The sequence below is a fragment of the Sycon ciliatum genome, chromosome 4 (assembly GCF_964019385.1).
Source record: "Sycon ciliatum chromosome 4, ocSycCili1.1, whole genome shotgun sequence".
NCBI lineage: Eukaryota > Metazoa > Porifera > Calcarea > Leucosolenida > Sycettidae > Sycon > Sycon ciliatum.
This window is the reverse complement of record NC_088646.1, coordinates 32,848,352-32,913,581: the sequence shown is the minus strand read 5'-3', so window position 1 is coordinate 32,913,581 and position 65,230 is coordinate 32,848,352. Positions and strand designations below refer to the sequence as shown.

The 65,230-nt window shown below is 51.3% G+C and overlaps 4 protein-coding genes across 7 annotated transcripts in view; 2 read left to right on the top strand and 2 right to left on the bottom strand.

Moving 5' to 3' along the window:
- Positions 1-9,727: 9,727 nt before the first annotated feature.
- On the bottom strand, positions 9,728-30,353 carry LOC135815729 (uncharacterized). 4 transcript variants are annotated; one of them, XM_065329066.1, is made up of 12 exons: positions 29,836-30,351; positions 25,825-27,829; positions 25,666-25,680; positions 24,698-25,617; positions 23,907-24,164; positions 21,679-21,924; positions 19,762-20,142; positions 18,851-19,081; positions 14,208-18,265; positions 12,817-13,053; positions 10,990-12,436; positions 9,728-10,265 (listed from the first exon to the last, which is right to left on the bottom strand). In XM_065329066.1, the coding sequence occupies exons 1-12, from the start codon at positions 30,068-30,070 to the stop codon at positions 10,201-10,203; spliced, it is 10,098 nt and encodes a 3,365-aa protein (XP_065185138.1). In that variant the 5' UTR covers positions 30,071-30,351; the 3' UTR covers positions 9,728-10,200. The 4 variants fall into 4 exon arrangements, with proteins under 4 accessions (XP_065185138.1, XP_065185135.1, XP_065185136.1 ...); XM_065329063.1 differs by having other exon boundaries at positions 25,666-27,829; positions 29,836-30,353; XM_065329064.1 differs by having other exon boundaries at positions 24,698-25,680; positions 29,836-30,352.
- A 912-nt stretch (positions 30,354-31,265) lies between these two features.
- Positions 31,266-37,393, top strand: LOC135815728 (E3 ubiquitin-protein ligase DTX3L-like). Its single transcript, XM_065329061.1, has 4 exons — positions 31,266-31,822; positions 34,427-34,533; positions 35,019-36,223; positions 37,023-37,393. The coding sequence occupies exons 1-4, from the start codon at positions 31,582-31,584 to the stop codon at positions 37,090-37,092; spliced, it is 1,623 nt and encodes a 540-aa protein (XP_065185133.1). The 5' UTR covers positions 31,266-31,581; the 3' UTR covers positions 37,093-37,393.
- A 2,423-nt stretch (positions 37,394-39,816) lies between these two features.
- On the top strand, positions 39,817-44,094 carry LOC135813515 (uncharacterized). The gene has a single exon (XM_065326607.1). The coding sequence runs from the start codon at positions 39,817-39,819 to the stop codon at positions 44,092-44,094; it is 4,278 nt and encodes a 1,425-aa protein (XP_065182679.1).
- Positions 44,095-44,845: 751 nt separating this feature from the next.
- Positions 44,846-65,230, bottom strand: part of LOC135815726 (protein mono-ADP-ribosyltransferase PARP14-like) — a 44,091-nt gene continuing 23,706 nt past the window's right edge. The window contains 2 exon segments of the mRNA XM_065329059.1: positions 44,846-46,485; positions 62,451-62,852. Coding sequence (XP_065185131.1) covers positions 46,196-46,485; positions 62,451-62,852 — 692 coding nt within the window. The 3' untranslated portion in view covers positions 44,846-46,195.

The window sequence follows — 65,230 nt, the reverse complement described above, 5'->3', positions numbered from 1 at the left end:
AGGACGAGAAACATCCTTTTTTGCAAATTTGTGATGTGTGCTCCCCAGCCAAACCAACCTGATCATGACGTTCAAAGTTGAATTCTAGTTCTCTTTCTTTTACCCAGGACTTCAGACATCTTTAGTTTAGAATTTATAACGACGACAAATGTTGAAGTAGTTGTGGAGATTCCTACTTTGGTATGCTAATTTTCTCGTGGAGTTGCCTCAGAATATAGAAAAATTGCAGAATTTCTGATATTTCACAGCGGAACCCCGGGACAGATGTACCGTTATCACGTTAACGATAATTCCCGGGCTCTTGATAGTGGTCTATTCACATCCTGCCAATATTTCAGGACCGACTAGGCTGCGACCCAATCTATCCTCACAGGATATGAAGGCGACTCCGTGGATGCTCAATTGTTTTAGGGAATTTTTGGCTTTCATCCGCGTTTTCAGAAACATAAATTCCCACGAGTACATAAGCGGCAAAGTTGTATATGTGCATGAGAATGTACAAGTATTCCGCACCAATGACAACTGATAATCCTTGCACAATGGCCATGTGATGACAGTTTTGACCGCAGTAATTAAAAAAAAAAAAAAATTCGAGGAATTCGCCGGAGACAAATTCTGCGGGGATAGCCCAATATACAATGTAGGTTTCCTGTTTCATTGCGTCTCTGTCTGCTGACCAATGCACTGCCTTGTACTGCCTTGTACTGTACTGCTTGTAGTCCTACCAAGAGTACATAAACCAGAGTGTGCAACTCGCTGATGGTTCCTGTGGGAGCGTAATTCGTGCAGTACGTCATTTCCGACGGCATGGTAAGCCACAGATATCTAGATACGGTGAAAAGTTGCGTAACCAGTCACGGTGGTGCAGGTCACTGAGTTTGTCCTGATGTCGGTTTTTTGATACGGATAGCATGGTGAATCTACTTGCCAGCGCATATACACAGCGTACGCAGTCACACAAAAACACTGAAATCCTAAAACAGGACGTCTAAATCATGCAAACTTGGCTGATTTCCGGACTTTGAAACACGAATATTTGAGCTGTACGCAAGTCGCAACTTGGTTGCCCTCATCAGGGTGACGTAGTGCACGAACTGCGCTGTTTCAGATCTGATATGCACAGTTGCACACTCTGGTTTATGTGGTCGTACCAGTAGAGGACCGAAAAGGCATGATTTCGCCCTGTTTTGTTCAAATTTCTACCGCATCTACGTACAATGCGCATCCTGGTGATTTACAATGTACCCTGCGTTGGACTTGCGTACTTGATGGTGATTGGCGCTGGAAGTGCTGTGCACGTCCCAGCAAGTGAAAGTGCCGTGCACGTCCCAGCAAGTGAAAGTGCCGTGCACGTCCCAGCAAGTGAAAGTGCCGTGCACGTCCCAGCAAGTGAAAGTGCCGTGCACGTCCCAGCAAGCGAAAGTGCCGTGCACGTCCCAGCAAGCGAAAGTGCCGTGCACGTCCCAGCAAGTGAAAGTGCCGTGCACGTCCCAGCAAGTGAAAGTGCCGTGCACGTCCCAGCAAGTGAAAGTGCCGTGCACGTCCCAGCAAGTGAAAGTGCCGTGCACGTCCCAGCAAGTGAAAGTGCCGTGCACGTCCCAGCAAGTGAAAGTGCCGTGCACGTCCCAGCAAGTGAAAGTGCCGTGCACGTCCCAGCAAGTGAAAGTGCCGTGCACGTCCCAGCAAGTGAAAGTGCCGTGCACGTCCCAGCAAGTGAAAGTGCCGTGCACGTCCCAGCAAGTGAAAGTGCCGTGCACGTCCCAGCAAGTGAAAGTGCCGTGCACGTCCCAGCAAGTGAAAGTGCCGTGCACGTCCCAGCAAGTGAAAGTGCCGTGCACGTCCCAGCAAGTGAAAGTGCCGTGCACGTCCCAGCAAGTGAAAGTGCCGTGCACGTCCCAGCAAGTGAAAGTGCCGTGCACGTCCCAGCAAGTGAAAGTGCCGTGCACGTCCCAGCAAGTGAAAGTGCCGTGCACGTCCCAGCAAGTGAAAGTGCCGTGCACGTCCCAGCAAGTGAAAGTGCCGTGCACGTCCCAGCAAGTGAAAGTGCCGTGCACGTCCCAGCAAGTGAAAGTGCCGTGCACGTCCCAGCAAGTGAAAGTGCCGTGCACGTCCCAGCAAGTGAAAGTGCCGTGCACGTCCCAGCAAGTGAAAGTGCCGTGCACGTCCCAGCAAGTGAAAGTGCCGTGCACGTCCCAGCAAGTGAAAGTGCCGTGCACGTCCCAGCAAGTGAAAGTGCCGTGCACGTCCCAGCAAGTGAAAGTGCCGTGCACGTCCCAGCAAGTGAAAGTGCCGTGCACGTCCCAGCAAGTGAAAGTGCCGTGCACGTCCCAGCAAGTGAAAGTGCCGTGCACGTCCCAGCAAGTGAAAGTGCCGTGCACGTCCCAGCAAGTGAAAGTGCCGTGCACGTCCCAGCAAGTGAAAGTGCCGTGCACGTCCCAGCAAGTGAAAGTGCCGTGCACGTCCCAGCAAGTGAAAGTGCCGTGCACGTCCCAGCAAGTGAAAGTGCCGTGCACGTCCCAGCAAGTGAAAGTGCCGTGCACGTCCCAGCAAGTGAAAGTGCCGTGCACGTCCCAGCAAGTGAAAGTGCCGTGCACGTCCCAGCAAGTGAAAGTGCCGTGCACGTCCCAGCAAGTGAAAGTGCCGTGCACGTCCCAGCAAGTGAAAGTGCCGTGCACGTCCCAGCAAGTGAAAGTGCCGTGCACGTCCCAGCAAGTGAAAGTGCCGTGCACGTCCCAGCAAGTGAAAGTGCCGTGCACGTCCCAGCAAGTGAAAGTGCCGTGCACGTCCCAGCAAGTGAAAGTGCCGTGCACGTCCCAGCAAGTGAAAGTGCCGTGCACGTCCCAGCAAGTGAAAGTGCCGTGCACGTCCCAGCAAGTGAAAGTGCCGTGCACGTCCCAGCAAGTGAAAGTGCCGTGCACGTCCCAGCAAGTGAAAGTGCCGTGCACGTCCCAGCAAGTGAAAGTGCCGTGCACGTCCCAGCAAGTGAAAGTGCCGTGCACGTCCCAGCAAGTGAAAGTGCCGTGCACGTCCCAGCAAGTGAAAGTGCCGTGCACGTCCCAGCAAGTGAAAGTGCCGTGCACGTCCCAGCAAGTGAAAGTGCCGTGCACGTCCCAGCAAGTGAAAGTGCCGTGCACGTCCCAGCAAGTGAAAGTGCCGTGCACGTCCCAGCAAGTGAAAGTGCCGTGCACGTCCCAGCAAGTGAAAGTGCCGTGCACGTCCCAGCAAGTGAAAGTGCCGTGCACGTCCCAGCAAGTGAAAGTGCCGTGCACGTCCCAGCAAGTGAAAGTGCCGTGCACGTCCCAGCAAGTGAAAGTGCCGTGCACGTCCCAGCAAGTGAAAGTGCCGTGCACGTCCCAGCAAGTGAAAGTGCCGTGCACGTCCCAGCAAGTGAAAGTGCCGTGCACGTCCCAGCAAGTGAAAGTGCCGTGCACGTCCCAGCAAGTGAAAGTGCCGTGCACGTCCCAGCAAGTGAAAGTGCCGTGCACGTCCCAGCAAGTGAAAGTGCCGTGCACGTCCCAGCAAGTGAAAGTGCCGTGCACGTCCCAGCAAGTGAAAGTGCCGTGCACGTCCCAGCAAGTGAAAGTGCCGTGCACGTCCCAGCAAGTGAAAGTGCCGTGCACGTCCCAGCAAGTGAAAGTGCCGTGCACGTCCCAGCAAGTGAAAGTGCCGTGCACGTCCCAGCAAGTGAAAGTGCCGTGCACGTCCCAGCAAGTGAAAGTGCCGTGCACGTCCCAGCAAGTGAAAGTGCCGTGCACGTCCCAGCAAGTGAAAGTGCCGTGCACGTCCCAGCAAGTGAAAGTGCCGTGCACGTCCCAGCAAGTGAAAGTGCCGTGCACGTCCCAGCAAGTGAAAGTGCCGTGCACGTCCCAGCAAGTGAAAGTGCCGTGCACGTCCCAGCAAGTGAAAGTGCCGTGCACGTCCCAGCAAGTGAAAGTGCCGTGCACGTCCCAGCAAGTGAAAGTGCCGTGCACGTCCCAGCAAGTGAAAGTGCCGTGCACGTCCCAGCAAGTGAAAGTGCCGTGCACGTCCCAGCAAGTGAAAGTGCCGTGCACGTCCCAGCAAGTGAAAGTGCCGTGCACGTCCCAGCAAGTGAAAGTGCCGTGCACGTCCCAGCAAGTGAAAGTGCCGTGCACGTCCCAGCAAGTGAAAGTGCCGTGCACGTCCCAGCAAGTGAAAGTGCCGTGCACGTCCCAGCAAGTGAAAGTGCCGTGCACGTCCCAGCAAGTGAAAGTGCCGTGCACGTCCCAGCAAGTGAAAGTGCCGTGCACGTCCCAGCAAGTGAAAGTGCCGTGCACGTCCCAGCAAGTGAAAGTGCCGTGCACGTCCCAGCAAGTGAAAGTGCCGTGCACGTCCCAGCAAGTGAAAGTGCCGTGCACGTCCCAGCAAGTGAAAGTGCCGTGCACGTCCCAGCAAGTGAAAGTGCCGTGCACGTCCCAGCAAGTGAAAGTGCCGTGCACGTCCCAGCAAGTGAAAGTGCCGTGCACGTCCCAGCAAGTGAAAGTGCCGTGCACGTCCCAGCAAGTGAAAGTGCCGTGCACGTCCCAGCAAGTGAAAGTGCCGTGCACGTCCCAGCAAGTGAAAGTGCCGTGCACGTCCCAGCAAGTGAAAGTGCCGTGCACGTCCCAGCAAGTGAAAGTGCCGTGCACGTCCCAGCAAGTGAAAGTGCCGTGCACGTCCCAGCAAGTGAAAGTGCCGTGCACGTCCCAGCAAGTGAAAGTGCCGTGCACGTCCCAGCAAGTGAAAGTGCCGTGCACGTCCCAGCAAGTGAAAGTGCCGTGCACGTCCCAGCAAGTGAAAGTGCCGTGCACGTCCCAGCAAGTGAAAGTGCCGTGCACGTCCCAGCAAGTGAAAGTGCCGTGCACGTCCCAGCAAGTGAAAGTGCCGTGCACGTCCCAGCAAGTGAAAGTGCCGTGCACGTCCCAGCAAGTGAAAGTGCCGTGCACGTCCCAGCAAGTGAAAGTGCCGTGCACGTCCCAGCAAGTGAAAGTGCCGTGCACGTCCCAGCAAGTGAAAGTGCCGTGCACGTCCCAGCAAGTGAAAGTGCCGTGCACGTCCCAGCAAGTGAAAGTGCCGTGCACGTCCCAGCAAGTGAAAGTGCCGTGCACGTCCCAGCAAGTGAAAGTGCCGTGCACGTCCCAGCAAGTGAAAGTGCCGTGCACGTCCCAGCAAGTGAAAGTGCCGTGCACGTCCCAGCAAGTGAAAGTGCCGTGCACGTCCCAGCAAGTGAAAGTGCCGTGCACGTCCCAGCAAGTGAAAGTGCCGTGCACGTCCCAGCAAGTGAAAGTGCCGTGCACGTCCCAGCAAGTGAAAGTGCCGTGCACGTCCCAGCAAGTGAAAGTGCCGTGCACGTCCCAGCAAGTGAAAGTGCCGTGCACGTCCCAGCAAGTGAAAGTGCCGTGCACGTCCCAGCAAGTGAAAGTGCCGTGCACGTCCCAGCAAGTGAAAGTGCCGTGCACGTCCCAGCAAGTGAAAGTGCCGTGCACGTCCCAGCAAGTGAAAGTGCCGTGCACGTCCCAGCAAGTGAAAGTGCCGTGCACGTCCCAGCAAGTGAAAGTGCCGTGCACGTCCCAGCAAGTGAAAGTGCCGTGCACGTCCCAGCAAGTGAAAGTGCCGTGCACGTCCCAGCAAGTGAAAGTGCCGTGCACGTCCCAGCAAGTGAAAGTGCCGTGCACGTCCCAGCAAGTGAAAGTGCCGTGCACGTCCCAGCAAGTGAAAGTGCCGTGCACGTCCCAGCAAGTGAAAGTGCCGTGCACGTCCCAGCAAGTGAAAGTGCCGTGCACGTCCCAGCAAGTGAAAGTGCCGTGCACGTCCCAGCAAGTGAAAGTGCCGTGCACGTCCCAGCAAGTGAAAGTGCCGTGCACGTCCCAGCAAGTGAAAGTGCCGTGCACGTCCCAGCAAGTGAAAGTGCCGTGCACGTCCCAGCAAGTGAAAGTGCCGTGCACGTCCCAGCAAGTGAAAGTGCCGTGCACGTCCCAGCAAGTGAAAGTGCCGTGCACGTCCCAGCAAGTGAAAGTGCCGTGCACGTCCCAGCAAGTGAAAGTGCCGTGCACGTCCCAGCAAGTGAAAGTGCCGTGCACGTCCCAGCAAGTGAAAGTGCCGTGCACGTCCCAGCAAGTGAAAGTGCCGTGCACGTCCCAGCAAGTGAAAGTGCCGTGCACGTCCCAGCAAGTGAAAGTGCCGTGCACGTCCCAGCAAGTGAAAGTGCCGTGCACGTCCCAGCAAGTGAAAGTGCCGTGCACGTCCCAGCAAGTGAAAGTGCCGTGCACGTCCCAGCAAGTGAAAGTGCCGTGCACGTCCCAGCAAGTGAAAGTGCCGTGCACGTCCCAGCAAGTGAAAGTGCCGTGCACGTCCCAGCAAGTGAAAGTGCCGTGCACGTCCCAGCAAGTGAAAGTGCCGTGCACGTCCCAGCAAGTGAAAGTGCCGTGCACGTCCCAGCAAGTGAAAGTGCCGTGCACGTCCCAGCAAGTGAAAGTGCCGTGCACGTCCCAGCAAGTGAAAGTGCCGTGCACGTCCCAGCAAGTGAAAGTGCCGTGCACGTCCCAGCAAGTGAAAGTGCCGTGCACGTCCCAGCAAGTGAAAGTGCCGTGCACGTCCCAGCAAGTGAAAGTGCCGTGCACGTCCCAGCAAGTGAAAGTGCCGTGCACGTCCCAGCAAGTGAAAGTGCCGTGCACGTCCCAGCAAGTGAAAGTGCCGTGCACGTCCCAGCAAGTGAAAGTGCCGTGCACGTCCCAGCAAGTGAAAGTGCCGTGCACGTCCCAGCAAGTGAAAGTGCCGTGCACGTCCCAGCAAGTGAAAGTGCCGTGCACGTCCCAGCAAGTGAAAGTGCCGTGCACGTCCCAGCAAGTGAAAGTGCCGTGCACGTCCCAGCAAGTGAAAGTGCCGTGCACGTCCCAGCAAGTGAAAGTGCCGTGCACGTCCCAGCAAGTGAAAGTGCCGTGCACGTCCCAGCAAGTGAAAGTGCCGTGCACGTCCCAGCAAGTGAAAGTGCCGTGCACGTCCCAGCAAGTGAAAGTGCCGTGCACGTCCCAGCAAGTGAAAGTGCCGTGCACGTCCCAGCAAGTGAAAGTGCCGTGCACGTCCCAGCAAGTGAAAGTGCCGTGCACGTCCCAGCAAGTGAAAGTGCCGTGCACGTCCCAGCAAGTGAAAGTGCCGTGCACGTCCCAGCAAGTGAAAGTGCCGTGCACGTCCCAGCAAGTGAAAGTGCCGTGCACGTCCCAGCAAGTGAAAGTGCCGTGCACGTCCCAGCAAGTGAAAGTGCCGTGCACGTCCCAGCAAGTGAAAGTGCCGTGCACGTCCCAGCAAGTGAAAGTGCCGTGCACGTCCCAGCAAGTGAAAGTGCCGTGCACGTCCCAGCAAGTGAAAGTGCCGTGCACGTCCCAGCAAGTGAAAGTGCCGTGCACGTCCCAGCAAGTGAAAGTGCCGTGCACGTCCCAGCAAGTGAAAGTGCCGTGCACGTCCCAGCAAGTGAAAGTGCCGTGCACGTCCCAGCAAGTGAAAGTGCCGTGCACGTCCCAGCAAGTGAAAGTGCCGTGCACGTCCCAGCAAGTGAAAGTGCCGTGCACGTCCCAGCAAGTGAAAGTGCCGTGCACGTCCCAGCAAGTGAAAGTGCCGTGCACGTCCCAGCAAGTGAAAGTGCCGTGCACGTCCCAGCAAGTGAAAGTGCCGTGCACGTCCCAGCAAGTGAAAGTGCCGTGCACGTCCCAGCAAGTGAAAGTGCCGTGCACGTCCCAGCAAGTGAAAGTGCCGTGCACGTCCCAGCAAGTGAAAGTGCCGTGCACGTCCCAGCAAGTGAAAGTGCCGTGCACGTCCCAGCAAGTGAAAGTGCCGTGCACGTCCCAGCAAGTGAAAGTGCCGTGCACGTCCCAGCAAGTGAAAGTGCCGTGCACGTCCCAGCAAGTGAAAGTGCCGTGCACGTCCCAGCAAGTGAAAGTGCCGTGCACGTCCCAGCAAGTGAAAGTGCCGTGCACGTCCCAGCAAGTGAAAGTGCCGTGCACGTCCCAGCAAGTGAAAGTGCCGTGCACGTCCCAGCAAGTGAAAGTGCCGTGCACGTCCCAGCAAGTGAAAGTGCCGTGCACGTCCCAGCAAGTGAAAGTGCCGTGCACGTCCCAGCAAGTGAAAGTGCCGTGCACGTCCCAGCAAGTGAAAGTGCCGTGCACGTCCCAGCAAGTGAAAGTGCCGTGCACGTCCCAGCAAGTGAAAGTGCCGTGCACGTCCCAGCAAGTGAAAGTGCCGTGCACGTCCCAGCAAGTGAAAGTGCCGTGCACGTCCCAGCAAGTGAAAGTGCCGTGCACGTCCCAGCAAGTGAAAGTGCCGTGCACGTCCCAGCAAGTGAAAGTGCCGTGCACGTCCCAGCAAGTGAAAGTGCCGTGCACGTCCCAGCAAGTGAAAGTGCCGTGCACGTCCCAGCAAGTGAAAGTGCCGTGCACGTCCCAGCAAGTGAAAGTGCCGTGCACGTCCCAGCAAGTGAAAGTGCCGTGCACGTCCCAGCAAGTGAAAGTGCCGTGCACGTCCCAGCAAGTGAAAGTGCCGTGCACGTCCCAGCAAGTGAAAGTGCCGTGCACGTCCCAGCAAGTGAAAGTGCCGTGCACGTCCCAGCAAGTGAAAGTGCCGTGCACGTCCCAGCAAGTGAAAGTGCCGTGCACGTCCCAGCAAGTGAAAGTGCCGTGCACGTCCCAGCAAGTGAAAGTGCCGTGCACGTCCCAGCAAGTGAAAGTGCCGTGCACGTCCCAGCAAGTGAAAGTGCCGTGCACGTCCCAGCAAGTGAAAGTGCCGTGCACGTCCCAGCAAGTGAAAGTGCCGTGCACGTCCCAGCAAGTGAAAGTGCCGTGCACGTCCCAGCAAGTGAAAGTGCCGTGCACGTCCCAGCAAGTGAAAGTGCCGTGCACGTCCCAGCAAGTGAAAGTGCCGTGCACGTCCCAGCAAGTGAAAGTGCCGTGCACGTCCCAGCAAGTGAAAGTGCCGTGCACGTCCCAGCAAGTGAAAGTGCCGTGCACGTCCCAGCAAGTGAAAGTGCCGTGCACGTCCCAGCAAGTGAAAGTGCCGTGCACGTCCCAGCAAGTGAAAGTGCCGTGCACGTCCCAGCAAGTGAAAGTGCCGTGCACGTCCCAGCAAGTGAAAGTGCCGTGCACGTCCCAGCAAGTGAAAGTGCCGTGCACGTCCCAGCAAGTGAAAGTGCCGTGCACGTCCCAGCAAGTGAAAGTGCCGTGCACGTCCCAGCAAGTGAAAGTGCCGTGCACGTCCCAGCAAGTGAAAGTGCCGTGCACGTCCCAGCAAGTGAAAGTGCCGTGCACGTCCCAGCAAGTGAAAGTGCCGTGCACGTCCCAGCAAGTGAAAGTGCCGTGCACGTCCCAGCAAGTGAAAGTGCCGTGCACGTCCCAGCAAGTGAAAGTGCCGTGCACGTCCCAGCAAGTGAAAGTGCCGTGCACGTCCCAGCAAGTGAAAGTGCCGTGCACTACTGTAAACCCAGAGACATTCACGGTTTTCGAGGTGGGTGTGAAATCGTGAAAGTAAGTAGGCGCGAAACGCGACGAAACTATAGACTCGAGTCGCTCATCAAATTGACTCTAATCGCAAACGTTTGCAGGTGCAAAATGGTCTGTCATCACAACTCGCGAACTAAAACGGGCACAAACGATTCCGGGTTTACATGTATGGATGGCCATACCATGGGAGTCGTTGCTGGTGCATGCACCTATTCCACTCAACACACTCCAACAGAAGAGACCGATTCGAAAACTTCAGCACGTTCAGTAACTGTTAGGAAAGAGAAACATCATGGAAACCCTTCACATTCATGGCATACAACTACAACGGTATGCTATTGACAGGCAATGTATTGTTACCACAAAGTCATTTTTGGGGCATTTAGCCAGGTTAGCCCAATCAGAGGCCATCCCGCCGTATGAAAGAGAATTTAAAAATGGGGAGGAAAAAAGGAAGCTGCAGCGCTCATCTGAGCCAAACAATACATCACCAACATGTAGCCAACCCTTTCCAACTGGAACCCTCGGCCACTACTGGAGTTAACATTATTTACCACTGTGTTAAAATTACAAATACTATGCAGCTACAAACCAGGAAGACATTATCTTTTAAGGTGCCACGGTTTTGAAAAAAAAGCTGCAACGAATGATCCACTGACTGAGACTGCGACCAGTTTGTTTGCGGCTTTCCTGGCTGGGCAAGTTGGACGATAGATAGCTACACTTCGGTAGAGTCAAGATCACCAACATCTTCCCAGGCCACGTCACGTGAGTATTGCTTTTCTGCAGCACAATGGCAAAGCAGTTGACAACAGGACTAGATCGATCTAACGTACGTGTAGGTCACGGATGTGTTCCAGCCAATGACTACCGTAAAAGCCCGTGTATAGGCCCCGGGCGTATAGAATAGCAGCCTCGATTTCCTGGGCGTATACAAGGGCACGGGCATTATTTCGGAACCGGGCTTATACTTGGAATACAAACATTGAAATTCTCCCCTTGCTCAATAGCTGTATCCATTTCATCTTTTTGGCTGAGCATGGACACTATAAATAATACAGTATACTCGCTTCAATGAACCAGAAACAGTGTTCTGGTTGGGAAAAGCGATCCTGAAACACATCCATCAACATAGCAGTAGGTACTTGTATTGGGTGTCGGCACCTGTACATGTACTGGTATTTCCGGCACACCTGGACGTATACATGGGCATGGGCGCTAGTTTGAAACAAAAGCGTTGACTTCCCCTGACTGGGTGTGTACACGGAGGGTGGGTGTTATTTCGAGTGGGGGTATACACGGGCTTTTACGGTATCTCTCTAAACTAGCCTCATCATGTGGTCGAAAGAAAGCATTGCACCAATGACATATGCAACGTTGAATATTGCCCATTTTTGGTCAAATACCCCATCTGGCTACACCACCTAAAAGCCCAATGCTATGGCCTTGGAAAGTATAGAAGTTTGAAGACAATGCACTGTCTACGAGTACACGGATGGCAGCTTACTCTGTGTTGTTGCACGTTGCACGCCCTCGTTGTTCTGTGCAAATGCTTGCGTCCAGGCTGTCACACACAACTGCAGGATCTGACTTTCCACAGCAGCCACCTCTGCTTTACGGCCATAGAGATGAATGCTAGCAGTGCCGCTGAATACGGCCACTACATCGTGCATGCCAGCCTGCTTGCGGATACGTCCGTGGTCATCTTGAGACAGAAGGTGCAGATCTTCATCATCCACGCGGCGACACGTTAGCGTGTGGCCAACGATTCTGTTCACGTCGGCTTTCGCATCCCGCACAGCATTGCTGCTGGATCCCAGCAGCCTGAATCTGATCTCCTCTTGGGCACGAACGACTTTGGATGCTCCCGGGTCTCGGCTGACATGCTCCATCTTGGCTGGCGCTGCTGATACTGGGCTGGGTGTTTCATGGCAAGAGTGTTTTCTCTTGGGGTTCTCTGACACAGCCATCGAGGAGCTGACGTTGGCAGCTGAACCAGCAGTCAGTGCTGGGTAGTGCTTGATAGCATCCATGAACACTTGGACGCAAGCATCCTGGAAGATCACCAGAGAGATGGACTTGAGTTCCTTAGATGTGTCTCGCTTCGCAGCATGTTCAGCAATAGCTGCCAGTATGGAATCAGCACAATCGCTCGTCGAGAATCCTAGCCCGCCTGCACCAAGGGCCGGGAAAGCAATGCTGTTGCAGTTGAGACGGTCTGCCTCGACCAGACACTCGGAAACAAGCGATTTCAGAAAGTCGCGAGGATACATAGTTCTGGCTGCGTACTCCATCACAGCATGAATGATGAACTTGCAAGGCAGCTTACCACCAGGTGTGCTGCAGACTTGCCCACACCTGATGATCCTGCTTGACTTGACCTTATCCAGCGCAGCCTGGACAGTGTTACCAGCTTTTTGAGCCACAATCTTGGAGAGCATGGCGCTCTGCATTCTCAAATCTGGCATTGCTGTGATCACAATGATGTCCACATTCTCCTGTGTAATGTCACCGCTTTTGACGCTGACCTGCACCGGGCAGCTTGGCTTGTCCGTACTCCTAGCAAGCGCTGTGCTAGTCCGCTGGGCCGTGTCCTTGTGTGTTGGCTGAAAGAGCACCACATCACGTCCAGGTTGCACAGCACGTCCGGGTTGCAGTGTAAGCACTCTAGATACACCGTCACTGGGCGTGTCGCCTGCGTGCGTTGTTAGCAGCTTGCCAGCGACTGTTCTGAACTGGCTGAGGACGACCTCGTCATGTATGCACAGGACAATCCTCTGAACTGATGTGTTCGGATTCTCTCTGGCAAACTGCCGAGCAGCACCGATGAGAAGCTCAGCAGAGCGACGAGGAGGAAAGGCATTCCGACCAGCACCAAGTGATGGAAATGCTATGGACGATATGCTGTACTTGCTAGCATGTCTTAAGATATCTCCCACTATCTTGCCCAGATCCTGGATGCAGAAGACAGTCAAGAAGCATAAAGAGACAACAGAGAAGAATGATCTGCCTTAGCGTAATATAAAGTGTTTCTTGCCCAAAAGTCTCTAGATAGTTTATGCATGTTTCTAGGCAAAAGGACCATGCTTGCCTTTGTAAAGGTGTGGCCTCGGATTGGGATGGTCTACGATCAAACCAAGACTTCACACAGTACATGTATGATGTAAGCGCATAATACGACTTTCTAAGAGCAACATAGGCAGTAAGACGAAGCCAGGCAAATTGGCCAGGCACTTGCTAATGACAGCCCACATAAATCTAGTTTGATTCCTATCGTGTCAGCAGCTCAGCGCTCAGCCTGTTTAGCTAACACGCTGGCACTTGGCCTGTGTACCTTATCTGCTCCAGCGTCGGTACAGTGCGGCACAACGCAATGGTACACTATGCTGGTAGCTAGGTTGTAGCCAGCCGTCACATGAAAACTTCCCACCGGCACTGGCCCATGCTTTGCGACGCGCACGGTGCAGTCGCGCTGCAAGCCGCTACCAGCCGCCTTGCTTATTGCCTGCGAGGCTGCACCGGAGACAGACATGTTCAGCTGAGAGCCACATGAGTTCACTATGGCGTTGCTCTGCAGTCGTAGGAAAGACAAAACGAAACAAAGAAATCAGTACAGAGCAGAATGGCTGCAAAAGGAGCTTGGAATGAAAGGCTTGGGTTGGCATACAGAATCCTAGTCTTGGTGGCCTGATTGTTTTGTGGCGATTCTTTGCTGGTACGTGAAAAGATAACTAGTGTGTTTTTTTAGTTTCCCAGCAATACTGGTCACAGGTAGCTTACTAGGGCTAAGCGCCGGATTGTGAGAGGTTGGGGTAGATGATAAACCGGGCGCTGGGCAGTAATTCATCTCAAGGACAAGTTCACAATGATACTGACTTGGGATGAACGTTTCAATCAGCACAATCAGGCCCCCCCCCCCCCCCCCTACAGTCCATTCAGAAAAAGATGATATCCTAGCTTTTGGCCATAAATGGGTCAAATTTTGAGTTTTTGTCACAATTTTTTTGGCAATCCCCCATGGAATGCTCTTCCAATTGTGTTTTTGAAGTCTATTTCTCCAAAGAGCAAGCCATAACAAGAATAATATTTCGGCCAGGTTTTGCCCCCAAAGCACTGAATTGCGTCAAAACCATGAAAATCAAACCCCTGCACTCCACTTGCAGAACAGTACATTTGCGGTTCAAACCCCAGTCGAGGTACCTTTTTTGGACCCCTTTTCAAGTTACGAATCTCGAAACGCTGGCAAAATCACTAAACACGGGAGCTCTCCAGAGCCAGCACTCATCTTTTTTCCTGAATGGACGCGCCCCCCCCCCCCTCCTCCACGCGTCAGTTGGGCCTGACTCGGAGGGCGAACATGAGTCAACGTGTCATTCTATACTCGTTTCACGAGTTGCTAAACCCTGCTCTATTCCCATCAGTCACCACTGGTCCAAAGTACAGTGACCCAGACCACTGGCCCACTGGCCCGGCCTAGTCATGGCCTAGTCATGGCCTAGTCATGGCCTAGTCATGGCATTGCGTTGCAGCAAGTGGTGGTGATGGCTGTGGTGGTCACCGGATGAACTTGGTCTACCTAATGTACCTTGTGACAGATACCCCCCCCCCCCCCCCGTCTCCTGCCCGGTATGGAGTATTACTTTGTGGATCCAATTTAGGCTATTTAGTGGAGAGATATGTGCAGCTCTTATCTACACCCCTATGGCTCCGTGCATTGAGACTTACACTGCATTCGGCTATGCATCCTTGCTTCACGACAATCGATGTCTTTCCGACATGAAACAGATGTTGCTGATCATCATCAGATGTATAGAACTGAGCCGCCGCTGCAGCAGCAGCTCTAGCAGTGGGTTTCAATGCCGAGTGGACAGTAGTGGCCGATGGCAAGTGGTTTTTGAGCTTCTTCAAGAGGCCCCTTGATTTCGATTTCTTGCCCTGCTCGCCTTTCGTTGTCCCAATGTTCTGATGAGAGTCGGTGGTATGTTCAAACCTTCTAGTAGAACTACGCACAGCTTCTTCCGCAAAAACACTCTGGTGCCGGGATGATGCCGTTTCAAGCTGCTCCTTGAGAGCAAAAAGAATGGATTCGTTGATGTCGATGAAGATCACATTGCGTAGTCGACTGTCTGCGTGTGTCCGACACCACTCGACAGCTGCGTTGGCAAGCTGAGTTGCACAGACCTGCGCCGGGAAGCCGAAAATTCCAGAGCTGATTGCAGGAATTGCAACACTTTCCAATTGGCTGGCTTCATCCAGAATGTTGGAAATGCACTTGTACAGCTCCGAAGTGACTCGTTGCGGAGAGGTAGTGCTCCATCTTGGACCAACGGCATGTAAGATCATCTGACATGGCAGCTTCCCAACCACTTTGCTAGCGTACACTTCACTGACAGATAATGGTCCATTTCGGCGGATGAAGTCATTGCTGTCTTGTTGGATGCTATGCCCGCCTGCACGAGATATGGCAGCCGCCACTCCACCACCATGGCCTAGATGTTCATTGCAAGCATTGGCAATAGCTGAGGAAGGGAACTTGGTGATGTCGCCCTTGCATACCAGTATGTCTTTGCCACGGCATGCACGCCTCTTCAGCAAGATGTCTGCATGTTGGCCAAACTTCTCAGTCACATCATCTTCGTCAATACTCCCATCGGAGTCGCTGCTGCTGCTGCTGCTGTCAAGGCTGTAACCGTTCACACTGCTGTTGTGACGTGCTCCAATAGCTTCATCACGTCCTGTAGCTGAGGAGTGCGGTGGTTTGTCCTGGATCTCGCTCTCACCAGATGTGGCCATTTGAACCTGCTCTTTGAGAGCAAAAAGAATGGATTCATTGATGTCGATGAAGATCACATTGCGTAGTCGACTGTCTGCATGTGTCCAAAACCACTCAACAGCTGCGTTGGCAAGCTGAGTTGCACAGACCTGCTCCGGGAAGCCGAAAATTCCAGAGCTGATTGCAGGAATTGCAACACTTTCCAAATGGCTGGCTTCATCCAGAATGTTGGAAATGCACTTGTACAGCTCCGAAGTGACTCGTTGCGGAGAGGTAGTGCTCCATCTTGGACCAACAGCATGTAAGATCATCTGACATGGCAGCTTTCCAACCACTTTGCTAGCGTACACTTCACTGACAGATAATGGTCCATTTCGGCGGATGAAGGCATTGCTGTCTTGTTGGATGCTAGGCCCGCCTGCACGAGATATGGCAGCCGCCACTCCACCACCATGTCTCAGATGTTCATTGCACGCATTGGCGATAGCTGAGGAAGGGAACTTGGTGATGTCACCCTTGCAGACCAGTATGTGTTTGCCACGGCATGCACGCCTCTTCAGCAAGATGTCTGCGTGTTGGCCAAACTTCTCAGTCACATCATCTTCGTCAATACTCCCATCGGAGTCGCTGCTGCTGCTGCTGTCAAGGCTGTAACCGTTCACACTGCTGTTGTGACGTGCTCCAATAGCTTCATCACGTCCTGTAGCTGAGGAGTGCGGTGGTTTGTCCTGGATCTCGCTCTCACCAGATGTGGCCGTTTGAACCTGCTCTTTGAGAGCAAAAAGAATGGATTCATTGATGTCGATGAAGATCACATTGCGTAGTCGACTGTCTGCATGTGTCCGACACCACTCAACAGCTGCGTTGGCAAGCTGAGTTGCACAGACCTGCGCCGGGAAGCCGAAAATTCCAGAGCTGATTGCAGGAATTGCAACACTTTCCAAATGGCTGGCTTCATCCAGAATGTTGGAAATGCACTTGTACAGCTCCGAAGTGACTCGTTGCGGAGAGGTAGTGCTCCATCTTGGACCAACAGCATGTAAGATCATCTGACATGGCAGCTTCCCAACCACTTTGCTAGCGTACACTGCAGTGACAGATAATGGTCCATTTCGGCGGATGAAGTCATGGCTGTCTTGTTGGATGCTATGCCCGCCTGCACGAGATATGGCAGCCGCCACTCCACCACCATGGGCTAGCTGTTCATTGCAAGCATTGGCAATAGCTGAGGAAGGGAACTTGGTGATGTCGCCCTTGCAGACCAGTATGTCTTTGCCATGGCATGCACGTCTCTTCAGCAAGATGTCTGCATGTTGCTCAATAAGGATATTGTCATCATCGCTACCGCCAGCACCGTTGACAGAATCAGAGCTGCCAATATTGTTTCTTGTTTCGCTTCTGGGCTTTGTGCTAGCAGTACCTCCTTTCGCTCCCATCTTTGTGTCATGGCTATCTTCCTGGGACGGGGAGAAGCGCTGGACCAGCACTCCGTGCTTAGCCTCTACACTGGCCAACATGGTTCCGACATCATCCTTTCCCATGTGACACTGAATGCCTGGGCGAGAGATGCACAGCGTATCCTCGTGGCAAACGAGCAATGGCTTCAGCTCAGTTTGTACCCCTGACACTTCGACCTGCAGGCCTTCCAGGAGAACAGCTGGTGGCACAGAGCTCAGAGATATCGTCACAGCACGCGAGCGAGCCTTGCTGACCAAATAGGCAAAGCTAGCGTTCATGTGTCGCTGAAAATAGTTCAGATGATGGTCTGACGTAAATGGCACTGTTTGCTGCACTCTGTCACCACTGCTGATGTACTGCTCTATAAGATATTTGACCATCATCACAGCACTGGCCTCGCCACTGACATTCACGCAGGAATCCTGGGGTTGAAGCCGAACATCGGCACACAGATCTTGCGACAAGATCTCATCCAGTACCTGTGTCTGCCACTCCACTTGCCGAGCCATGAACATACCAACATTGTCTAGAGAAACCTTCAACTCGGTCAAGGTGTCCATGAGATGCCTGACGGCTTCATGAACAGCTTGTTCGTCTTCCTGGAAGCAAAGCAGTCGACTCACTTCAATGCCATCTACACGGCTCACAGCAAGTTGACATGCAGCATGCTGAAGGTGGTCGTGTATGTACTTCTTGCCAGCGGGAGTAGACATCAGCTGCTGGTAGCGAGAGGAGAAAACCAGCGGCACACGGATCACTTTCTGTGCTGAGACTTGAAGGCATTGTACTGCCTTAGCAACAGGATCTGCCCGACCTCGGACAAAGAGAAGAGTTGAGTTTGCACAATCGCTGCCAGTTGGTGTTATGCTGATAACGTTTGAGTCACGCTGCACCTTCTGCAGCATGCCAACACTCACAAACACCTTCATGGCGTCGGCACCAATGGATACAGTTCGGCTTACCAGCAGTTTCTCCTCCCTAGCTGCAGTGAGTGCACTTGCCAAGTCAGTGCGCGCTTGATCCAGTGATGGACATAACCCAATCAGACGATATTCAGCTGTCTCCTTACACATTGTGACGTGGACACCATCAAGACTGAGATCTATGTCTTCTAAGTTGAGGTCCTCGTCTGCTAGCTCTGTCGGTATGGCCACCGTGCAGTGTTCGATCTCTACCATCCTCTTCTGCACTGCAGTGCTCACGGCGTGGTTCCAGTTGCTGATAAAGTCAGCGCCAGCCAGAGGAGACAGAGTGATCTCACCGCGGATACGGCTGTGCTTCATGTCAGCACAGTACGTTGGGCCAGTCAGTTCCTTACGCAGGCCCCGCGTGTAGTCCGGCTGGACTTTCAGGAAGGTCTTCTCGACCTCGTTAAGCTGAATTGTAAATTCAGCTGGTGCTTCTCCTCCGCAGCCAGTGCCACTGTCTAGGCTACGTGCATGCTGTGAAGGTGCCACATCATTACCTGCGGGGAAGTGCAGGCCGGCAAACTCTTCGGTGATCATCAGGTGAAGGTTGGCAGCATCAATATTTGATCTGGCCTTGACCGAATCTTCAGACATAAGCACAAAGGAAGCACACACACACACACGTAGTCGACTCCTGATATAACGGACACCATTGTGCAGGAGAATTAGTTCTTTATGGCCGAAGTTCGTTATAACAGAAATGCACTCGCACTATACATGTAGCAAGTCACGACCGACATGTGCCCCGTGACAGTGTGACTGCACTTGGTTTACATGCAGCCCTACAAGATTTGTTTCGTTATAAACGAAAACTGTTCACTACAAAAGGGTCAATTTTGTATGGGTTCAAACAGGGACATGGACAATGGTTCGCTATATCACGAAATTCGCTACATGTATGTGCGAGTTCGTTACAAGTGGAGTTGACTGTATGCGCACATACACACACGTGTACATCTGCACACTCACACACACACGCGCGCACGCACGCACACACACACACACACACACACACACACACACACACACACACACACAGAAGGCATGACATCAATCAGAACATCAGTGCCGGTGATTACCTAAACGCTGTGCATGGCTTGGACAAGATAGGTTCTGCAAGACACCTGGGAGGTATTGACATGAATTGCACAACAAGGAAAAGGACTTACCATCAGCAGTGTGGAAGATGACGCGAGCAGAATGGGACGTACGTTGCTGGATGCCTGCAACGTGTTGAGCTCCAAATATGTCCAGTAGGTAAGCCTCCACACCAGAACCCGGGAAAGATCCTTCCACAAGCACATGACGGGACCTTCGGACACGCTCAATGCCAAGCATGCAACCAGAAGAATCCGTGAGCAATGCTTGTTTGGAGGCAGTACGTTTGATTTGATCAAAGTCTGTATACAAAGACACACACAAGCAGAGTACCCCACAAACACAAACACACACACACACATGCACACACACACATGCACACACACACATGTACACACATGCACACACACACACACACATGCACACACACACACACACACACACACACACACACACACACACACATGCACACACAGGTACATACTGTAAGGCATGTTATTATAACGAGTCGAAAAAATTAACAATAATATTGTCCCAAATTCATAGTTTAACGAGAAGACACGTTAACAATCTTGCAGTCTTCAGGCATATCCGCACATAGCACATGTGGGACATTACAGCCTCAACAGAACTTCATAAATGCACACACGCACGCAGGCACACCATCCAAGATCGTGAGCACGTCAATACGCATGACAGAGTCACCTCAAACAGACCTGGCATAGATGTGCGCGTATTTAGCGACAGGGGTAGAATGAACAGTACCGCGCTCAACTGTATTAAAGAGGGCACAGACGCTTTCTTTACCTAGTACACGTACACGCACTGCTAGGCATTATGTGAGCAAGATAATGTACACTAAGCATGATGAGCTACCGGTATGTGAGTGGGAAGAGGCAGGTTTCTGCACGCACTTCTTTTTAAACCAGGAAAGAGCTGTATTCCGGCACGATTACCATGCTGGACAGAATCATCCACTTACCGACGTGCTTGTTGAAGTGTACCAGTGCTCGTCCTGGCTGCATACTCACTACATCAATACACTCAGGAGCCGTGGCAGAAGCACTCGGCAATTTCGCAAAGTATTGCTTCAGCATGTCTTCACCGCACTCTAAAGGCAGGCCTTCCACCAGAATGTGATCACGGAGGATGTCGTTAGCTCGAGTTGATATCTCCGTTGTTTGCCGGGTAGACTGTTTGCTACGAGGGGTATGTCCATCTTGAGCTGCTATATTGGTTGCGTCAGTATCATTTGTCGGACGTGGTGCCGACTGAGTTTCGTCCCTCGCCAGTGCGTGCGGGCACACAGAGAGCTGTAGCTGATCCGCAATCCTTTGCTGTTTGGAACAAATGCCAAGTCGTGCTGCAGAACAGAGGAAAGTTACATCAAGTTGTAATGTAAAACAGGGCAAAGTTACATCCAGTCCTACTGAAGAGAATTAAGGGAGGGGGGGGGGGGTTACATCAAGTCCTACTGAAGAGAAGGGAGGGGGGGGGGGGAGTTACATCCAGTCCTACAGAAGAGAAGGGGGGGGGGGGAGTTACATCAAGTCCTATTGAAGAGAGGGGGGGGGGTTACATCCAGTCCTACTGAAGAGAAGGGAGGTGGGGGGGGGGGGGGGGGAGTTACATCAAGTCCTACTGAAGAGAAGGGAGGGGGGGGGGAAGTTACATCCAGTCCTACAGAAGAGAAGGGGGGGGGGAGGGGGAGTTACATCAAGTCCTATTGAAGAGAAGGGGGGAGGGGGAAGTTACATCCAGTCCTACTGAAGAGAAGGGAGGTGGGGGGGGGGGGGGGAGTTACATCAAGTCCTACTGAAGAGAAGGGAGGGGGGGGGGGAGTTACATCCAGTCCTACAGAAGAGAAGGGGGGGGGGGAGGGGGAGTTACATCAAGTCCTATTGAAGAGAAGGGGGGAGGGGGAAGTTACATCCAGTCCTACTGAAGAGAAGGGAGGGGGGGGAGTTACATCAAGTCCTATTGAAGAGAACCGGGGGGGGGGGGGGGGGGGGTGGGGGGAGTTACATCCAGTCCTACTGAAGAGAAGGGGGTGGGGGTTGCATCAAGTCCTATTGAAGAGAACGGGGGGGGGGGGGGGTGCATCAAGTCCTACTGAAGAGAAGGGAGGGGGGGGGGGAGTTACATCAATTCCTATTGAAGAGAAGGGGGGGGGGGAAGTTACATCCAGTCCTACTAAAGAGAAGGGAGGGGGGGGGGGGCGAGCTACATCAAGTCCTATTGAAGAGAAGGAGGGGGGGGGGGAAGTTACATCCAGTCTTACTGAAGAGAAGGGGGGGGGGGGAGTTGCATCAAGTCCTATTGAAGAGAAGGGGGGGGGGTGGGGGTTGCATCAAGTCCTATTGAAGAGAACGGGGGGGGGGGGGGTTGCATCAAGTCCTATTGAAGAGAACAGGGGGGGGGGGGGGGGTTGCATCAAGTCCTACTGCAGAGCATAGGACAAGGTGACACCTCACTAGAGCGGATATGGGAAACGCCCGGGCAAGCAGCAACATTATGTCACAAGTCGCTACTTCAAAGTACCGGTTGCACAATGTTCAATGGTGATATTGATACGGTTTGCAATGGAATTTCCAGCTGAAAGTGTACACACGTTTGAGGTTTTGAGAGGATGGGGGGTGGGGGGAGGGGATCTCGTACTTCAAACACTCAGCACGGTTGCTAGGCTTCTATTCAAACCACGTATCTCGTATGTATGTCAACACTAAACCAGGCTTATGTACTGATAGTGTTAAAAATCAGCCTTGTATTCAAAACAGGCTTCTATACAAGGCAGGCTTTTATACAAGACACTACAGTATTAAAAAAATAATTCACAGTTGACGTAGACTTGGTTAGAATACAACGTTGTGGAGACCTTTTTACTAGCAACAGAGCCTACCTTGAAGATTGGGGCAAAGTACTAAAGCCTTTCCTCCCGGCAATCTACTCAGCATCTGAACACCAGGACAACCGCCAGCAATGCCGGAGGAAAAATACATCTCCAGGAACGCATTGGAAGCATTTTGTTCATCTGGTAAGTTGCTGACTAAGAGAGTGAGTCCGGGACAGTATCTGCTGATGTGAGCATTAGCACCCAGGCTCGACATGCATCCAGTGTGATACGCCGACATAACCGCTTCAACCTCTGTGCAGCAATGAAAGAACATAATAATATAACAACTTGCACATGCCTACATGTGCACATGTGGTGGTGTTCCTGTGGATGCGGAAAACTCAGCTTCTAGCCGAGTCTCACGCGAGCCAGGAATTGTTTTGCACATGCCTTATTAACTTTGCTAACTCCACTCTCATAGGCTGGGGGTTTTCAAGAACGTCGATAGAAAACTTACATCAGTGGCCGCAGGCTGGCTCATTCTTTTCAATCCATGAAAATAATTATCATGTCGAATTTCTCAAACAGGTCAAGTTAAGGGATCATGCATCCTGGACTGATCCTTCAATCTCAAGATGGAATCCATCGCTAAGTTCTCCACATCCAAAGTGACTGGCTTACATGCTTCTGAATCTGTTGGTCTTCTGTAACGTTAGTCGTTAGGCAGGTCCCAGTAAAGAATAAGTTGGTCCACACAACTGGATTTCTCCCCCGTAGCAGGTCTGTTCCCAATAGGAAGTTTTCACCCTACAAGGTCTTTTTTCACCATAGCAGGGGAAAATTTCCAGAAAATATAAGCTAAAACGCGTGCCCGTGCACTTGTCGGACTTGATTTGATTTGACATGCATTTCAAGGGTTCTTCGAATAGCTCCCCAGGCTTTCTATAAATAGCACATGATCTAACTGTATGCAGGAATTTGTGAAATCATTTTAAGATCACCTGGCATCATTGAGTGAGAACACAAATGGCCAAGAAACTACATAGTAGCAAGCCGGGGAATAAGGGAAATCAGTGGACGCAATCAGAACAGGCACAAAGGGAAGGGCCAAAGTGATGGATGGAGGTTCAAACACTTCTTGGGTCAGATAGGATCCTACACTTGGTACTGAGGAAGGCCGTATTCGGAAACCGTTTCTTCTCTAGGGATCTGTGACTCACTTTACTAAGTAGCGGGCCTGATCGGGTCCATCGCATATAACAGATCAATCCCTGCAATACATGTGCTGTATTTTCCCCAATAAATGTACAGTACTTTTATTTTTTCAAAGGTGGTCAGACCTGTACTACTATAGGAGACTGTACTAGTATTGGAGACGTGTACTTTATTGTTTCTGGAAAGATTGATTGTCTGGGTTGGGTGGCAAACAACTCGTGATTATGATACTGTAAGGCTGTAAAATTAGTGTAAATACATCCAACCATGGTAAGAAACAGTGGACAAAGACACACAGAGGATAAATGGGTAAGAAATGCGAGGTAAGGTGGACCCTGGTACCTGTACCCCAGTAATGCCCATCACATCATTCCGGCATGTGCTATTATTAGAGATGTGTACTTTTATATTTTAGATCCACTGTCAACATGTACCACAATTGGAGACGTACTAGTATTGGAGACGTGTACGTTTAATGGGGAAAATACGGTAGTTGTCACATGCATACTGCGGTTGTCTGTGAACAAAGGCTGGTTGTAGTGGCTTCACATTGCAATGATCCCTATCAATCATTATGCTGCCAACATTATTTCAGCCCCCCCCCCCCCCCCCTCACACACACAACCAGCCCTACTCAAGTCATCTTCCTTCCTTTCTACACTGGAAGCCATGTAACATGACATGAAATTTACATGCATTGTAATGAGAGTCTGCAAAATCTGCTGACTAATGATGTGCGATAACATTAATACTTTATAGCCTCTTCACGGAGAAAATGTGGGCACCCCCCTTTAATCATAATCCTGGCTACGCCCCTGATGTTGGATCAGGCTTACAAGGTCTGACTGTACTGGCACATGGTTGCTTCAGGACTGCTTTAACTTGTTGCCATGGAGTCAGACTTTCTCACTTTTTTCACGGTTCGCGTTAGACTCGGCCAGAGGACGAGTTTTCCGTATCCGTAGTAACACCATCACCCTATATGGATCAAGGCGTGGATACAGCTCCTAAAGCGGTGGGAGGTGAGTAGATCAGACCCACCATAACGGTTTTCTTACATGTGCCAAGCCAATACTTACCGTTGATATCATTGAATTCCACTATGGCCTCTGCGATTGGTGTGGAGCTGGATATGGAAATCAAGACGGTGCCTGCGCTTGGCCCTACGACACGAGACAACGCCTGTCGGATAGTCGATTCGTCGGCGGTGCCTCCCTCCAGGCCGCTCAAGTGGATGGCCGTCGTGTCAGGACCGTCCTGGACCCATTCGGCATGCAGCGTGTGCTGCGCGTGTCCAGGAAGGGTGTGCCTGCTTTGCTTGACAACACGGCTGGCAGCTGCAAGCGCAAGTGAGTTGAAGTGAGCACATCAGTGTCACAGAACACACAGAACAAGTGTTCGTTAAGTGGAGGAACTGGTGTGACTCAAATCGAGCAAATTTAGAAATATAGGTTACAACTTCAAACTACCACGAATTACTCGATGTATCTCCTCGACGCCTTTTTAATTACTCAATTCATAATTCTTGTTACTTCTGTGGTTTACACCAACCAGCACACCATAACTGCGCTCTCCGGCCGACGTCGACATGTTGTCACAGCACACCTCGCACATGTAGGTATTGGCGAGCAGCTTGGTATCGCGAATGTCAAGCCATGCAAAGTTTGCAATGGGCTCGGCCAGGCCCTCTCACTAGACTGAGTGCGGCAAAAGAGACTGCGCTTTGCCCATTGTCTAGCTTCTAGCCCACCCAAGCATTCTGTTCTACACGAGAAGCTACAGTACAAGAAACTTGAAAACTTCACCACTTGTCCTGTTTCGACTCGCTTCAACTCATTTTACCAAGAGAAAATTGGCAACGAGCACTTACCATCTGCATGTTGGAATCTGAGCAGTACACACCCATGTTGTCTAAGCTCTTGTACGATCTCCACCTGACCACCACCACCGCTGGTTTTCTCCTTGCGGAAGTACATAAGAAGGAGAAGAGATTGGAACGAGTCCGGGATTCCGGTGAGCAGGACCAACCGCTTTGACGGAGCAGCAACCGGAGCAGGAGTCACGTCAGCCGGAGCAGGAGTAAAAGCCAGAGCGGGAGTGTCAGCCGAAGCAGGAGTGTCAGCCGCAGCAGGAGTGTCAGCCAGAGCGGGAATGACGGGAAGAGTGGCAGTGGTAACTTGAGCAGCAGTAACGGCCAGAACGGGAGTGGTAGCTAGAGCGGAAGTGACGATCCGAGTGGGAGTGCCAGCTGAAGCAGACGTCACAGCCAGATCGGGAGTTTCAGATGAAGCAGACGTCACAGCCAGATCGGGAGTGCCAGCTGAAGCAGATGTCACAGCCAGATCGAGAGTGTCAGATGAAGCAGATGTCACATCCAGATCGGGAGATTCAGATGAAGCGGAAGTGACGGCCAGAGCGGAAGTGGCAGCTGGACCGGGGCTAGCCGCTGGTGGGACCTGTCGTGTGGATGTGTACGGTGGTGATGTAGTGACTAGTTGTTGGTCGTTGTGAGTTTGCACCGATGCGTTGGCAGCAGCAACACCAGCAGCAGCAGCGCTTCCCATGGTTGCTGAATCAGTTGGAGTGGGTGCTTGTCCCTGGTGATCAGGTAGATGCAGTACTTGGTTGATGTACGTATATGACTGTGATGGAGAGCCAGTTGGAGTTACTGCATCGCCTGAGTCACTGCCTTGGACATCGCCACTTTCCTCTTCTGCCGTGCCGATTACCACCTTTGCTTCCGCATCAGGGGTGATGGCCGGACCCTGGGACAATGGCGAGGATTCCGACCTGATATCTCTGATGGCCGGATCCTGGGACATTGGCGAGGATTCCGACCTGATATTTCTGATGGCCAGACCCTGGGACATTGGAGAGGATTCTGATCTGATATCTCTGATGGCCGGATCCTGGGACATTGGCGAGGATTCCGATCTGATATCTCTGATACCCGGATCCTGGGACATTGGAGAGGATTCCGATCTGATATCTCTGATGTCAGTAGGCAACTGTACAGGTGTAGTTGTGGCGGTGGGGGTACTCCCTTGCACCTCAGTGGCGGTAGTACTCCCTAGCACCTCAGTGGCGGTAGTACTCCCTAGCACCTCAGTGGCGGTAGTACTCCCTTGCACCTCAGTGGCGGTAGTACTCCCTAGCACCTCAGTGGCGGTAGTACTCCCTTGCACCTCAGTGGCGGTAGTACTCCCTTGCACCTCAGTGGCGGTAGTACTCCCTTGCACCTCAGTGGTGGTAGTACTCCCTAGCACCTCAGTGGCGGTAGTACTCCCTTGCACCTCAGTGGCGGTAGTACTCCCTTGCACCTCAGTGGCGGTAGTACTCCCTTGCACCTCAGTGGCGGTAGTACTCCCTTGCACCTCAGTGGCGGTAGTACTCCCTTGCACCTCAGTGGCGGTAGTACTCCCTTGCACCTCAGTGGCGGTAGTACTCCCTTGCACCTCAGTGGCGGTAGTACTCCCTTGCACCTCAGTGGCGGTAGTACTCCCTTGCACCTCAGTGGCGGTAGTACTCCCTTGCACCTCATCTGTGCCAATAGGGCCAGGATTTACCTGATCCGCAGATAATGTGCCCAACGTGTCCAGAATAGTATCTCCAGCCGCTGCTGCTACTGCTGCTGGTGCTAGTGCTGGCGCTGCTACTGGTGCTGGTGCTGCTACTGGTGCTGCTACTGGTGCCGGTGCTGCTACAGGTGCCGGTGCTGCTACTGGTACTGGTGCTGGTGCTGGTACTGGTGCTGCTACTGGTACCGGTACTGGTGATGATGCTGCTACTGGTGCTGCAACAGGTGCTGGTGCTGCTACTGGTGCTGGTGCTGCAACAGGTGCTGGTGCTGCTACTGGTGCTGTTGCTGCTACTGGTGCTGCTACTGGTGCCGGTGCTGCTACTGGTGCTGGTACTGGTGATGATGCTGCCACTAGTGCGGCTGCTGATACTGCTGCTGCTGATGGTGATGGTGATGATGATGCTGGTTCTAAATCCTGGAGCGCAGGATCTGCAGGTTTGGTATTACTCGTGGGTGAGTTACTATCGGCACCGGCTGCAGTTTCCACCGTCGGCAGATGCACAGCAGCCGGTGGGAATAGATTATCTGCTTCCTTTCCACGTGACAGATCCGGACCAGTAGTTTGTTGCAGAAGTGCAGCTGGACTACTACCAGAGTGGTCTTTGACAGTCTGGTGAATAGTGGAGACACCAGTGGGCATGGTACAGTTGCCTTGTTGCTTGCTGTCATTATCAGCAGCATCTCTGCAACCATTGCCGGCAGGTCCACCATCGCTGATACCTGCAGGCAGTGTATGCCGCTTGGAAACGTCCTCAGTCTCAGTTCTCCCACTGACGCTTTTCTTGTCACTTGCCATAGTCTCAGGACTCGTCGTGGCCTTCACCGCTCTCTCCTTGTCACCATCCCGTTTTCCATCGAAGGGTGATGCCGCATCTGAAGATCCAGCCTCGTCCATTGCTGCTTTTCCATCACCATTCACGGTAGAAGTATCAGCTTCGCTGTCAGCACCGCGTGAAACTATACCTGCAACTGCTGCATTCTGTTTAGCTTCATAAGCTGTGCTGGCCTTCGTTGCCACTTTGGGGGTTGACTTTTGCGCTGCATCACACTCCTCACTGGAGCTACTTGCCTGTGTTGTCTGGACGTTCATTTGCGTTGCACCGTTATTCATGGGAATACCGTTGGTGCCATTGCAGTCTCTGATTACAGCTGGCACTGCTGCTGCTGATTCCCCACTGTGCAAAGCATCAATGTCATTGCGGCCAGCTCCTTTCTGAGATCTGTCAGAAAGAACGGAAATATCACCAGTATCACCATTGCCAATGGGGTCTGAACGTCTCTTTTCCACGACAACCGCCCTGTCATCCATTGTTTGCTCATCATTGAGACGCGAGCCACTGATGGCGACCTCACACACCTGATCCATGAGGAGTCTGACCTGCACTCCATTGACGCTGAAGCTGTCAGCAGATGCAGGCGCACCTGAAGAATGTAACAAACACGCCACAGAAACAGAACAATACAACTGTAAGTGGTATTTTCATCTGATTCTACAGTGACATACGTGCCAATGCAAGTATTAGTTTTCCTAACAAGTCGAGCGCATACTTTATTCGCTAAGGGCGTTGTTCGATTGTAGTTTAACACGATATCTCAGTCCGTCTTGCATAGTCTTGCGCTGCCTGCCAATCTGCACTGGCAACCGGGAATCGCCAATCGAGAATCATTCTAAAAATACAGTTTACAAACACGAAATACACACCAGGGCTAGTGCTGATGCATGGTGTCCCTATTGTGTGTGGATGCATGGTGTCTCTATTGTGTGCTGATGCATGGTGTCCCTATTGTATATTGCATTGTGTGCTGATGCATGGTGTCCCTATCGTGTATTGTATTGTGTGTGGATACTATAATAGGCCGGGAAGAAGAGGCTTCACAAGTTTGAGGGAGTTGAACAGTGAAGAGAAATGAAGAGTACTCAGTATCAAGGCATATACTCATACCTTGGTTATCCGGACCCCGATGTTACGGGCACTTCCGTCTACTGGGCACCATTGGGGCGAGTTTCAGTCGACATATGACTTCTCTTTTGTCACTTTTTGTTGAAATGGTGACGTCATATGCCATATCTATGGCATTTTCCCCTTCAACATGTATGTGATTCGGAGTTACGGACATTTCAAAGTTTCAGGCTGTCCGCGTGGCCCGGCCGGATAAACGCGGTATAAGTATACTAGAATCGCGCTCTTCTCCTTCATGACAGTTCATGACAGTTCATGATAGTTCATGATAGTTCATGATAGTTCATGACAGTTCATGATAGTGGTTCGGTTGACTGCTACTTTTAGATGAGTGGCGGTGTGGTTAGTAAGATGAGATTGTATTACTGCAGGGTCTCGGAGAAGCAACAGTGGAACTTCCATGGTACATCGCTTCTTTCAAGGCATAGGCACCGGCGTCCTCAAGAGTACATGAAAACCAGAGTGTGCAGCTCGGATGGGTTGCTGTCACGGCGGAATTCCATGATTACATCATTTTAGTGATGTAGTGCGTACAAGCAGGATTCAAGCAGGTCTCTTTCTGCACACCTGCAGCTCAGTTGTACGCACTGCGCCATTTCCCGCCTCAGATCTGCGCCAAATATGATGTAATTACGGAATTCCGCCGTGACAGACACCCATAGCAGAAAAGGCCCCGAGCTGCACACTCTGGTTTTCATGTACTCTTGGCGTCCTCCATAGCTCAGCGTGTATTAGGCTTGCACACACTCTAAGATGTACAGAGAGTGTATGACAAACTGCTCAGCCTGTCCCTTGAAGCGGTGGCCTCACACGCACCCCACCCCTCCCCACTTTTTGAACCACTTTTTATACTTTCAGACCCTTGCCGTCCAAGGCCGGAGCACCCATCTACTATGACGTATGTTTCAACTTTCAACGGCCATCTTTTCTACACCTCCATCCCAGTACAGTACATGTCAAAAGTATCGCTATGACAACGAGGTAGTAAATCTTATCTACGGCCAGCACCAGACTGGCAGCAGATATGCCCTTGACCATGCCTATGTAATGACTGCAGAGGGACTCATCACGTTCAAACAATTCGGTTGTGAAACTCGTCCTCATGCCCGGCGCGCTATTTTGTTCACGAGGTCGAACTTCACTGATCAGCAGCCTTTGGCCGATAATGCTGGCAGAAACATTTGCAGAATTTTGTACTTTTTCTGGTAAATCTTTCAATTCTTCATGCATGTTAGGTAGTAGATCTACTACTACTGATGTGGATAAAGAAATGGAGCAGAATTCGAGGAAGTGTTTGCCATCATAAGGCGTGTATGGTCCTGGCAATTTCACTGCTTTTCGAGTAGAATCGGCCAATGTTTCGAGCATTATCCGCCAATGGCTAAAGACCAGTATAGTAACTACAGTACAGACAGTAAGTCAACCCTTTACTTGTGCATGTAGAATGCGTGTAGAATGAACCCGTACCTTGACCTGCTCCTGGCGAAGTCTTGCGAACCACTTTGATGCTGTAGCTGGCACATCCGTCCGTGGAGTCCTCACCATCCTCCTCGTGAAAGAGCCCGGAACGCGCACTCTCACCCAGTTCGTCATCGGTAGACTCTGCGGCCTGCCAGCCACGAGAGGCCAACGACGAGAGAAGTGCGTCAACGTCCAGGTCGCAGCCGCCGGGAACTTCGAATCTTGCTCGTGCGGAGGCCATGTTGGTCCCCGCGGAGCAACTGAAAATCAATCCTGATCAGAATGATGTCGTCGTGGTAATAAGAAAGTCACTCGATCCGACACGAGCGTCTTGTACCGGTCGTTCAGAAACCTGAACGGCCAAATGAGCTGGGCAGGAAAGCGGGCCGTGATAAAGCGATCGATGCGGACACGATACAGCCATAGCCGGTTGCTGGTGCGTGTTGAGTCTCTCCAGTATCGTTATGTCGGCAAATGAACCCATCATTACGCCGTTGATTGGAGTTGACCACTTTCCTAACGTGTCTGCGACATTTTCCGGGAAAGCAACGGACCTTAAATCCAGCCTTGCTGGCATGGAGCAGGAAAAGTCGGCAAAAGGCGAACGTCAAGTTAGTCAGTTTGCACGGAAAACAGAAGGAAAGGTCCCGTCACCACTTGTCAGATATTTCCAGATTGTTCCAAGCGCTATTTCAGTACTACTGATACAGTATCCTAATGTGCGAGGCCATGTCGAAACTTTACTTCAAGTAAACGAATCAAAGCCGAATGCAGTAGTGCTAGTGCGGTGCATGCTGCGTAGATCTACGTGTGCCATGCCCACGGTGTACACTTACTCACGTGACTTAGTCTTTACACTCTGACATAATATTACCATGAATACATAATATTACCATGATGACAGTGATCAGGGTGATGTATGGTGTAGACCAGGTCCACGACTCCACGTAGATCTACGTACAACTACAAGTACAATGTAGGTACGTGGACCATGACATGGGCATGGTAGACTATTCGAAGGTCGCCGACGTGACCATGGTGACGGCCTACGGCCCTACGGGCCCGGTTGAAGTACGGCCGGGGAAACCTGGACTCGAAGCGATGGCGACGAGAGGGTGTGCGTGCGTGCTAGCCACGGATGTCAGTGTAGTCATCTGGTCCTGCAGTAGACAAGGCGCAGGCTGGTTAGGTCATGGGGAAAAGGACAGGTGTAGCTAGCTGGCACTCCGTGGATCTCCTGTCGATGTAGACCGCAGACGATACAAGAGTCAAGACGGAGCAGGATAGGGATCGCACTTCGCGTAGATTCAACGACTCAAAGTACGTTTACGCGTAGCGCTAGCGCTATCTCTATATCTGCGTTGTTGTTCAAGTGCTAACGACAGTAGTAACGTTACCATTCTCTCAACTCATGCCGCCTGCACTGACTCTGTACTGGCTGTGGTAACCGTGTTGTAATAGTCTGTAGATTCTATGCGTGGGTGTTCATAATCATCTGTGAAATAATTTCAAGTAAAGAGCTTACAATTAATTGTAGACTTCGTTCGTTATTCTATCGTAGTGCTCCTCCAGCAAATGGCCGGAACGATTCACCGTTTCAGGTACTGCCACTGCCAGTAATAACGCTCATCACCAGATCACTGACATCAGTCATCTAGAACACAACGGGTGGAAGGTCGCTTCGACGCGCATGATTTTGCCGAAGTATCTATCGACTACGGTTGAAGTATCCTGTGGGCAGGCCGGACCAGAATGCAGAAAGCGGAAATCGTCCTTGGTCCATCGGAGATGGATACAGTACCCTCGCCAGCCGTGGCCGGAGTGTTTGTCAGTGGATTCAGCAAGCTGGAGCTGGTGGCTCCTGTAACTGTAAGGCCACGGCTCGTAACGCTACTCATTGAAGATGTCTTGAAAATGCACATGCCGACGGATGCGTATAGCATTGAGTTCATACGGCCGGGCATGGCCAAAGTAATTCTGAAAGGATTAACCGGTAAGCAATAATATTAAATCATGCATGTGGCCATGATGTGAGTAGAGTCTACAGTTTATCAGGTCCGGGCCGCATAGGGGTTTAGCAGCATACCCGGTATACATGTACACTTGTACAATGTCATGTACAGTGGTAAACCGTGAAGACGGATGCATGGGCAAGGCCATTCATTCATTAGGTATTATGTTGAGAGGAAGGCAGTTATAGAATCGGCATTGAGATTCCTGTCCCCATTCACTGCACGCGCACGGCACGGTCCAATGTTGGCCTTGTCCTTGCGTTTGTCTTCTGACATCTTTCCTGACTCCACTACATGTAGATATTAAATGTGGCGTTCTTTGTGTGTTTGTCTGTGCATTTAGCCCCTCTTGTCTCACCTCCCACCTCTTTCTTTCTTTGCCTTTGTTTCTCTCTCCTTGTGCATGCTATTTCTTCTGCTTAATTTATCACTGCGGCTAAGTTGCAATGAGTACCACCCCTGTGATGCCATGTATCCCGATGTGTTTCATTGATCTACTCACCTCCCACCACTTTTAGGAGCTGCATCTGTGCCTTGATCCTTGAAGGGTGGTGGCGTCCCTACGGATGCGGAAAACTTGGCCTCTAGCCATGTCTGACGCCGCGGAATCGTGATTTTTTCATTGATTCTACAGTATTGGAAGAGTGTGTTGCTCCCTACATGGGAGCTCGCAGTTTTCCTGCCGACTTGAATTCTCACTTGACTGACTCACGACCGCCACCCAGAGCACACGAGAAGTCCATCGAACCGTCCACTCGGCAAACCTGCAAGAAAGCACCACTCCCTGCTCAATACACAGTGTTTCAGGGAATTCACCCCTCATCAGTTGAGCTTGAGTAGGCTGAGGAAGATTGTGCCTGAAGAGCACCACTTATATAGTGCTCTCCAGGCACAAACATCACCAGGGATACAGACTTACAGAGACGCTCCGTTTCCAGCGCGACAAACACCTCGTAAACACCAGATAGCAGCGTGAGTCAGTGTCGCTCATGGAGGTGCTGAACAAGCGCTGCGGACCGTTAGCCATTCACAACGTTGTTGCCTCCAAACCATCCAATTCGCAAGCCCGCGCTGGGGACAACAATGCGAAGTCGGCAGGAAAACCGCAAGCTCCCATGTAGGGAGCAACACACTCTTCCCCTACTATCGCCGAAGTCGCACCAACCTCTTCTTCCACACTAGTACTCAGCGAAATAGAGTCACGTCACTCAAGTGCGCGCCAGGCGTTCCGCAGCCCTGGACCTGCGAACACCACAACTGCGAAATCATGCAAGGCGCAAACTTGAGCGACGCGACTGGATTTCATTAAGCAGGACTGCAGTTGCTTATGCTTCACGTGACGAGAGAGCACGAAAACAGGTTTGGGAAATTCCCCCCTAGTCTTGATGATGGTGGTAAAGAGTAGTCTTTTTTCCTGTGATAAGTTTCCTACGTGAAAAGTTACAAAAGTCAATAATATTCCGAGTGAGTGTGAAAAAGAGGATAGCAAGGGGTGCAAGGGAATCACAGTCAAACCACTCAACACACCAATTGGTCATGTTGAGATGTCTGAACATGATTGGAATTATAGCGATAAAAGGTAGTGTTGAAAGGACCGCACCGGTTAGTCGTTAGCTCGCTTGCCAGAAACTCGGCACGTTTGTGCGACGAGCTCGTTTGCACTAACGAGCACCGAACACGGTACAGTGCACACATTACAGTACAGTCACTGCATCTAGCAAAGGCGCTGAAAAGACATCTCGACACCAAATACCCGTCCGAAGTGAAGCCAGTCGAAAGCAGCAGCAACTCCAGTGCTGGCGGGGAAATTCGAAGCACTTGTCAATATGAACTGGTTTTGAGGGAAAGAGACAAACGGGAAAAGTCTGAAGAAAAAATTGACTGTCACCACCAGGACTCGAACCAGGGACCCTCGCTTGTAGCCAGCGATGCTCTAACCACTGAGCTATGGTGTAGTCGTCATCCAAGCAGAGACTGTTCAACGTTTTCTTCAGACTTCGTAACTCACACTTCCTGTGAATCCACACAGGCGGGTGGGACGCAGCCCTCACTGTACCCACACACTTCACGTACAAACTAGCACGCGGGGAGCCCCAAGTCATAAAATATGAACTGGTTTTGAGGGAAAGAGACAAACGGGAAAAGTCTGAAGAAAAACGTGTCAATAATTATTATTTGAAAAAATCAAAAAATCGTCTTTGCCACATCAGTGAAACTGGCTAGCTCGCTCGATAGCTTGCTCGTTAGTGGACTGTTCGCTTATTTCATTTGTTATAGATGCGATCGTTTCAACACTAATAAAAAGGGATGAACTTCGCACTCGTATTCGAGTTCTATACACAGTTACACACATCAAGGCAAAGTAGGCGGGTAAGTGGCGGGTAAGTGGTGGGTAAGTGGCGGGTAAGTGGTGGGTAAGTGTTCCAAGAAGGGTTTTTTCGTGATCGTCATCAGTTGCCTTGATGTGTGCGTAGAATATGAGTGCACAGTTTATCCGTTTTATTGCTATAATTAAATTGTTGTATCCACGTAGGTTTTGATTGGAATTGTGTTGTATATTTATGTTATCTCCTGGACGATTGGAGTGAGCGTGGATGAATTGTTACCGAACTTGAACAAGACTGCTGGACAACTTCCACTTCCGAGGTCGGATATAACTGGCCACCTACACTTCTCAGCTGATGACTCTAAGGTCAGTGCAAAGAACACTAGACAAATTCTAATTTCTGGTCATCGTATCATGGGATTATTGTAGACTTGACCCCCCCCCCCCCCCAACACACCCACGCATCACTTAACTCTTGCAAACAATTTAACGTGACCCGTTGTCACTATTTGTTCATAAACTGATAATGTGCCCCATTTAATGGTGCACCGGGCCTGCAGTGAGTACTGAAGTACGGTGTCCAATCACACACGCATCCAAACATGCCCACACGTGCATGCTCACACGCACACATGAATGTATAATTATGCACACACACTTATTGTGTAGTATAACAATCACGGGCTGGTGCCTGGTCTCGAAAAAGCCCGCACCCTGGAGTGTTGACACTTCAATCTTGCAGGTTACTAGTGCTTGTAGACTGTGAGACAGCAGCATCTCCATGGGTACTCGTAGAGGTCCGGTGAGAGATTATCTGTGGCATTGTCATTCACCTGTGCGTCTATCTGTAGGTAGCGGATGGGTCAGCGGAATTCTATGAACGAGAAGGCAGTGGTATTCGTGATGGTGATGCTGGTGCTGAAACAACTACTGGAAATGGACAGACAGATGTGCAACAATACGCTAGAGAGCTGCCAGTTTTCCAAGGATGTATCAGTGATATAAGCATGGAGCTACTATATTACATGTGGTGGCAGTTTGAAGTTGCCGGCAGAGCACAACGGGCAGGCTGTATAGCTGGACTGCGAGATGAGGTGCCGGCAAGGCTTGAAGTCTCGTCTACCAACGAGCAGGCGTTCGTACGGTTCATGGATGAACTACGAGGCCAGCATGACACTGTTTGGAGTCATCACCAAACCTTCCTCCACGTGCCCATGCAAATGAGTGCAGTTGCGCAGGAACGACTGGTCAAGTTGGCGAGAAACCAAAGCAATTTCTCCCACTTAACAATTTACATTGCCCGGCAGAACATCACAATTCTGGGCAGGACAAGTAAAGTTCGGCAAGCTTGCCGGCTGTTTATGGAGCAAAGCATGAGCTTATTTGGAACCATGAATGGTATTCAGGAACAAAGCCAGAGTACTCACGAGGAGGAGCGCAATAGTCAGCCGCAACATGGGACCAATGGGTCAGTAACTGCCAGTGGACCAAGTGTCACTGGCTTGGAAGAGAACACAGAGAGTCCTACGGTGATGTCATCTGCGGATCACCACTCATTGTCCTGTACCAGTGAAGTAGACAACAGGTGTCCCGTCTGCTACGACTCTGGAGAGGACGTCGTGCACCTGGACTGCTCTCACGTCATCTGCTCTGATTGCCTGGCAGAAATGCGAAGTAGGCGACAGTCAAAGTGCCCCATCTGCTCCGTCGCCTTTGACAAGATCCTTGGCGATCAGCCTGACAATGCCACAATGGAGCACTCTGTCATCTCGACAGCTCTGCCTGGCCATGCGGGTCATGGAACAATCGTGATCACGTACGTGATTCCTGGAGGTTACCAGAAATCGTATCATCGGAATCCTGGTCAACGCTACCACGGTGACACGAGAGTAGCTTTCTTGCCAGACTCCAAGCAGGGTCGTAACATGTTTCGCCTGCTTTGCAAAGCGTTTGAGGCGAAACTAACTTTCACGATTGGATTCTCCGTTACTCGCAATGTTGACAATGTTGTGACCTGGAACGACATACATCACAAGACAAGCATGCACCCCGGACCGTGAGTAGTTTTTACCCTATAATATACCCTTCTCCCCCCCCCCTTTTTTTTAAAGAGTTCTGATGTGAAAGGTTCTGTGTACATTTGGCAGTGCATACATCGTGTGATTTACAACAGGGCTGCGATCATAGTGACTTGCCCGTGATTATACACAGCACACAGGGTGAATGCTACACAGTACACAGGGCGGATGCTACACAGCACACAGCACACAGGGCGGATTGCACCTCTGTCCACGCAGTGCTCAGTACCCGCACTACTACGTATGGGCACACACTGTCACACTGTATTGAGAACTGTGTGCCCAGAGGAGTACTGCGCACTTGCTGTTGTTGCATACATAAAGTATACAACAGCAGCAAATGCTCAGTACCACTTTGGGCACACAGTTGTAATAGGTGTATTTATGCTACGACCTGTATACTCACTATTCATATTTCCCGCTCGTTCCCCTTGGCGATGAGAGCCACTAACATGCTCCAGTGGGTCTCCAGTTCTGTTCTGTTCTTGTCTAGTCTTGAGTTGTCGTTGTCCTGTTCTCCTTCTTGTCTACACTCTTGTACTTGCATAATTCAATACTATAAAACCCTTGTGTTTTTGGTGTGAGGGGACTTCATTAGCCGGGAGCAGCTAACACAGTCCTCGAAAGTCAACACCACTATGGGCACACAGTGCTCACTAGTGTAATGGGCATAGCCTATACTTACACGGAAGGCAGACCAAGGCTTTTCTTGCCAGATTCGGTGGCCATAGTATCTATACTGCTTGAAACATGTATGTCCCTTTGTGTTGCTTGCAGATTTGGATATCCTGACCCCGGCTATCTGGGTCGTCTTGAGGAAGAGCTTGCAGCTAAGGGCATCAAGTAGGCCAGCACTATGAACAGTATGGATGGAGATGCATTTGGAAAAATATTATCAATTTTCACTGAAAGGATTCTACCGGTGTTGACATACTGAACAAAGTAGAAGAGTGTAATGCCAACGTATTGAAATCCTTATCTCTTTCCATCATTTCTCCACCGTTATCTTTCTGCTTGAAGCACAATTTTCTTGACTGTTTCAGGACACAACCACACATGAAGCTACATTCGTTGCTGTTGTTTTTCTTCTTTTTGTAGCAAAACTTGTGTTTTTGGCACCCTGCAGACACATTCTGTTTGTAGCATTACAGCAAGGGCCCTGAGAATGAGATGGCGTGATCCAGCTGCATGCGTGTGCAGTGCAGACTCTACTGTATGTCATAGTGATGCACACAGTGCATGGACACATGGATACCCATTCAGGGTTTGTAAAGCATGACGCTACACTCCAATCATTGTCTGGCTGGCCTGTGTAAGCACTGGAGTTATTGTGTTTGTTTACTGTTTTGTGTTTTGTGTACTTGGTATTTAAGGTACCACATACACAAAACACACACGTACAGTATGAGGGTCGATTAGCTGTTCACCGAGCACAGGACCGGATGAACCAACATCTCCACACCTGCCAATCATGTCGTCCTGAGCAAAAACTGTGTGAAGGCCAATAGCAGGTTTCCGCTCAGATTCTGCTACAGCGTGTGCTGCTCAAGCTTCAGTACTGGCCCAAGAAATCTATTAAACCTAATGAATAAAATAGCGCCAGGCGCTACGCAGCCCTACACAATATTAATCTGTGCGCTCAATGCCTCCGTGCAGGCAAGACTGTCTCGTGACGTCTAACTTTTGCTGCAGTGCATGCACTGGTATTGCGAGTACATGTACAGTCAATTTGGCTACTAAAAAAATGCCGTAATTTCCGGAGTATTGGCCGCACCCGGGGTATAAGCCGCACCCGGGGTACCCCTACCCACTTTTTTTTTGCCACGACATAATTATAGGCATCTACCCTATTTCTCACCGTTTTAAGAGTCGATCAAGGCTGTGAATAGTATCAAATGTGCGAGGCCCGAACAGTATCTTTTTGGAAACACTGTCCAGGCCTCGCTTACTAGTGTGTTTAAATTAATATTTAATTTATAGTCATGAGTGCATAGTTCATACTAATCATAGCCTTGTTCAGATTATTGTCCCCAGGCTGATTATTCGTTAATTTGATCATCGGAATAAAAGCTCCAACCCCTTTTTTGGGTGAACTTTGAGTGTTCAAAGTGCCAGATCCATTATATCAAGAGTAGATAAACAAGAGTGTGCAACTCGCGGTTGGGTGGGCCCACGGCGGAATTTTTTGTTGGCGTAATCTTTTCGACGACGCACGCGCTGCGAGTCTTTCGGAAAGTTTTCCCTCCGTGTTCTTGGCCGGCTTTACACTACAAGGTCGGTGCCCAGCACGTGCTCTCCCACTGCTCTGTGGCGAAATGCTCGTTCTTCTGAAAAAGGCGACGTCAACAAAAAATTCCGCCGTGGGCGGGGGTATCTCCAGACTGTGCAGGAGAGATCCGGAGTTGCACACTCTTGTTTATCTACTCTTGATCATATTCCTTACCTATTTTATTGTATTTACTTCTCCGAGATTGTAGTAGATGTAGTGAGCGAAATCAGAACCAGACTCCTGAATACATCAGGATCGTCCTTTAAAAAAACACAGCCGGGCCACGGCATAAACAAAGGGTCCAGCGGATGGTATATTCATGAGGTCGGAGTCACTACGCGTACACGTCGAGCCATAACAGATTACAATGTGTCAGAGGGGGAAACCGGATTGAATCGACTTTTCCTCCCACAGGCTCCTTATAAACTCATACCTTGGTTCTCCAAACCCTGACTCTGAGCTACGGGGCACTTGGGTCGTCTACCGGGCCGGGCACCCGTTGGGTGAGTTTCAGCGAAATATTACTACTCTGTTGTCACTTTTAGTCGAAATAGTGACTTCATATGCCATAATATTATCATGGCCTTTCCCCATCAAGATGTATGTGATTCGGAGTAATGGGCATATCAAAGTTACGGGCAGTGCGCGGTCCCGGATCGCCTGAATAAACGAGGTAAAATTAAGCGTACTTGAAGTACCAACACCAGTGCACTGTGATTGTACTGTACTGGACAAGGTGCCATCCTTGCATGTCCTGCATTGACTAGCGAGTAACTCAGTTGCATGGTACATCTATGTATGACTGATGTACTGCTGACAGGTACATGCCCTGCCGTGCTTGTGCTGGAACCATAGATGTGCATTGTTTGGTGTTCTATGTAGGTGTAGGTATCGCTATTCCACCAGATGGTCGCCAGATTTCCCTCCTTGTGACGACCCCTTAGAAATATAGTTGATTATGGTTGATTAGGTCTGCTGATGTTCTTGCCGACACATTGTGTAATGTAGCTTTCTATTCCTGGTCAGCCTGCTGTCTGTTATGTGCAAGCACCGTACTGATCCTAGCCTAAGCTCCGTAGTCCATGACATGATATAATGCATAACATATCCATGAAAGATTAGTTTTTGAGTTAGACTCTCCAGACGACGTTGTGTGAGCGAGCCAGGTCCGTAGTATTCTACTACAGCTTTTGTGGTGCCGAAACCCGGGATCTCTCGCAAAGGGTTCACAGCGTCGTACCGGCGGAGGACGCAGGAAACGCTCAAGCTCTAGCGGTGGAGCAGCAGGAACAGCGATCTACGATGGCGTCGCTGAAGGTCGACAACTTCGTTCGTGCGTATCGTGGCAAAGGGGACGACTGGGAACACTTCTGGGGGAAGTTCAGCGTCCTAGCCAAGATCCAAGGATGGGATTCTGCGGAGAAACGAATGAAGAACTTTCCACTGTTCTTGGATGGAGACGCGTTCCTGGTATTCACGCGGATGCCGGCCGACGACCAGAAGGACGAGGAGAAGGTGAAGGAGAAGATGAAAGTGTCCTTCAGCCTGACGAAGGCACAGGCGTACCGTGCATTCACGACTCGGACTCTACGAGAAGACGAGTCGACCGATGCGTACGTGGCCGATCTACAGAGGCTCGCGAGCCTGGCGGGGCACGCCGCCGACGATGATAAGGACCCATTGTTGATCGAACAGATGGTGTCCGGATTGCCAAGCGCCTTCGCGAAGGAATTACGCTTGTCCATGGCCTCGAAGGAACATTCCGTGAGCGGGTGTTTGGCAGCGATCCGAGCTCTGAGGTCAGCGCAGAGCGACTCGCGATTGCTAGCTAGAGCCTCGGAGGAAGTGGCAGCGGCGGCGAGCAGTAGCAGTAGTGGAAAGAGCCAGCCAGTTGCCAGCTCGGCTTGTTTCGAGTGCGGAAAAGTTGGGCACCTCCGCCGAAACTGCCCTTCAAGGAGCCGCGATCGGCGTGGTCGTTCTCAGCCTCGCGGGCTCACGTGCTTCTTTTGCGATAAGCCTGGCCACGTCAAGCGAAACTGCCCTGCACGTGAGCGATGGGAAGCGGCTTCGAAGGGCGGCACTGCTGCTGCAGCTGCTGGTGAGCGCGGAGCTAGCACTGACAAGTGCCTCTGCACAGTGACGAAGGCAGGACAGGGGACTCTGCCCAGGGTGTACGTCGATGTCAAGCCGCGGGACCAAAGCACGAGTGCATGGAAGAGAGCAAGGGCAGCAGTAGACACGTGCGCCACACGCTCTCTGGTGGCTGAGGCTTTCCTTACTGACCATGGCATCGAGTATGAACCCGACACTGAAGTCCAGATGAACGCCCTGAACGGCAGCGCAGTCGAGCTGCTTGGAGCCGTAGAGCTGCTGGTAGAGCGAGTAGAGGCGGGCTGCCCGGTTCATCTTCCGCGGACGCAAGTGAAAGCCTTCGTTGTCCGGAAGTTGGACGCTGTGAATGCAGACGTCCTCGTTGGCGCTGACGTGATTGCGGCTGTCGGAGGAGTTCACCTCGGGTATGGTGACGATGGTTCCCTGTCGAGTGTCCAGTTCGGCGCCCCAGAAACTGACCGTCCTGCCATCGTGGCGGCGACAGTGCCGGCTGCTCACCCTTCTCGGCACGTGACTGTGAGCAAGGACGGAGAGGATGTGGTGCTGAGAACGGACGACAGCGAGGTCCGGTGGGACAGCGCAAGCCAGCGCTGGATCGTGCGATGGATGTGGGCTGATGATGAACCGCCAACCAAACAGATCGGTTCCGGCATCGGACAGTATTCTCGGAAGCGGCTGTCGCCGGAGCAGGAAGCCAGCTTCTGTACCGAAGTCGATGCTTGGGTGGAGAACGGCTGGCTGGTAGAGCACGACCCATCCGTACACGGGGAGCCGGCAGCTATCCTGCCTCTGCTAGCCAAGGTCCAAGAACACAAAGCCTCTACCCCAGTCCGGCCGTGTCTAGATTACCGAGCACTGAACGGTGTCATCAAATCCAATCCGGGGACCGAGGCGCCCGTTTGCGCCGATAAACTGCGGAAGTGGCGCATGGCTGGCGATCAAGAGTGCAAGCTAATCGACATCAGGAAGGCCTATCTCCAGGTTCATGTAGACCCGTCGCTCGCCCGCTACCAGGTTGTCGTTTGGCGAGAAAAGCTGTACGTGATGACGAGGATGGGCTTCGGCCTGTCCGTCGCGCCCAAGGTGATGGACATCATCGTCCGCTGGGTGACCCGAGAGTGGCAGGATGTTGATAGCTACGTCGACGATGTGCTCGTTCCGGGAGCGAAAGAGCAAGCTGTGACGTCCGCTCTTCACCGCTACGGTCTGCCGACCAAGCCCGCAGAACCGCTCACCGCGGCCAGAGTTCTCGGTCTCCAACTGTCAAAGGAAAGTGACGGCACGGTCAACTGGGCTCGTAGAGGAGGTGTCAACCTTGGCTTCGAACAGCCGCTGACAAAGCGTGAGGTCTTCAAGTGGACGGGACGCCTGACTAGCCACTACCCAGTGTGCTCGTGGCTCCGCCCGGCATGTGCGTGGTTGAAGCGACAGGCCTGCTCAGCTGATGGCTGGGATGACGCCGTGCCAGAAGCGGTCGCCAGGTGCTGCGCAGAGCTGGCCGACATGGTCCGGGAATCAGACCCTGCAAGAGGTGCGTGGCGTGTTCCATCGCTGGATAGCGACGGCTGGACCGTGTTCTGCGACGCGTCGGACGTCGCCATTGGAGCTTCCCTGCATCACGATGGTACTACGATCGAAGACTGCTCGTGGCTGCGCGAGCCACGTGACCACAAACACATTAACATTGCCGAGCTGGACGCCGTCTTAAGGGCGCTAACACTCGCCGCGGAGTACAAGGTGGAGAAGGTGACGTTAGTGACTGACTCGAAGGCGGTTGCAGGCTGGGTGTCGCAGGTCCTCGGGAACGTCAGACGAGTCAGGGTCACTGGCCTCCACAAGCTTCTCGTTGTGCGCCGTCTGGACATCATTGAAGACCTAGTCGCAACGGCTGGCCTGAAGGTAACAGTTGGCTGGGTACCGACGAACGAGAATGTCGCTGACAGACTGACCCGTGTCCCAAAGAAGTGGCTGCAAATAGCTCGCGTTCCCGAGAGCGACGAATCTCCGGAAGTTGCCGCGTCCATGGCAATGAAGCAGCCGGCGACCGTCATTGGCTGTGACGACGTCTGTGATGCCCAGCGGAAGTGCCCGTTGATTCAGACGCTGGTCAGTGCTATCGAGAGCGACAGCGAGATTCAGCACGCCACCTACCGGAAGATTCGTGAACAGCTCGTCATCAAGGACGGCCAGCTGAGCCGCACGCTCAAGCTGCCTGCACTCGGCGTTGTCACTGTGCCGATCGTTCCGGAGTGCCTTGAGCACAGCGTTCTCGAGTCGGCCCACGTGATGTCCGGGCATGCCAGCTGGAGTGTGATGTACGACATGCTCCGCGCACGTTGCTTCTTCCCCAGCATGGCGGCTAGGTGCCGGAAGTATTGTGACCAGTGCCGACAGTGTGCAGCCGCTAGCAGCCACGCAGGACCCGCAGCGCCGCCGACGCAGCCAGACCTGCCTGGGCGGCCGTGGAGTGTCGTTCAGATCGACACACTTCACCTGGGAGAGGAGAAATCCGGTCAGTACCACTGCGTGTTGGTGTGCGTGGATGTGTTTACGAAGTGGGTCGAGGCAATCCCTCTCAGGCGGCACGATGCGACCAGTGTTGCAGAAGCGCTGACCAGCCTCTGCTGCCGTTGGGGCCCGCCAGACGAAGTCCGTATGGACAATGGCTCCGAGTTCAAGAACGCCGTTGTCCGAGCTCTCTTCGCACGGTTCGGCGTGCGTGTGAAGACAGGGGCCGTACGTCACCCGCAGTCGCAGGGAGGTGTCGAGAGGGCAAACAGGACCATCATCACGCTGATGCGGAAGGTCCTCACAGAAGCAGCAGATTGGAAAACTGAGCTGGATCTGCTGCTCTACTACTACCGCACGAGGCCACACACCACGACAGCCATACCGCCTATGCTGGCCATGTGTTCATGGCAGCCGCGCCAGCTGATCATCGAGGCTGAGGCACCAGAAGCCCTACTGAGCGAGTGGGTTGACCGAGTTGGCGAGACAGCAGCAAGGGTCCGCGACCACGTGGAGGTGGAGCTTGCTGCTACGACTCCGGAGAAGCCAATCACCAAGTTCGAGGCACCCTACACAGAGGGGCAACGTGTGATGCTGAAACAGCCTGGCCGGCGACGCAAGTTGACTCCGCCATACCAGTGCGGCTGGAAAGTGAAGAAGATCATTGCGCCGTCGACAGTAGTCATCACCAGAGATGATGGCGGGGAGAAAGTCGTGAACATCAACCTTCTCAAGCCTGACGTACGACACCCACAGAGTGCCAAGCAGGATGGTGCTCCGCGTCCAGGAGCGACGGAGCAGGCGCACACGAGCGCCGACGATGGGCGTGACGACGGTGATGGTGAGATGTGGCTTGACCAGCCGGAGCCAGCGGACGACGACGACGACGATCGCCCTGCACCGGCTTATGACCTACGTGACCGTGGAACCTTGGCGCGTCCAGCTAGATACAATGGCTAGAGTCGAGTGGAGATGTCACCTAGGAGAGGGGTGTGATTGTACTGTACTGGACAAGGTGCCATCCTTGCATGTCCTGCATTGACTAGCGAGTAACTCAGTTGCATGGTACATCTATGTATGACTGATGTACTGCTGACAGGTACATGCCCTGCCGTGCTTGTGCTGGAACCATAGATGTGCATTGTTTGGTGTTCTATGTAGGTGTAGGTATCGCTATTCCACCAGATGGTCGCCAGATTTCCCTCCTTGTGACGACCCCTTAGAAATATAGTTGATTATGGTTGATTAGGTCTGCTGATGTTCTTGCCGACACATTGTGTAATGTAGCTTTCTATTCCTGGTCAGCCTGCTGTCTGTTATGTGCAAGCACCGTACTGATCCTAGCCTAAGCTCCGTAGTCCATGACATGATATAATGCATAACATATCCATGAAAGATTAGTTTTTGAGTTAGACTCTCCAGACGACGTTGTGTGAGCGAGCCAGGTCCGTAGTATTCTACTACAGCACCCAAATGACCATACAGTGTTTGCACACCTCACCAACTGTAATGATGGTCAAGTCTGGAACTAAGAGACTCTATGGAGATATCTCGCCCCCACCCCCTTCCCTCTACCATCCATGCATCAAGCCAGTCAAGCACAACGCAGACCGGACCATGGACTGGACCAGCATGCTGTGATTGCCAACTTCAAGACAGAATGACCGTATAAATTACCACAAGTGCTTGCATGAACACTGCACAGCGACAATCCAACATCGTGACAATCATTACTTCAAAGTATTATCTTGAGTGTACACGAAGACCAACACCGTCATGGCAAATGAAAAGTAACAAGAGAAACAAATTCTACAGTAAAAAAAAATGCTAAGTGATGTCTCCAAATTGGGCAATATGCGAACACAAAATTGTTGCAAAAGCAGATTGCAAAGAAAAGGGGGAAAGGGTACATGCACATGATGTCGGACGGTATTCTGCATTGGTACGAATAATGAAAAAAGGCGGCGGTGGGGGGGGGGGGGATGTTTTAGGAAAATTGGACCCAAATAGCCCATATTTCATTGCTTCATAAATCACAAGATAAAAGTATTGGTGCGACTTTGGCCGCACCTGCCGCACCGGTTCCGACACCCCTGATGCAGCATTGGTCTGCAGTCATTCCCTCATGCACATCATAATTAGTATGTAGCCAACGGGAAGCGGCTCCTCATCGGCGAAGGTGTACTCGATAGCAGCACTGAAACGCAAGCGGCTAGCTAGAATACTGTGCAATGTACACTGTGGTCTACAAGCAGTACAATGCTGCTGACGCTAATACGTGAGGATAGACAGGACTAAGTGTGTATATGCACAGCTAGAACATGTAAGACATGCATAGGAACTTAGGGCTGGACACTGCCAAAATAGAATAATCATGATAATATCTGATCCCAACCAGTGATAACAGAAATTACAGAATACTAAAAAAAAGACACAAGGGAAAGTATTGGGAGGGTGGGTCTGCTAGCGCAGAATACACCCAACCGGGTGCAAATTCCTTTCACCTACATTCACTATCTAGATTGAAGAGAGAGAGAGAGAGAGAGAGAGAGAGAGAGAGAGAGAGAGAGAGAGAGATAGAGATAGTGTGTGTGTGTGTGTGTGTGTGTGTGTGTGCGTGTGTGTGAGTGTGTGTGTGTGTGTATGTGTGTGTGTGTGTGTGTGTGTGTGTGTGTGTGTGTGTGTGTGTGTGTGTGAGTGAGAGAGAGAGAGAGAGAGAGAGAGAGAGAGAGAGAGAGAGAGAGAGAGAGAGAGAGAGAGAGAGAGAGAGAGAGAGAGCATCAGGCAGGGGCAGGTAAGGGAGAGTGAGGCAGACCAAGAGAAGCGGTGAGCTCGCACACTGCATCTTGTAGAAAACAGCTGGGAAATATTGTGGAAATGAATGGAAGAATCAACAAACTGCTGAAGTGCATTGCTTCATGGTGAGGTCAAATTCAAATTAACAGCCTCTGCACCAGCTGTAGCAGAGGTTCGTGACATCGTGAAACTTCCGGTGAGGTGTGTGTTGTGTGTGTGTGTGTGGGGGGGGGGGGGGGGTGAGATGAATCATACCACACTGACTCTACTTTGTAAAATGAACCAGATAAGCAGGATACGCCTGGCCGTCCATGTAGGTGACAAAGATCGAAGGATTGCTGACATTATCCACAGCGACGCTCACCTTTCCTTTCTCGTGATTGCCATCCTCTCTCCACGGTGGTACGAACAACTTATCATGACCTTGCACCATATCAAGAACAGCAACATGAGCCAGTATCATTCGACATGTAGACGAGCCAGTTGGAGGAGCTGCGTAATTGACTGAGTAACAAGCATCACGCGCGAAATAGTTCCCTCGGCCATAAATAGCACCTAAATGCGCCAACATTAAGACACAAAACCAATTGAAAGCGTCATTGTCTTGTAAATTATTAGTCTGTTCTCCATGGGCAAGTGATCAGTGCGTGTTTTCAAAACAAACAGCATGGAGATAAACTTGAATGATATTAACACAATGAATAGAGTGAGTTGTGCACTCAGTACAATTGTTAGCTGCTCCCGGCTAATGATGCCCCCTCACACCGGAACACAGGGGTTTTATATGATTGGATAATTTATAGAAGTATTCGAGAAGAGTGTAGACAAGGAGAACAGGACAACGACAACTCAAGACTAGACTACAACAGAACAGAACCTGGAGCATGCGCTCTTCTATGTGAGTGGCTCATTGCCAAGGGGAACGAGCGGGAAATACAAATAGTGAGTATTCAGGTCGTAGCATACATACACCTATTACACTGTGCCCCCCTAGCTAAAATTCACGTCCACGGGAATGAACGAAATACCTAGGAAACAACAAAAGAAAACAAACCAAATAATAAACTCAGTCCAGGACATAGTCAGCTAGTCGAGCAGGTGCAGTGCGGACACGGCCAGAACGACGAGAAACAGGAGAAGAAGTACGGACCGGATCAGACGACGGTGGCTGTAGCGGCGGAACGCAGCGCGGCAAATCATCATCAGGCAGCGTAATCGGGTCAGGACGAGAAGCAGTAACGGCAGGCGGTTGACAGTCGGGAGGACGGGAAACGGCTTCAGGCGGACGAACAAACTTGCCACTGGCAGCATCATATCGGGTGAAACACTCAGACAGAGCAGGATCAGCATACGGAGCAAGAAGACTCTGAGGCTTGTAACAATCCGGCAACGGTCCAGCAGCAGAGGAACCAGGAGGACGAACAAAAACGGCCGGAGGAATAATCTCAGCAGCCGGAGGAACATCAACAGCAAGTGGCACTTCATCAGCAGCTGACAACGGAACATCACGGGCAAGAGGCGGCGGACTCGGCGGAGGAGACGGGGCAGCATCTTGCGGCGGCGTTGGTGCCAGTGGCGGAGACTCACTGTGCACATGTGCTTCAGGTTCGGCTATCAAGCGCGACAGACCATCAGCATTCAGATGTTGGCGACCTGGACGGTAGACGACTCGGAATTCATATTCGGATAAACAGTCAAGCCAACGTGCTTTCCGTCCGCGGGGTTCCTTCAGGTTCCGGAGTGCAGTCAACGCAGTATTGTCCGTCCTGGCAACTAATGGTCGTGCCAACAAGTAGTGCCTGAAATACTCCGCAAAATAGACCAGAGCAAGGGCCTCACGATCGCTAGCATCGTAGTTGCGCTCAGCTTTCGTCAGTACACGGCTGCCGTACCCAATTGGTCGCTCAGTTCCATCCTGGATCTGGCTGAGGACTGCACCAATCGACACATTGCTCGCATCGGTGTCCAGAATGAATGCACCTGCTGAATCTTCAAACTGGGGGTACGCCATCACCGGCGCACTGGCAAGCGAACGCTTCAGAGCCTGGAACGCCGCTTCGCAAGCTTTCGACCACGCAAAGCGAGCATTCTTGCCTGTCAGAGCAGTCAGCGGAGCAGCACGCTGGGCGAACCCACGGATGAAGCGGCGATAATATCCAGCGAAGCCAAGGAACTCGCGGACAGCTGTGACAGATTTCGGAGTCTTCCAGTTCCTGACCGCGACGAGTTTGGCCTCATTCGGGGAGATGCCCTCCGCTGACACGCGGTGTCCTAGGAAAGTGACCTCCTCCTGGAAGAAGGAGCATTTCTTCAGATTGAACCGCAGTCCAGCGGACCGAACTCGCGCGAACACGGGCAGCAGAATCTGGAGTTGGCCAGACAGTGTTTCGCTGGCATTCAGGACATCATCAAAGAACACACGGCAGAATGGCTGGGCCGGTGTGTTACATAAGCCACTCAGGACTGCTTCCATTACGCGCTGAAATGTCGCTGGGCCATTCCTGCAGCCCATCGGCAGAACATTAAACTCAAACAAGCCCAGTGGCGTGGTAAATGCCGTCTTAGCCTTGTCGCTTCCTTCCATTGCTATTTGCCAGTACCCTGACGCTAAGTCAAGGGACGTGAAATACCGACAGCCAGACAGGGAATCAAGCATGTCATCCGCCCGGGGAATCGGGTAAGCATCAGGCTCGGTGACAGAGTTCAACTTCCTGTAGTCGATACAGAGTCGAAGAGAGCCATCCTTCTTTGGCACCAATACTATGGGTGATGCCCACGGACTAATCGATTCTTGTATTATGCCTTGCTTTAACAGCGTATTCAGTAGATCTTGCAGAGCCTTCCGGCGGTGATATGGAATCCGCCTGGTAGGTTGTTTTATAGGGTTATTTTGTCCTGTGTTAATTTTATGAGGGAATATGTCACAGTAGCCATAGTCATCATCATGCAAGATAAATAAATCGTGGTTATCATGAAGTAGTTCAGTGAGCGTGCGAGACTGTTCTGTGGAGAGATGATTTTGTGCGTTGATATATTCATCGATGACTTTCTTGCGTTGCTCAGTTAGCGGGATCGGGTCGGGTGAAACTGAGGAAACCATAGCTTCAGTGTCGTCAATATGTTCACAATCTGTAGGAATTTGATGAAGTTCGGCAACATTGGTATTTTTATGAATGATTATAGGATGATTTGCATGATTTTCAACAGCCACAACCACACGTGTTTGGTTAGGGCCAACAGTTACAAGACTAGGAGTCACTGCCACATCTGGATGCTTCGCCATAAAGGACTCCAATGGATCTGCCACGCAATCCATCGCAACCGTGCACACATCAACAGCTGCACAAGGCACCAAGACAACATGTCCTGCAGGTACCGACAACTCCATCTCAAACACCACACGAGATGAGTATACCACAGGGTCGGCCACACTTTCGGGCGCACACGCCGGGACAACGCCAGGTTGAGCCATGGGTTCAACAACCCGTGCAGACAATGAATCGTCAAGGGCAACACGAGAAGAATACGACGAAACAGGTACATCGTCGGAGCATGCATCAGAATCAGAATGAGGAGTATGAGTATTACATGAGGAGGAAGTATTACGCGGAACAATACGATCATAGGGCGTACGTGACGGAGGACACCCAGAACCAGAAACATGCAACGGAACAGACACATCGCCAAACATCACAACACCACAAGCAATATCTAATACACCACCATGCTGCAACAAAAAATCGGAACCAAGAATCATGTCGCAGTGAATACCAGGAGAGACAACAACCGTGTGCTGGAAAGACAGATTTCCTAGCGACATACACAGATCCATGGATCCAACGACAGGAAGTTGTGCGCCATTGACTGCACACAACCGCGGAGCAGACTCTAGAGGAGGTCGCTCTGTCAAATTAGGCAACAATTTAGAATGCACTAACGACACACTTGAACCCGAATCAACAAGAGCAACAACAGGAGACGAATACGAAGACGAAAGACAAACATCAACGTGCACAATAATGGGTGAGATCGCACCACATACCTCCTCGAGGGGCTCCACTCGGACGACTGACGGCGGCCCCGTGTCACCAGTCCAACCTAGTTTTTTGCGTGCGGGCAAGATGCAATGAAGTGGCCCTCTTCACCACATCCATGGCACACTCCACGGACAGGCCTCGCAAAACTCTGGCCACGACCACGACTAGGCGCACCAGCACCAGCACCACGAGCAACAAAACGTACATGGTCTTGCTGGGGTCGGGTGGGGCGATACAGACTCACGCTCTCCATTTTCGCCTCCAAAGCAGAGAGACGCGAATCAAATCTCGACAAAAGCGAAGCCAACTGGTCTCGCTCAGATTCCGACTTCAGTGGACCGACTGCTGTGTAGGGGTCACGACCATGAGCAGTGCGACGGGGCTTCACTTCCGGAGCAGCAGCAAATACGGGCTGTGCGTGCTGGTGAGGTACGGTGCGGCTGCTCGCGAGCATAAATAGCACCTACCTCGATGGCCTTTTGGACCGCCGCATCCAAATCAGTGGGCCGAGGTGACGCCAACGCCAAGCGCAAATCCTTCGATGCCTGGCCATGCAGGGAGTCGTACTCAAACTAGGGAGGTGACACGGCACAGAAATCCGTGTCACAGGGGTTGACTCGCACCCGTGACCCCTCGTTGTTATTTTTGGAATAGTTCAGTCCAGTCCAGTCCGAAAGGTCATACTCGGATCGACTCGCCTTCTGTACTTCACCTCCAAGCGTGCAACGCAAGACCCGCAAAGTATGATTTTTCTGTGGCGAACGATTTTGCCATTGATCAAGTTTTTATTGGAGTGCTCAGGCATACTACGATTGCTGAGACGTCCCGAGCACGCTTGTTCAGGTTCTCTATTTTTGACGAGCCGGTCCTACAGCCCCCTACATTGTATCTAACGACGTAGGAGCTGACAATGTAAGAGGATTTCCCTGGAAATAATGATGATGGTGGTGTGACTGCTGCAGGAAAAATGCTGGCTGTTTATGACAGTATGACTAGATGTACAATGTAGCTCTCTTGTATGGTACTTAACCCCTGCTATAAATGTGTTGTTTAGGAAGACTGGTGTATTGTGCAAGTCATAAGGAAGAAATGGGGCAGATACATGACTTACAATTATCAAAAACCAGCTTCGTGTTATATGTAATTTATGTCAAAATTGTAGTATTTAGACATGACAATATCATTGGCTGTACTTCTCTAATATGGTACATAACCTGTTCCAGTAGATCCCGTAGGTTACCGTTTGCTAGGTCGATGTATTGTGTGCTGACCCGGCACATGTGAGCATGATGCTAGTACTGACTAGACACTGTTAGGACCTGTCTAGACATGCGATTGTCTGTACCGTAGCATTAATCTAGTACATGCATGGCATCAAGAGTAGATAAACAAGAGTGTGCAACTCCGGATCTCTCCTGCACAATCTGCAGATACTCCCGCCCACGGCGGAATTTTTTGTTGACGTCACCTTTTTTCAGAGAAACGCGGACTTTGCCGCAGAGCAGTGTGAGAGCACGTGCTGGGCACAGACCTTGTAGTGTAAAGCCCGGCCAAGTGCACGAGGGAAACCTCTCCAAAAGGCTCGCAGCGCGTGCGTCGTCGAAAAGATTACGTCAACAAAAAATTCCGCCGTGGGCCAACCAATCCGCGAGTTGCACACTCTTGTTTATCTACTCTTGATGGCATGCAATACCTGCCGGATCATATGACGGAACTGGTTTGCTGATTGGCTGTACGTCTGTTCGCTTTATCAGCTGTGCTTTTTTTGTTATAGTACTAGTTTCACTTTGGAGAAGGGAGAGTTTTTTTGTCTCTTTGGAAAGCAGAGTTTTTTGGTCCTGGAGAGAGGACAATAGCAGAGTTGGTATGTCCGTGCCAAGGCACGATGATGTGTGCATACTATTAGTCTAGAGATTTTCGTTCAGTTACGAAGAACAGAAATAAAATACAGTCTTCTTTGGAGTCCAGATTTCGTGACCGAACAACTGGTCCTTCGAGCCGGATCCGAGTCCGAGGCAGTAATCGGAGTCGATGGAAAAAAGAACGAGCGTCAGGTCGACGAAGGGTAAGCCTCCTTCGCGATATGGAGAGTGGGATAGTGTCTCCCAAGTTTCCAAGAAATCCAGTAAGGAAGCCGAACTGGAACTCGCGGCCAGGATACGCGAGAGAGAGTTGCAAGCTGCTGAGGAATTAGTCCAGCTGGAGGCTGAGGCGGTCGAAAAGAGATTGGAACTCAACAGAGAGTTGGTGACCAAGCGATTGGCTGCAGACAGAGCAGCGCTGGAGTTGGAGCTCTCAGAGAAAGGCTCCACCGCGAGCAGCCGCAGGAGTCGGAGAGATGAAAGTGCACGGAGACTGTCCCACGCAGGTGTTGGACAAGGGCTCACGACAGAAGCACTCGTGCGCCATCATCAACTCCTCAGTGAGAAGCTCAAAATTACCAGCGCAGAGTCTGGGAGAGCAGGGCGCGCCTTCAGCGTGGTGGACGCAGTTGACATCCAGCCGGCCAAGCCAAGACAAACACCAGCTGGTAGTCTGCCTCCATGCATGAGTGCTGTGGATGTGGAACGAAGAAGTCCCCAGAGCTGGCTACCAAGTAAGACCAGAACGGTGGAAGTGGAAGCTGGTCGAAGTGACGGACTGCCATCCACAGTGACACATACACAGACCAGGAGAGACGGTCACTGTGCAGTCCAGCTTTGCACCATTCACCACAACTAGTCTGAAGCCACAACTGCCCCAAGGCCCACAGTATCAGACACCAGCTAACCAGAAGTATCACCCTGCTGTGACATCTCAAGTGCAGCCAAGTAGCTACACAGTCCAGCAGAAAGTGCCTAGCCAGCTTGGACAGGCCAGAGTAGTGAGTGCAAGAGGTCAATCAGCCAGACCCACAGCCAGCAGCCAGAATCCTGCAACTACTTTCTACTCACCGTATGTACAGCAGCAAAGTGCACCAGCAGCTGCACAGAGTCAGTTGGCTATGCAGTATAGTCAGCCAGATGGACGACGTCCATATACGTCACCAGCTGCTTACCCTCATGCCGGGACATACAGATCCCATTTGAAGCCGTTGAAGCTACCGCAGTTTGACGGAGCGCCAGTGAACTATGTCCCTTGGAGACAGAAATTCATGAGTTTGGTGGGAACAGACCCCCACACAACTGAGCACTACAAGATGGCGAGACTGAGAGAGTCACTCGCCGGAGGGAGTGCCGAGGAACTCGTCCAGGACATTATGGACGGAACAGGCGCCTTTCAAGCAGCATTGGTGGAAATAGAAGCCTGGTATGGCGGTGAGGAGCGACAACTTGAGCGTCACGAGAAAGATATCCTGACGTGGCCCAAGATTGACAATGCTAAAGCCACCGACAAGCTAAAGAAGTTTGCTCTAAAGCTGCGGAGTACCCTGGTCAACATGAAGTCGTGTGGCATTGCTCCCGGCCGTGAACTGTACCTAGCAGCAACCCAGAAAATACCACCGACCCTCCTGCTGAGGTATTTTGAGCTGCACGAGGACCGGAACTGCGATGTTTGCAACTTTGCAGACTGGCTACTGAATCTGGTCCATATGCTGAGGAAGGTAGAGGAGAGGCAGGCAGAGACCCACAAGACACCCACATCAACGGCAGTGCTGCAGAAGTCACAGAGCCGACACGATCATCGACCACATAGAACGTTGGCAACTACAGCAGGAAATGAGACGCCAAAGGCCAGATGCAAGAAGTGTGGAGAGGGCCACGGCTTAGCTGACTGCCGGGCATTTGCCACCTTGTCAACAGCAGACCGGTGGAAATTCGTTAAGCCGTTGAATGTGTGTACCTGCTGCCTGCGCGTTGCTGGCCATCGTTCTGCTGAGTGCAGGAGCAACCCATGTGCTAAGTGCGGTGGAAAACACCATGACATGCTCCACATTGTGAGACAACAGCAGAGCTACAGCAGGAAGACGGACAAAGAGCCAGCCAGCATGAATCAAAGCAATCGACTGGACAGTCCACAGCGAGGCGGTGGATCACGTGAGAAGCCACAGCGTCCATCCGACACAGCAGCGACGGCCACAGCAACCACCTGCACTGCTAACACCGGGGTCCATGTTGCATTCATGACTGTGCCAGTCAAGCTGCAACACCAAGACCAGATGTATGATGCAGTGGCACTGATTGACTCGGCATCATCGACCAGCTATATCAGGGCTGACGTTGCTGAGAGCTTGGGTGTCAGCGGGCCAGATGAGCAGCTCACCACCTCAGTCCTAGGCGGAACGACAGTAACAGGCCGCCGGCAGAGAGTCAACCTGACCATCCACAGTCATGATGGTGACTACAGCACGGCGTTCCAAGCATGGACCCAGCCCGACATCACAGCTCCGCTACCGGCCGTTGACTGGCATCAGATGAGCCAACAATTCCCCCACCTCCAGCAACTACCGCTACCACAGGTCGACTCGCGGCAGATAGACATCCTGATTGGTATCGATGTCATTGATGTACACCGAGTGCTGGAGGAGGCCACTGGGCGCGCGGGAGAGCCCATTGCACGCCGTCTACCACTCGGCTGGGTTTGCTTTGGGCCGGTGGACATGCCGACGGGTGCCACATCCGAGTGCACGCTGCACGCATCTGCAGTATGTGAGCCATTGCTCGATACACTGGTCGCTAAGTTCTGGGAGGATGACCAGGTGGGCATGCAACCACAATCTGACAAGACGATGGCTGAGATAGAAGCAGAGCACCTCGTGGCTGACAGGATGAAAATCACTGATGGTCGTGTCACGACAGGCATCCCTTGGATTCGGCCAGACCACCAGCCACAGCTGCCGCCAAACCGAGCCATGGCAGAGAAGCGGCTGATCAGCCTCGAGCGATCTCTTCTCAAGAAGCCGGACATCCAAGCAGAGTACGACAGAGTCTTCCAATCATACATCGACAAGGGATATGTGGTCCGCTGTGAGGATAGTGCCGCCAGAGACGGTGACCAATGGCTACTACCGCACTTTCCTGTCGTGCGCCACGACAAGGCGACCACGAAAGTGAGGGTTGTCTTCGATGCAGCGGCTCGTCAGCGGGGTGTGTCTCTCAATGATGAGATGTATACTGGTCCGAAACTGCAACATGACCTGATTCACGTCCTACTCAGGTTCTGCCGTGAACCGGTTGCGATCGTAGGAGACATTGCAGAGATGTTCCTGCAGGTCCAGCTACAACAGCAAGATCGGCGGTACGTACGCTTCTTGTGGCGCAAGTCGACAGACGAGCAACCATCCATTTACGAGTTTACTCGGCTCGTGTTCGGACTGAAGGCATCACCGTTCATCGCCTGCCGAGCTCTGAGGGAGGTAGCCGCACAGCATGGGGAACAGTACGACTCAGCAGCCCGAGCAGCGGTCGAGGAATCGTTCTACGTTGACGATTTCCTGAACTCACAACCATCAGTACCAGCCGGCATCTCAGTACGGCAGGGGGTGCAGGACCTGCTCCACATGGGCTCGTTTCACCTGCGGAAATGGCGCAGTAACAGCCGTGACGTGCTCCGTTCTATCCCGGAGGCCGACCGAGCAGCCGACGCACTGGTGAGCATCGATGATTGCAGCGACGCCGCATCAGCTGCAGTCGTGAAGACGCTTGGTGTCGTGTGGGACGCAGCGTCTGACACGTTCAGCTATCGCTACAACACACCGGACGACCAGCGGCTGACGAAACGAAGCGTCCTATCCAAGATGGCCAGCATCTATGACCCAAGAGGGCATATTTCGCCGTTTACGATAAGGGCTCGACTGCTGTTCCAGGAGGCATGCATTCTCGGCTGTTCCTGGGATGACCGTCTCCCATCAGAGCTGGAGACCAAGTGGCAGAGGTGGTTTGCAGAACTACCAGATCTAGCTGGGATCAAAGTGCCACGATGCTTCAAAAGCATGGAGCGCCAGGCTGACACCGCAAAGCTCACAGTACATACCTTCACCGATGCCTCGGCGCACGCCACTTCAGCTGTCAGTTATGTCCGCGCGGCGTATCCGGATGGTTTTGTGAAGGTCAGCCTTGCATTCGCCAAGGCGCGGGCAACCCCAATCAAGAAAGTCACCATCCCTAAGTTGGAGTTGCGAGGTGCAGTACTTGGCCTGCGCACCAGCAAAGTTGTCAGCCAAGCCCTCGCTATTCCTGTTGCTGAACATGTGTTCTGGACCGATTCCCTCAACGTCGTGTACTGGGTGAGGAGCCATGCCAAGAACTTCACTTCAGATGTCGCCTGCCGGGTCGGTGAGATTCAAGCCGACACCAAAGCTAGCCAATGGAGACACGTACCAGGAGTCCTCAACCCAGCCGACTTCCCATCTCGAGGTATGAAAGTGCTGGACCTCGTTGGACGTCACACATGGTGGAGTGGTCCGGACTTCCTGACCAGACCGGAGGCAGAGTGGCCGCTTGTGGAGCTTGCTACCCCTCCGCAACTACCTGGTGAGCTGAAGAAGAAGCCATGTATGACATTCGCCAGCCAGGTGACGCCATCTCGACTAGATCCTGCCACATATTCGACGTGGGAGCGTCTTACCAGGGTGACTGCCTGGTGCTTACGGTTCGTACAAAATGCCCGACGGCAGACTGCGGCAGTCACGAGGGGGGAAACCCACGTCGATACCGCCAACACCAGTGCCCCACTAGTCTATGTCCGTTTAGCAAGCGGTCATAAGCCAAGATCAGTAGTGACAGTACCGGTGCTGACGGCAGCAGAAGTAGCAGGAGCCGAACGACATTGGTTTGCACAAGCTCAGCTGTCAGCGTACCCAGCCACGCTTAAGCGCTTACGGGCAGGTGAGGAATTACCACCATCTGACCCTCTCTACCGGCTCAACGCGGTCCTGGATGCGACGTCGCACCCTGCTCTCATGGTCGTCAACGGACGACTGAAGCATGCTGTCAACCTACCTGTTGGTGTTCGCCAGCCAGTGATCCTACCACAGCGTCACCGAGTCACTACGCTACTCATCCAGCGCGAAGACGACCTCTGTTGCCATGGTGTCGGAACCCAGCACCTGCTGTCCAACCTACGACAGAGATTCTGGATTGTACATGGTACATCGGCGATCAAAAGTGCACGTGCACAATGCGTTACATGCAGCCGACTGATGAGTAAGGCTGCGGAGCAGATCATGGGACCGCTACCCAACCATCGCACGTGTGGTTCTCTCAAACCATTTACCAGATGTGGAGTAGATTACGCAGGACCGTTCTACACAAAGCAAGGGCGTGGTCGAGTGCAGCAGAAGCGGTACATGTGCGTTTTCACCTGTTTGGAGACCAGAGCATGCCACTTGGAGATGGCCTTCTCTTTGGACACAGAAGCATTCCTGATGGCATTCTCCAGATTCATCAAGCGTCGCGGCACTCCGTCCATCATGGTGTCGGACAACGGCACGAACTTTACAGCTGCCGAGCGAGAGCTCCGAGAGGCGAGCGAAGCCATTGATCGCACGCAAGTCAGCAGGAAATTCGCTCATGAAGGAATAGAGTGGCGGTTCAATCCTCCGCGAGCACCCCACTTCGGAGGAGTATTCGAAATTGTTGTGAAAGCTGCTAAGCGTGCCATCACCACAGTACTCGCTAATGCTTCGCTTACCGACGAGGAGTTGCTGACCGCACTGATTGAAGCAGAGCATCTCATCAACACTCGTCCGCTGACTACAGTCTCAGATGATGCTCAGGATGATCAGCCCCTCACTCCCCAGCATTTCCTTGTGGGACGTATGGATGCGCCTCTGGCCAAGGAAGTGATGGTGCTTGGTGAGCATCAGCATCAGCGGAAGAGATGGGCGGCAGTACAGCGATTAGTAGACGACGTGTGGCAGCGATGGAAAAGAGAGTTTCTACCATCCTTGAACCTCCGGAAGTGCTGGCGCCAGGCCAAGAAGAGCTTGAAGGTGGGTGACGTGGTGATGTGGATGAGTCCCGGCACTCCGCGCGGAGAGTGGCCATTGGGTCGCATTATGGAGACCTTCCCAGGAAAGGACAACAAGGTGCGCGTCGTGGACGTCAAGATCGGAGGCAAGATCCTGCAACGTGCCATCCATCATCTCGTTCCTTTGCCAGTTGGAAATGAGTAACAGTGATGGACATGATTATGTAGTTGTGTCACACTCGGATTGTTTTTGTTTTTTTAGTGTGGTTTTCTCCTCGTGTGAGAGGGGGATATGTTCCAGTAGATCCCGTAGGTTACCGTTTGCTAGGTCGATGTATTGTGTGCTGACCCGGCACATGTGAGCATGATGCTAGTACTGACTAGACACTGTTAGGACCTGTCTAGACATGCGATTGTCTGTACCGTAGCATTAATCTAGTACATGCATGGCATGCAATACCTGCCGGATCATATGACGGAACTGGTTTGCTGATTGGCTGTACGTCTGTTCGCTTTATCAGCTGTGCTTTTTTTGTTATAGTACTAGTTTCACTTTGGAGAAGGGAGAGTTTTTTTGTCTCTTTGGAAAGCAGAGTTTTTTGGTCCTGGAGAGAGGACAATAGCAGAGTTGGTATGTCCGTGCCAAGGCACGATGATGTGTGCATACTATTAGTCTAGAGATTTTCGTTCAGTTACGAAGAACAGAAATAAAATACAGTCTTCTTTGGAGTCCAGATTTCGTGACCGAACATAACCCCTGCTATAAATGTGTTATTTAGGCAGACTGGACCATTGTGCAGGTCATAAAGAAGAAATGGGGCAGATACACGACTTACAATTTTCAAAACCTGGCTTCGTGTTATGTGTAATTTGTGTCAAAATTGTAGTATTTCAACATGACAATATCACTGGCTGTACTTCTCTTATATGGTACTTAACCCCTGCTATAAATGTGTTATTTAGGAAGACTGGTGTATTGTGCAAGTCATAAAGAAGAAATGGGGCAGATACACGACTTACAATTTTCAAAAACCAGCTTCGTGTTATGTGCAATTTGGGTCAATTTTTAGTATTCGGATTAACCTAGGATACGACTCTGAACAGTTCTGAACAGTTACCGCAACACTACACGCCGTTTCATAACTGCTGCTGTTGCCATCACTGGTATCAAGTAGTTCGGACATGGCAGGAGCTAAACAAATGCTGGTAGTCTTTCAAAGAATACTGGCGAGTGATAGGCTGTAAACGAAATGTGCTGCCTCAATAATTTCAAAAACTAGACACCCATGCGGCACGCTTGGAGGTGAAGTACAGAAGGCGAGTCGATCCGAGTATGACCTTTTGGACTGGACTGGACTGAATTATTCCAAAAATAACAACGAGGGGTCACGGGTGCGAGTCAACCCCTGTGACACGGATTTCTGTGCCGTGTCACCTCCCTAGTTTGAGTACGACTCCCTGCTGGCCATCAATAAAAAGTTGCAAAAGCATTGAATCAAGCAGTGCACCTTGTTGTCCTGGGTAGGCTCGACGAGCGAGCCGACGAAGTTCCGTGGCATACCCGTGCTGAGTTTCACTCGCCAGCTTCACTCGCTGGCGAAGACTGGCCTCGTGCATCAATGCTTGCTGGGGCGGCTCAAGACGGACATGCAGAGCCTCGACTGCGTCGGAAAAGTTTATGTCACGCGTGTGAGTTAGAATTTCGGTGAACATCTCATGAGCTGTACCAACAAGGCGAGCAGGTAGTAGCCGTAGCTTTTGGTCGTCGTCGTACCCACTCAGCTCGCATGTGTGGACGAAATGCCTCATGTACGTGGTGAAATCTTGGCCTGGCTGATTTCCGAATGTCTCAGGAAGCAAGACTGGCTTCGGCAGTGGACGTGCATGTGGTGTGTCTGTGTCCGGCAAACGAAAACGATGGGACAACCCTTGTACCGGCGAACTCTCGCGCTCTTCAGCAATGCTCATGTCACAGCCAGCTTCAGCGAGGCTACGCTCTAGCTTTTCTTGTCTCTTGGATTTCGCTGAACGGCCCATTGTGAAAAAAAAAATTGTTTTTGTATTTTTGAATTTTCGAAAAAAATTATCTGCAAAAATTTCCCGTGGACTCGATCGACGCCTCGATCAACTATCGATCTAATTCTAAATCTATTACGTAACCTATCGTGCGTAGCGGCAAACAACTAAATTTGGCAGAGACAACTCAAGACTAGACTACAACAGAACAGAACCTGGAGCATGCGCTCTTCTATGTGAGTGGCTCATTGCCAAGGGGAACGAGCGGGAAATACAAATAGTGAGTATTCAGGTCGTAGCATACATACACCTATTACACAATCATGAACAAAAACTACTTGAAAACCGGTCCTGTGTAAGCAGAAGAAGAATTTGTTCATACTCATATATAATTTGTGTCTTTCCCTCAAACTAGTCAAGATCATATATAATTATAATCAATCTGCGATATATATAATATATATGTATAATTTTAGAATTGCGATAAACAGAACGAGCTGAACAGTCATTAAATTTACACAAAGGAAATATCGTGTTCAAAACGAGTGAATACGAAGGCGGTGAAGAAAGAGGAAGGAGAAACAAATGTGATATGGAAGAAATGATGAAAAAAGAATACTTCGATACTGTCTTACACACACACACACACACACACACACACACACACACACACACACACACACACACACACACACACACACACACACACACACACACACACACACACACACACACACACACACACACACACACACACACACACACACACACACACACACACACACACACACACACACACACACACACACACACACACCGTCAGGCGAAATAGCACGTCATCGTACATTTGAGATCAGCGGGAAGAAGATGACGACGTCCACTAATTTAGTATCTGTGCACACGAATCTGCTGTGTGTGTGACTCTGTGTGTCAGCTATGATATCATCTTCTGTGGTTCCATGCCTAGCATGTACGTCTGAACCATCCTGCAAAGTTTGAATGACGTAGGTTGAGCGATCGCTCCGCGAAATATACTTTTTGAAATTCTCTTCATAGTATATCTTCCACCATTGAAATTTCGAATTTCTTCAAAAAAAGTGCTGAGAGGGGTGGCTTGCAACCTCGATATGGCTTGTTCCAGGTATGCTTTGGAGCCATCTTCTGTTGAAGTAGTGGCGGGGATCTGCCCTGCAACTGCTACAACAAAAAATGATTCGATCTGAGAAAGGGTGAGACCGCGAATCTTGGTTGAATATTGAGTATTTCAAGCCTTTTCACGACGAAGATGGAGTTCTTTTTGGAGATGGACGTCGTGGCAAAGGACATGGTGTCCGACGTCTGGCGTCTGGTGAAGCCAGGGACCATTTGTCCAGCCAGGTCGGCAGCCTAACCGTCGGTAAGCTTGTGTTTGGATCCCGTTCTGCTCGATGTGGTAGATCACAAACAATTTGATATCGCACAAATTGATCTCAGCATCGTGCGTACGGTATTTTATATTCAGAAAATCCCAAAGTGTCTCTGTGTGGCCGTCCTATGCCACGAGAAACTCCAATCAGGCTCCTATGTCCTCTGCCTTCATGATTGAATGTCCACTTCGTTTGAACAACGAACACAACAATAGAGGACGGCTTTGCAATGAAAAATACAGCTATACTGGAGCTGAAAAAAAGAAGAAAAAAACGTGCTCAGGATGAGACTCGAGTACACGCATACTCTCCCAGCAGGTGAAACGCAATTTTTTGTGAAAAATGCGTGACGCCGACTGACCAGTAATTTCGCCTGACGCACACCGCACACCGCACATACACACACACACACACACACGCACACACTTGTACTTGTTGCTCACTGCCAAAACTGGTCACGTGGGTCTACCCGGGAGAGGGGAGAGAGACTCAAAAGGAATCTTGGAAAGATGACTCAATTGGCTATTGAACCGCCCAACGGCCGACACCCCCTGAAATCCCCAAAACTCTGGGTGGACTTGAAAATGATCCCACTTATGGGCTCACCACACCTCGGTAAGCGGGTGGGGACAAGGTGCAGAAAAAAAGGATTGACGGCATCAGGGTATCCGTCCCGGGATCCAACTGCAGTTACCCCTGCCCCCAGTGAAGGTAATACTTGCTACTAGTGTGGGTGGCTAAATCAGAGGGGATCTGATATAAGCGTCACTAGCACCATTGTGCTACTCGGCCTCTATATAGAAAAACTGAGTCTCACGCGAAGCGTAAAATTTTTTTAGCATCATTGATTACACAAGAGTTAACCTAGCCAGAAGCAGTCCATGGTTAACAGGTATGTATACTTCAAATAGAAAGTATATGAACCCTGGAACCAACAAAGGTGGCAGGTACAACATTACACCTTCAAGTAGCCGAGCCTGTTGGCAACAGACCCAACACAATCAGGCATAAGTGTACCCACCAACTGAACTAGCTGGCACACACACGCACACACACACACACACACACACACACACACACACACACACACACACACACACACACACACACACACACACACACACACATGCATGCACGTACATATACACACACACATTAGTTGTAGGCTTACCGACACGTCCTGCTGCAAAATTTCTTTCCCAGCCAGTATTTGTGATCATCTCGACGCTGTCATCAACAGTACCATGCCACAGCTTCTTAATGTCACACTTGCCACTGCAGTGCTGCTCTTTGTTTTTCTGATCTGAAACTACCGCCTTGAAGCGACCGTAGAAGTTTGGATTCTCTACACGCTGCACACGTGTTATGTTGTTTGTGGCTGTCTTGCGAAACAACTCCACTGCTTCCTTGTATTCACGGTCTGTTGATTGAAGGTCCACTAGTTGGTATCGCTCCTTGCCGCTGGCCGTCCAGTACGGTGGAAAGGGGTCTTTCTTTTTCTTCAAGTACTCTACTGCTTTGCGCTTTGTTGCTTCAGCTTCTTTCTGCTTCTTATTTGCCAGCCTTTCGAAGCCTGAGAAGTGGCAGAGGCAAAGTCCACACATATAATACTGAAGTATACATTTGATGAGTTTCTGTGGAGGAGAAATTTTATAACCATACTTTTCGTGGTTTTAGCCGCACCGGGGTCTAAGCCGCACCCCCACCCCCCTTTTTCAGGCCCAAAATTCATATCCTTTTTGACATTCGGAGTACAAGCCGCACGTCAGATTTAGATTTTTTGGCCAAACTTGATGGGTGCTAGACTACTTGTACAATACAAGACGTTTTAAAGGGGAAGTTAAGCCTAAAATCAAATATTATACCAGTTGGAGTCTTCGGGGTGCTGAGTTAAATGGTCTTGGTCCGAGGAAGCTGAGACGCTCCCTTCCTCCTTTATTCCCAATCGAACTCGTGCACTTCCACCGAGACTGGGTGACTGCGCCCTACTAGATGGGGATTCGTACGCAAAATGTCACTAAAAGCGCCATTTCGTTCTTATAAAAGCCCAGATGATCGCGATTGGACCATATGTTGTAGTCTTTTGGACACTGAGTCGACTGGTTTTGGTCCGAAAAGGCTGCGATGTAGCGTTCGGCCCTTATTCCCAATCGAACATGGCTGAACAAGCGATCACGTGCTCCTGCGTACACCAGTCACCTGGCCACTGTGCCTGCAGGCTACAACTTGCAGCATGTTCGGGCGAGTTTCTGTCACTCGAGTTGAACCTTTGAACCTTAGAGTTGAACCTTGGTGTGAAAGTTGTCGCCTCCCTCCCCTCCCTCCCTCCCTCCCTCCCTCCCTCCCTCCCTCCCTTTCTCTCTCTCTCTCTCTCTCTCTCTCTCTCTCTCTCTCTCTCTCCCTATCGTGCTCTATGTTGAGCCACATTGCCTCAATCTCAGCCTGCACCCGCATTACTCCAAACTCTGTGCCCTGTGTGTTTGTGTACTTCATAGCGGTCTAGTATCTGCATGTGCATGTGGGGTGTGAGCTAATTAGTATCAAAAGAGCATTCTTTCTAGACTAAAGAGTGGTATATAATTATGATAAATAAAGGTAGAAATATTTTACTTTTTTGATATTACTTCCTCCGCGTCATTAAATTTTTTTTCGCTTCCCAGATCGATTTTTCGAATTTTTTTTGTCCACTCAAAGGGCAAAGAAATCAGCTAGAAATTGAGGCAGAGCATTGTCGACGGACCAAACTTTAGTTTGTGGCCTCCCGCTTCGCTGTACTTGCAGCTAAGGTCGACGTCTTCACCAGAGCTTGAGGCAGACCCTTCAGCACTCAACAATACGCTGAACAAGACGCGCGTTCAAATTCAGGTCAAGAAACTTCGTTTTCAAGCGATCCATGCCTCCAGGTGGCAGGCGATGAAGGCAAGCTAGCATTTTTCAAGTACACTGTAACGACCTTCCAGCGGGATAGGGTAAGCAGTTCCGCACCTTCTTTCCTTGGCAAGCGCTTCGCTGATTTTGTTGGTGTTTTCAGACCTGCTACCTTCGCAGCACCATGCGCCACAAGTAGCGCATTTTAGGAATTTGAGAACACCTTGTTCTTGCCATCGTCAACTTCAGCATTTCGTATTCAGGAGAGATACCAGGATTCTTATACCCAAGCTTGCAGTCTTGATAAATGCCCACGCGAACGATGTGGGACGGCACCAACTCCAGAAAAAACAATATGCGCTCTGGGGCGGAATAGTGCGGAGCGCGATGAATTTGCTTGGCGCGGAAGAGAGCTCCGACAAAGTCTGAGACCATCACGGCTTCAGTAACAAGTAGACATTGCGCAGGGTCGCACCAATGTTCGAACACAGAAAACAGCGATTCCGACAGTCTGACTAAGACGAGCCAAGTCACAAACATTGCGATGTGCGAAGCGACGATTTTAATGACGCGGAGGAAGTACAATGAGAGTGGCTAATCAATGGCTTGTCTACCAACTCTTTGCGATAACTAGCTCTAACACATCTACGAAGCGCAAACCAACAACCTTTCAACTTGGAAGGCTCAGGTGCGGAAAGTTCCAATGAGGCGAACGTCTCAACATCCATGTCATTTTGTACCTTGTGGTCGTACTATCTGACTGTATATTGTCTCGTTACCTTGGTGGACGGTTAGTCATAACTCGTAACTACTTATTGGTCCTTTCTCTTTACATGCTCCTATTGGCTCGACATCCGAGTTTTTATTAAGAAATATTATAGACAAATTTGCAAGTTTGAACAGGTAAAACATTACATTAGAATGAAACCTTTCGCCTTTACCTTCTGAAGTGGGTACAATGGGAAGGAGGAATATCTGGGAGAATCAACTATACTTCTTTGCAGCACACGTGTGAATATACACATTCGGAAACAAAAGCAAAATGGAAAATGCAAGCATTGTGCACCAAGCCGGCTGTACACA

What these genes read in the sequence shown, in the direction of transcription:
- LOC135815728 (XM_065329061.1), top strand. Translation starts at nt 31,582, where the DNA reads ATGCAGAAAGCGGAAATCGTCCTTGGTCCATCGGAGATGGATACAGTA. An exon ending in TCTCAGCTGATGACTCTAAG is followed by an intron (nt 34,534 to 35,018) that starts GTCAGTGCAAAG and finishes GTCTATCTGTAG; the next exon opens with GTAGCGGATGGGTCAGCGGA. An exon ending in ACAAGCATGCACCCCGGACC is followed by an intron (nt 36,224 to 37,022) that starts GTGAGTAGTTTT and finishes TGTTGCTTGCAG; the next exon opens with ATTTGGATATCCTGACCCCG.
- LOC135813515 (XM_065326607.1), top strand. Translation starts at nt 39,817, where the DNA reads ATGGCGTCGCTGAAGGTCGACAACTTCGTTCGTGCGTATCGTGGCAAA.
- LOC135815729 (XM_065329062.1), bottom strand. Translation starts at nt 30,070, where the DNA reads ATGGCCTCCGCACGAGCAAGATTCGAAGTTCCCGGCGGCTGCGACCTG. An exon ending in ACTTTGCCCCAATCTTCAAG is followed by an intron (nt 20,143 to 21,678) that starts GTAGGCTCTGTT and finishes TCTGTTCTGCAG; the next exon opens with CACGACTTGGCATTTGTTCC. An exon ending in GCAACGTGCAACAACACAGA is followed by an intron (nt 10,266 to 10,989) that starts GTAAGCTGCCAT and finishes ATTGTGCTGCAG; the next exon opens with AAAAGCAATACTCACGTGAC.